Here is a 70,675-nt window from a genome sequence, read left to right on the forward strand (position 1 = left end):
GTCATTGGCTGCTGAAAGAGTCCCCTGGTCTTGGCCAATCTGTTTCCTAACTGTGCTTTTTGGAGTGGAACAGGGGCGATCTCAGCCTTGTAGGAGGTCCCAGAGAAGACCGTCATCTCACTTTGTCAGTATTAAAGCTCACTGCCAGGCCCTGGGGGCCCAGAAAAAAATCAGATCCTCATCTTGATCCCAGAGATCTCAGTGGCTTTAGTGGGACCAACACTTTTAATGCCTCCCAGAAGGGCATTTCAGGCCATGAGTTAGATCTGAGTTGACACCTCTCTAGCCCCACCCTGGGCCTCTCTATGGTCCTCCCTATAGGCTGAGGCTGGGATGAATGAGCCCGTTTCAATTATGGGAGTCTCTAGAAGGTTGGGAACCCCAAGAAAACACAATGTATACACCGTGGTAAACAGGCTTTCTTAAAACTATTTTTATTCTGCCTCTCAGCAACACTTCATTTGATTTGGGTAAAAGATCAGGGACTCAAATACAAACAAACAAAAAACAAGGTGTGAGAAACAGAAATCAGGATCCCATATACTGGAATGATGCCAGGATCTCTGTGTGCTGAGAACTGGTGTCCCTGATTCATGTCCTCCTGGGACAAGTGCTGGCTCGTGACGGACATCTGGGAAAAATGACAGGTGGAATCTGGTGTCCATCAGTGTTTATTTTTTGCGAGGGTCCAGGATTTTTAACAAATGCCTGAGATTCACAATATCTAAGAACAATGCTTTGTATAGCACTTAGAATTTCCCTCCAGGGGCAATCATGTCTATCATGGCAGTGAATTCTCACAATAACACTCTGAGGTAAGGAGGCAGGTGTTCTTATCTCCATTTTCCAGATGAAGAAATTTGAGGCACAGAAGGCTAAGAAACTTGCCTAAAATCAGCTTGCATAGCTAGTTAGTGGCCAAAAAGGCTTTGGAACTCAAGTGTTTTGACTTAGCATCCTGTTCATTCACTTAGAATAAGCTGCCTTTTCTCTTGCTTAGGAAAGTTATTTTCACTATTTCTAATATTAGTGTTTGAAGTTATTTTTGACATATATACCTATCACCTGTTGTGTTAACCACTTAATATTTTCTTTGAGTCCACTTCCTTTTCTTAAGTAAAGGTATTTGAACAGAAAACAATGTCCCTAAGTAGACAGCTATAAATGGAAGGTAATTAATAAAATACATAGAATGAAAACAAAACCCAGTAAGTTATTAAATTCTATCTAAACAAAAGACTTTGAACCTGAGGCCTGCTCTTTCTTTATTAAGAAGGAAAAAGAGCCAAAGGGTCAGAAAGGGGTTAAGGGCCCCTAAGCACTACACAGAGACTTTCTCTGAGCTGTAATCAGGATTGAAAAAGAATAGAAAAGGGCAAATGTTCTTTGTGATTCAGTGTCACTTAATGTTGTGGCTTTAAAGGACTTGAAAATTATCTTTGTGTACCACCAGCGGTATGTCTTGCACACGGGGTTAGCGTCTTCTGGAAGGCAGAATAATGGTGGCCTTGTTAAACCAGTATAGTCACACCTAAAGGGTTTACATTTGACAGAAAATAAATACAGTGGGTGGCATTTCCAGGTGGCACCCAGGAAAATCAAAGGTCTTGCCTGAGACTTGCTAAAGAGAGAAAGAGGGGAGAGAGAGATTGAATAAAAGCACATTCCATAAACACAGCCAGTATATTTCCAAAACTGGGATGGGAAAGGTGGCCGTGTACCTAGAATTGACCACTAAGTACATTCTCAGAGTCTGAGTGAAAACTGTGGCTGTGGTCAAGTTCACCCAGGGTGGATGCAAGGAAGGGGTCGGTGGGAGGGAGTTACGAAAAGTGAGATCAAGACAAAAGACCAGAAAGCTCCTTCATCGGAGTCTTTAAAGATGGGATGGTGAACTCTGGGGAACTGATGGAGGAGCTACTGAAGACTGAAGCGAAGCTACAACATGTAAAAATAAAAGGAAACAATCCACAAATTCAGCTCTATTTGATGACTTTAAACCTGCTACAAATGTGCTCAACATCACAAACACCAGCATCCATTGCTCTTCCCAGAACCTCCCTCTCCTTCTGGATCTGGACCCCTCTCCCCCATTAAAAGTAATGAGATTTTCTGAGGCTTATCTCTGGAGAAGAGGAAAGGACACATGGACACAATGGATTTTGATAAACTGAAACAGTGAGACTTGATTTTCTTTCTTAAAAAAAAAAAAAAAAAGACCCTGGCTGACCTGGCTTTGCTGTCTGGTTTTCCTAAATTTTGGACATTTTTTTTTTCTTTTCGTTTTTAGTTCATTTGCCAGGGAGAGTCCTGGAGGAAAAGATCTCACAGTCTGAAGTCAAGGATCCATTCCTCAGAAACTCCTTTGGGGTGTGTGTGGATGAGGTCCGTCCTCCATGCTCCTGGCTGACTGCTGGCTGCTCAGACACTGTGTGTACAAGAGATAAAGTGAGGGGCGTGGGGTGGAGGAGGGGAGGGAGGGGGGAGGGGAGGGAGAGAGAGGGAGGGAGGGAGAGAGAGGGAGGGAGGGAGGGAGGGAAGAAGGGGGAGGGAGAGAGGGAGGGAGAGAGGGAGAGAGAGAGGGAGCAAGGGAGGGAGAAAGGGAGGGAGGGAGGAAGGGAGGGAGGGAGAGAGAGGGAGGGAGGGAGGGAAGAAGGTGGAGGGAGGGGGAGAGAGGGAGGGAGGGAGAGAGGGAGGGAGGGAGCAAAGGAGGGAGAAAGGGAGGGATGGAGGGAAGAAGGGGGAGAGAGGGAAGGAGGGAGACAGGGAGGGAGGGAAGAAGGGGGGAGAGAGGGAGGGAGGGAAGAAGTGGGGAGAGAGGGAGGGAGGAAGGGAGGGAGGGAGAGAGGGAGGGAGGAAAGGAGGGAGGGAGGAAAGGAGGGAGGGAAGGAGGGAGGGAAGAAGGGGGAGGGAAGGAGGGAGGGAAGAAAGGGGAGAGAGGGAGGGAGGGAAGAAGGGGGAGAGAGGGAGGAAGAAGGGGGGAGGGAGGGAGGGAAGAAGGGGGAGAGAGGGAGGGAGGGGGGAGAGAGGGAGGGAGGGAGAGAGAGGGAGAGAGAGGGAGGGAAGGAGGGAGCAGAGCCTCGTCTCCGAGGGCTTCCTTCTTTCAGGGTAAGTACCCTAATTCAGCCAGTGCTGATGTGGACTAGCAGGTCTGCATGCTTTTGAGTCTAAGCACTGGCTTCTTTTTGAGGAACATTTTATTTGTAAACATATTATGTTTTAAGTGTGGCACATGCAGAAAAACCCAAACGATACAGATGTAGGCACACTCAAGGTTCGTGAGTCTTTCTGAATCTTATTCTCCTCCTCAAGGGTTAGTAGCAGTGTTAGCATTTGGGGTGCATCCTCCAGGCATTTTCCTCTACATTTAAATCCATATTCACTTAGAAATTCGTTGTGTGTGTGCACAATGTGTGCATTTGATTTAAACTCATTCATTCATTTATTCCATAAATATTTATATGCCAGGCCCTGCTCTAGGCGCTGGTGTTAATAACAATACCCAGCAGTTACTACCACGTGCCGGGCACTGTGCTTTATACAATTTAGTCTTCACAGCCCTATGAGGTAGGTACTGTTTTATCTTCATTTTACAGATGAGAGAACTGAGGCACAGATTGGTTAAAAGACGTGCCCAAAGGCACACAACTACTTAGATTTAAACCCCAATGGTCTAGCTTCACAGGAAGCACCCTTAAATGTTATGCTCTATTGTTATGGGCAATGACAGAAATGAAATGAAAATGTTCCTGGAGTTTTCATTCCAGTAGGAGGAAACAGACCATTTTATATATATATATATATAATATATATTTTATATATATATATAAAAATATATTTTATATATTTATATAAAAATTTTTATGTATATATAAAATTCATCAGGGAGAAGTAAATACTAGGAAGAAAAGTAAGGTTGGTTAAGAGGACACAGGGAAGAGACGTGGGGCTGTGGGTGCTATTTTAGAGAAGCTGGTCAGGGGTAGCCTCTCTGCTAAGTAACATATGAGCAAGCATCTCAAGGAGAGATGGGAACAAGCCATGTGAATATTGGGAGGAAGAAAATTCTAGGTAGAGGGGCCAGCAAGTGCAAAGGCCCTGTGGCATACTTCTGTTGCTCAAAGAAGAGAGAGGAATTCAGTGTAGCTGAAGTGGAGGAGTGAGGGGGAGAGTCCTGGGAGGTGAGGATGGAGAAGCAGCAACCAGATCCTCTGGGGCCTTATAAAGCCACGGTGATACTTCCACGTTTAAACTGCAGTGTATTATTCCATCCTATGAATGAACCACTGTGTATTTAACCATTTTCCTGCTGATGGACATTTAGGTTGTTTCAAGCTTTCCCCTATTTCGAACGGAGCTTCAATGAACATCATTGCACATCCTTGATTCTCATCCCTAGGCTGTACATCAGAATCATCTGTAGGGCCCTAAAACCTACCACTGCCCTGCCCTTTCACTGGAGATTCTAACTTAACTGGTCCAGGGTGCGCCCTGGGCATTGGTGATTTTAATGTGTAGGGAGGAGAACTACTGTTTTACATGCCTTTTTGTGACACTGAAAAGCAGAATTGCTGGGTGGGCGGGCACCTAAATTTTAAAAGTTTAATAGATACAACCAAATTGATCTCCCAAAAGACTGTCCCAATTTACTGTTCCACCGACAGTGTGGTATCCAATTCTTCACACTCTCACCCACCTTGACATTATCCATCTTTTAAATTGTTTCAATTTGGCAGACAGAAAAATAAATTTTATATATATATATATATATATATATATATATATATATATATATTAGTATTTTGTTGTTGCTTTAATTTGTGTTGCCCGGGTTACTGAAGAGGTTGAATATCTTTTTCTTTCCTTTTTAAAAACTTCTTTCTTTATTCTTCTTTCTTTTAAAAACATTTCTTTATTTTTTTGAACATCTTTTTCATGTTTACTCTGATTTTTTCATCAATGTCCCACTAGCTTACAAACTTTTCAAAGCAAAAATCTGTCCATTGTTGATGACTTAGGTCTTATTTGTCTTTACTGCAACTTATCTGAACCAACAAAGAAAGCCCTTCTGATCTTCTGGAAACAGGTAATGTCCCCCATTTTTCATCATGGAATCATAAATATTCTCTGAAGACACATCCTGTGCGAAACAATCACCAAGAAGCCTTACACCAGCCAATAATATAGGGAATAAGACAGATTTGCTTTTATGTTTTTGCAAGACCAAGTTCTTGCTTCTTATCCCCCTTGAGATATATGCTTAAGTATATATGTAAGCAAGTATATGCTTACTTCCCATTCTAATGCAAAGGGAGGATATTTTGAGGCCAAGAAAGGACCTTTCCAGTCTGTCTGTGAGACAGAAGCTTTGCCGTACAGAATGCGTTAACATCTACAAACTCTGAACCTGCTAGTGGGAGATAGTCGTGGGATCCTTAAATTTAGAAGTCAAGTTCTTCCTTAATGGAACTCTGGAACATGAAGTCTCTTATTGCTAAGAACGACAAACAAACATTTTTAATCCATGGTGGGAGTGTGCCTAGCTGTTTAGGTACCTACAAGAACACCCAGAGATGTAAGGTCAGTGGAATTGCAATGTATGTGCATTTACAGAAATCAACTATTCATGTTCCTCAAAGAGAAAAAAAGCAACCGTTTAAATGGAGCTTCTGGCCACCAGGTTGCTCGACACTTAGGAGTATGAATGGGTACAGGGCTCCCACTGAGCTCAGAGTGTGGTTCCAGTGTTTCAACATACAACACAAACATCTCTGCTGAATGTCACAGGTGAGGCCTGTGCTTTGTGAAACATGACTAGAACAACCTCCCTTGCCTGAATCCTCAGACACCAGCAGAAAGTAAAAGTCTATAGACTTGCTGATGTAGGCTGGGCATGTGCAGAAGCAGGATCAAGAACTAGACGGCTGCAGTATTCAAACGTCTCACCTCTGTGATCCATTCCTCCACTCTCCCTATAACCTGCGGGCAGGGAACTTTATCACTGCAAGAGACTGCAAGCTTCTGATTCCATTTGGACCAGAACACTTCTATTCTGACAGCTCAGCATTCTACCCCAGACTGTTGACTATTTTAGTTCAATGATTCCCAGTTCTAACGGACTGCATGTCATGCAACTCTTTCTTTGCTCCCAGCACCATGTGGCTCACACAGACAACCTGTACAATTAGGACGAATGATGGAAAAAGAGATCATATTTGGGGTTACCAGAGGCAGGGGTTGGGGGGAGGGAGAGTTGGATGAAGGTGGCCCAAAGGTACGGACTTCTAGTTATAAGATAAATGAGCGCTAGGGATGTGATGTACGATGTGATAAAGTGCTGCCGTACATTACATAGAAGAGCGGTTAAGACAGCAAATCCTCAGAGTTCTCGTCACAAGGAAAAGTATTTTTTTCTATTTCTTTAATTTTGTATTTACACGAGCTGATAGATGTTCACTCAACTTACTGTGATCATCATTTCATGGTGTATGTAAGTCAAGTCAGTAGGCTGGACACCTTCAATTTATACAGCGCTCTATGTCAATTATATCTTGATAAAACTGGGAGGAAAAAAATTAGCATGAATGAGACTTTTTGATGAGTTTGGGTGAAGACTATCATGACCTGAGTCTATTCCGAGAAAACAAACTACCCAAGATTTCAGTCTCTTGAGGGAGAAGAGATTGGTTACAGTTTTCTTAATAAGGGTAAGGAATACTTGTTTTAAAGGCAGAACTTCACCATTTTTAAAAGGCCATAGGTGACTTCAGACAGTTTTGTTTAATGAAACGCAGAAAACTGACATATTCAAACCTTTCGGTCTTATCTCTAGGGTAGTTCTTCTCTAAAGTCAGATCTTCCCAGCCCCTCCAAGGAAGTCCTTGCTGCCTTTTAGATCGCAACAAAAGAGCCTCTCTGCGGGTCCGTCTCCTAGGCTGTAAAATGACTCCCATCCTTGGCCTTGTTAGTTAGATAGAACACGTTAGGATGACAAGTTCGCTGAGGTAAATGAAAACTGACCACTCTGTTGACGGCTGGCTACTGCTAGTGCCTCTGCCTTTTAGATTTGGGAGGGAGGAAGTTTGGTGCGTTCTGATCACCTGCACCAGAGCCCTAGGGCAGGAGAGGGGAGCTTGGAAATGCAGATTCTTGGTCCTCGCTTCTGGCTTTGTGAGTTGGAATCCTTTGAGGTAGGGCTCCGACGATGTCCACCTCTTTTAAAACTCCCCAGGTAACTCTTCTGCAGCCCGAAGCTTGGGAACCTCTGCCTTAGCAATTCTACACTGCCATTCAATTCCTGCAGTAAGCCAGGCTGGGGAATTTTATTTCAAAGGATTACTGAGAAATCAGCCTTGTAATTGGTGTTAACGGAAGATAGAGTTGATTTCATTCACTGAGGCCTAGTTTCTTGCTGTCTCTTACACACACATACACACACACACACACACACACAACAAAGCCTTTAAATTTGAGTGTCTCCATGGGATTCTAACTCTGGAAGACATTTTTGCTTTCTTTGATAACACGGAAGAAAAAGTATGTAAAAGGAAGCTGACCATATAGATGCGGGGAAAATTCTACCCTCACTTTATAGAGAGGGAAACTGAGGCACAGAGAGTTTCATAACATGTCCGGGCGGTCCGGGCGGTAGAAGTAGGATTTGAATCCTGCTGCGGGCCGGGCTCTAACAGCTGTGAGACACTTGCCCCCAGGGAGAAAGGGTGGAGAGGTGACTTCCTTTCTGTCCTTCACTGCTACTAACAAAACCTCAGTCACAAGCAGATAAACATCAATGCTTTATCTCCAGACAGAAACATTTATATGAAAAATGGAGAAAGTCCCCATACATGAAGACTTCTGCGCCCCTAGTAAAACTTCTTGCATGGTGTCTAATCGGCAAACTGAACTCTGAAAGCCAAACTGTCCACCGGAGACTGCAAAGTAGCTAATGTCCAGGCTGCAGGTGCAAGTTTTGTGTTTTTTGTTTTGGGCCCTCACCATGTGTTTAAACGATGCGAACTGGTTGTCAAAATCTAAAACTCAGGAGATTTTAAATGAAGACCGAGCTTTTCAACGTCTTCTGGAAAATGGGCCCACGAGATCTGCATTCTAAGCGGTGACAGTAACGGAGCAGAGTGGTGGCTGCCCCCCTGTAAACTGCGTTCTCTCCTCGCGCCACCGTCCCCACTGCTACCTACCGTCCTGCGACCAGGCTGCTTCATGTGTGGACAGTCCCTGCCTAACCCCTGCAGCCCTCTGATTTTGCTACCCTGGGCCCTAACTCATCCCATTCTTGCGGTAGGTTGGAACATCACCGCACCAGCACCATATCAACGATTCTAGAGTCAGCCACAAGGTGGGCGCCGTCCACTGGCCTGTGTTATCGGATGTACTAGAAAGGACATGCTAGCTTAGAGGCCGTGTGGTGTTTGGCTGAGGACAGCATCCAGAGCCAGAGGATGCCGGGCTTAACACCCGCCTTTACAACTTAGTAGCTGTGAGACACCAGGCAAGTCACTTCCCTTCTCTGAGCCTCAGTTTCTTCATCTGCAAAAATGGGGATAATACTACCTACTTCGTGGGGCTGCTGTGAGGGCTCAGCGAGGGTTAATTCATGTAAGAGCTTAGAACAGTATCTGGCGTATGGTAAGTTCTATGTCAGTGTCAGCTGCTATTATTATAACCACTTAGCGCAAACACCGATCTGGGCAGTATGCATTTTCACGAGTCCCCAGGAGTCAGGCCAGGACTTGGCCTCGTTCCCCTGGAACACTATCCTTTGAGCTTGGCTCGTATGTACAAAGCCTTGAACTCTATTTAGTAGCATTTTAAACCCTGACGTCCTCCCCCCATCATGTTGATAACTGTAGTAATAATAGAATTAATAAATGGTTTGTATTTTTTCTGTACTACTAAGGAACAGATGCCAACCTATACACATTCTCATTAGCCTTCACAACGGCTTTATTAAATGGGTACTACTATAATCCCCAGTTGGCAGAGGAAGAAACTGAAGTTGAGAAAGGTAAGCAGTTGGCTGATGGTCTCACTGTAAGTAAGTGGTAAAGGGGGTACTTGTGTCCAGGAAGTCTGGTCCCCAAACCCGCACCATGAACTCCACAGCTCACAGCCCTGTGCTCACACACACAAGCACATTATGCTTTCCTTAAGAGGAAAGTTGGTGTGTTCACATCTATCTTTCAACTGTCTTTTCCTTCATAAGCCAACATCATCAATTTGCCATCTTACAGGCAAGAAAGTGTGAGGTTCCTTTGATATTTTAGTGTCCTTTTCTCCTCTCTTTGGCCAAAGCCATCCATTTTTTTCCTTTATGGCTCTTTGTATTTTGACATCTCCCCCTCCATCCAACTGCCCGATTGCTCATGGATTTGGCTTGCCTGTTAGGAAGCTGACCTACTGTGACATCCACTACACTCTTGGTTGCCAAGGTGGGGTTGGCTGACCTGGCAGGCTAAAGGGTGTGCCGCTCCTCTCTTATCCACCCAGTGGGCCCTTCCTGAAACCACGTCAGAAAGACTGATCTTCTCAGCTTGAGGGAAATGGTGTAGGAGGAACAGTGCTGCTCTGACAGAAGAGTGAAAGGATTTCTGAGTTCTTATCTGTTTTGCTAGGAGTTATGCAGTGAGACAGAGATGAATCTGTACTTGTCATTTCCAGGTCTTGGTTGTCCATCACACCACCTTGCCCTCTGGCAAACCTCTGATGGAAAGTATCATGGATTCTAGCAGATGGAGCCCATCTCAGCTGGTTGGAGAAATCAGAATAAATTTGTCCAAATCCAGAGAGAAACATCAACAGCATCCATCTCTTTATGAGATGAGAGCTCACTGAAAATACCGAACATCTGTGGAGACCCTTCTGCTCTTAAACTAAGAACAGTTAGGCTAGTTGGATGCAGTGTCATGTAGGAAATCATTTAGCAGATCAGATGCTAAGGCAGAGCAAGTAATAACCTAAATATTCCACTTACTGTCCTGCAGCTCTCACTCTCTTACAGTTTGGTCGAACTATGTGACTGGTGTTAGCCAATCAATTATGAGCCTAAGTGACATGTGTCACTCCAGGGCTGAGGCAGTGAAAACTCACGTGGGATTCTCTGGTTTTTCTGTCTCCTGTCTTAGCCTGAGAAGCCCTCATGCTCTAGATCAGAGGTTGGAAAACTATGGCCCATGGGCCAGCTCCCTGTTTTTATAAATAAAGTTTTATCGAACATAGCCACACCCATTCATTTACAGATTGGTTATGGCTGCTTCTGTGCTAAAATGGCAGAGCTAAGTAGTTGCAACTGACATGCTGACAGTGGCCTAAAATATTTACTATCTGGCCCTTTAAAGGAAAAGTTTATTGACTCCTGTTTTAGATAGAGCAGCTACAAGATGGTGGAGTTTCAGATAGCCTGGACCCTGAGTGACTGTGTGGAAGAGAGACCTTCCGCAAACCTACACGGCCCATGGAACAGCAGTGAGGAAAAATGAAAACCCTTTTGTTTGGGATTGTTTGTTACTGAGCACAACCTAACCTATCCTAGTTGATTCCAGTGGACATTCAAGAAAAGGCATTTTAGGGGACTTCCCTGGTGGTCCAGTGGCTAAGACTCCGTGTTCCCAATGCAGGGGGCCTGGGTTCCATCCCTGGTCGGGGAACTAGATCCCACATGCTGCATCTAAGAGATCACATGCCACAACTAAAGATCCCGCATGCCGCAACTAAAAGACCCCACATGCCACAACTAAGAGTTCACATGCCATAACTAAAGATCCTGCATGCTGCAACTAAAAGATCCCGCATGCTGCAACTAAAGATTCCACATGCTGCAACTAAAGATCCCACATGCCGCAACTAAGACCTGGTGCAGCCAAATATATAAATTAAAAAAAATAAATTAAAACAAAAAAGAAAAGACATTTTACATTGGGAGGGATTAAAAAACCCTACTTACTTTCGTGCGAAGTGAACTGCACAAGAAATAGCAATGATGAGAAGGCCAATAATGATGGAGGCGAAGGCCACCCACTTGGCATTCCTCCCAAGCCGCTTGGATCCTTCGATGTCTCCATCATTGTAGCTGTTCAGAGACTGGAGGACACAAGGGAAGAGCTGGTGATGACAACCCACAGGGAAAGATATGGCTTCCCAGGCTGATCTGAGCAGGTGGCATGGTTACCACTTCCTCCAGGAAGTCTTCCCTGAACTCCCAGTCTGAGTTAACTTCCTCTTCTGTATTTCCTGATTATTTTCATCTTAATATTTACCGTAGCATATTGAAAAGACTGATTTGTTGTCTCCCATTAAGTGCTTTGTGGGCAGGGACCATTCCATCTTTTTCAGCACAGTATACCAGTGCCCAGTGCAATATTTGTCATGTAGAAGATGCGTGATAAATATTTGTATGATGAAAGGATGAATGGGTATATCTGTCTCATCCACTAGAAGAGGGGTTTGCAAACTATGGCCCCTAGGCCAAATCCAGTCTGCTGTTTTTATAAACAAAGTCTGTATGGAATGCAGTCACAACCACTTGTTTACTATTGTCTGTAGCTGCTTTTATGTTACAACAATGGAGTTGAGTAGCTGGGACAGAGAGCATACTGTCTACCAAATCCTAAAATATTTACTAGTTGGTCTACGACAGAAAAAGATTGCCTGTTCCTACACAAGAAGGTCAGGGACATTGGCTGAACTGTTCACCTCATTGCCCAAGCCAAGCTGCCATTCATCTGGCACCTACTCATACAGCTTTCCCAGCTGTTAAAATATTGGAATACTTTTGTACTGGTTGGTAATTAGCAGCTACCCGTCCCCAGTGTCCCAGCCATCCTGGCCTCTCCTCTGAGTTACCCCAGGCTTCCCCATGATCCAGCAGCTGCAGGGTATCACTGGGCTCAGCAGATTATCCTTGTGCAAAGGCCCAGAATCAGATTCTGTGCCCCTTTGAGCAATGTCTGGGCCATTGCAGGGACTCATGAAATATGTATTGGCTGAATGGGTGAATGAATACATCCATTTCCCTACAGAATATGAGTTCATTGAGGGCATCTTGGAGTCCCAGGCAAAGTAGAGGTGCTCAGAGAATCCTTGCTGCTGAGCTGGAGGCCAGATGCCATTCTTCTCGCTTATAATAAGCTCTCTTTATTGTAACTCCCATTGCTGAGAATTCCCCAAAAGTCATGCTGCAGCCCAAATAAGACTGGAAATACATTTATAAGTTAGGGACACAGTGACCTGATCCATGCCATGGACTGTAGGTTTCCGTGGGAACTCTATTCTTTTTTTTTTTTTTTTTTTTTGCAGTACGCGGTCCTCTCACTGTTGTGGCCTCTCCCGTTGTGGAACACAGGCTCCAGATGCGCAGGCTCAGTGGCCATGGCTCACGGGCCCAGCCGCTCCACGGCATGTGGGATCTTCCCAGACCAGGGCACGAACCCGTGTCCCCTGCATCGGCAGGCGGACTCTCAACCAGTGCGCCACCAGGGAAGCCCGGAACTCTATTCTTGATCCTGAAAGCTCAGCACTTCAGTAATAATCACCCTTCTTCGTCGACTATTAAGGGGAATGAGGCATATGCAGACAATGACAAGCCAGAGAAACACCCAGGATACCGCAGAGCTTTCTGCTTCCAAGACCTTCCATTAACTCTTGGACCCGGCCACCTTAGTCAGCAACAGGCTGGGAGACTCGCCTTTCCCAGCGAGTCTTGCTTTTAGGCCTCTCGTGTGAATGGGAGAGTGGGAACTTGCAACGATGCCAGGGACTGCCAGCAGGGTGAGCTCCAGAATTCTGCACCCTGAATTCTGGGGTTCTTAACTCTGGGTGCCCATTAGAAACACTTGGATAGTATATTTTTAAAAAATACAGAGAGCTGGGCCCTATTCTGGAGAGACTCTGATTTAACTGGTGCAGGAACCAGACACCAGTTTTTTTTTAATTGTGATAAAATGTGCCTAACATAAAATTCACCATTGTTGGTGTACAATTCAGTGGCACTAAGTACATTCACCCTGTTGTGCAAACATCACCATCATCAATCGTCTCAAACTCAAACTCTGCACTCAACTCAACACCTACTCCTCAGTCCTCCCACCCTCCAGCCCCTGGCAACCACCATTTTCTGTTGTCTCTATAGATCTGACTCTGCTAGGGACACTGTATGAGTGGAGTCACAGAATATTTGTTTTTTTATGCTTATTTCAATTAGCATCATGTCCTCAAGGTGCATCCATGTGGTAGCGTGTGTCAGAATTTCCTTCCTTTTTAAGGCTAACATTCCATTTTATGGAGAGACCACATTTTGTTTATCTACTTATTCATTGATGGATACTTAGGTTGCTGCCACAGTATCTGGCAGTCTCAGGATTGAAAAGCTTTGGTCTAGACAGCTATCCTTAACATCCTGCAAGGTCAAGATGCTTACCACCTTAAGATTTAACCCAAGGAAGTGTGTCACAGAGTATGGGCTCTAAACACAGAGAGATCTGAGTTCAAATTCCATGTCTTATCAGCTGTGAGAATTAGAGCAAATTATCAAGCTTTCTAAGCCTCGGTGTCTTCATCTGTAAGTTGGGAGCAACAGTGATAACACCTCCTTCATATGAGAGGTGCTAATGAGTTAATGCATGTAAAGTGGTTAGCACTGGTCCAGGACATAATATATGCTCAATACATGTTACCTTTTATTGTGAATTGCCGCTGCCTGTTTTATTCTTCTTCTAAAGCTGAGATCCTTGGTGTGCAATAGAATCATCTGGGCTACTTATGAGAATTATAAGTGCTCAATCTCTACCCCTTGACAGAATAGAATCTGGAGACCCAAGTTTGGGAAACTTTGTTTTAGAGGCTTCACAATCAAAGTCAGTGCATAGAATCCTAGAACCCCAAATTGTGAGTTCATGATCAGTTTAAAATTATGTAGATTCAGACCCTCCTAAAATGATCATTATTCTATCATGCTACCTTGGAAAACCCAGTTTTCAGATTAGTTCTGGTGATGTTTGTGTTTTGCTGTAACCAGAGAAAAAATAATGAGACACCCCCCGCCAATCTCCCCACAAACATTGTCAACTCTTGGCTGTTTGGACGAAAAACCAGTTTCATGTTCTCAGCAGCAGTGACAATGAAAGTGGGAAGAACGGCCAATGTGTGCCATGTTGAAGGGTACGTCTACATCTGTGCATTGCCCATGAGCACAGGTGAGATGGGGGCTACCCAGGCCACTTGACTTGTCTGCTGCAGGTCAGAAGAGTCATGCTGGTGCCTGGTTAAGGGGGATTTGAGTGCAAGACATGAGCGAACCCTGCCCAACCTTCATCACCTGTTGCCAGTCTGGCATCTTGTATGTGACCCTCCTCTCTGCAATTCACCATCCCTCTGGGGCTCATAAGGGAGATGTTGAGTCATTCTAGGAATGGGTCCACGGTTAGCTTGAAAAACAGATGAAAAGCCTCTTTCAGTATTAACTGTGGACTCTTTTCTCCCCAGGAGTCCTCTTATGAATCCGTTTCTTCCTCTGGTTCTTGAAGAAGGAGCTGCCCATGGGTAAATCTGCTGGGCAGATATAAGGATATGGGGGGAGGGACGAGGGTGGGATATTTCAGAACTCCCAGATTTCTACTCTAAAGGACTTCACTGGTGTGGGGCTTGGGCTTCAGGGTCATCATCTAACAATGAAGCAGGAAAGGATTAATTACCTCCCCCTCCCCAATTCATTGGCTGTAATTCTTTTCTCTCCCAACTGGAATTGCATATTAAGTGTCTCCTGGCAGATGCTACAGACTGAAGTGGCAGAAATGGCTTTTAGAGAAAATGCATGGTTTATAAATCTTTTTCTGAAGAGCTTAAAAAGCAAACTATCCCATCTTCTGTGGAAGAACTAGAAAGAAACAAGGGATGGCGTCAATATTTAAAATTTATATGATCTTCTTAGTTCTTTCACAAATTATGAATGAAATTTGTGAACATGTAAAGCATTCAAATGCTACAGAAACATATACAGTAAATAGTAAGCTCTTCTCACAATTCTATTTCCCAAAGATAACAGTGTGGTACGTTTGCTTCTAGATTTTTTACCCATGAATAATATGAAAGGAAAACAACTGACACTTTCTCCTGTTTTCATGATCACTAAGCACATCATGTATCACAGTCATGAGAAAGAAATAGCAATTTGTATCCTGAGATTAAACCAAGAACAACAGGTTAGTCTATCTAGCCCGCATCCCTCTGATATTGAAACCTTGAGTATTTCCCCTAAGTCTTGGCAAAGAATTTCATCCTTGCCTTTTGCTATGTGGATGCCTAAACACAGGTCACTTCTTTTGTGGATATGTAATCTTTTGAGAAAGATACTGTTCTGCTTTGTTTTTTAATCATGAACAGATTAATGTAAAACTTGGTAACCTTGTCAATTTTGCATTTGCTTCCTTTACATACTTGTGCTGTGCTTTGTAATTGGCTGGCTGGACTTGCTTGTATTTCTTTTCAAATAAAATTTTTTCTTTTCTAGTTGCTTTGGCCTCTGAGTTTTTCTTTGACAAAATGATAGTAACAGATAACATTTATTGAGCACTTATTATGTACCAGACACTGTGTTAAATACTTTTCAAGGGTTATCTCATTAGTCCTCATAACAACCCAGTGAGGCAGATGCTTTGTTTTCATTTTACTGATGGGAAAATTGAGGCACAGAGAAGTTAAAATGATTTGCCCAAAGTCACGTAGATAGTTTGGTTCTCTCTCTCTCTGAGTTTTTCATTTTTTTCTTTTCCTCTTAGTTAAAAATGTGAATAGTATTATACTATACTTGTTCTGAAAGTTGCTTTTTTCCACTTGTTATAGGGTGGGCGGCTTTCCAAGCTAGTGCTTCTGGGTCTATCTCATTCCTGTTTTCTTTCTCCAGTCATGATTTAAAGTATATTGATAAACTCCCTAATGTTGCATTATCCTTGATTCTTGGGGAAAATCTTAATTTGTCACGATGCATTTTTTTTTAAATTAATTAATTAATTATTTATGGCTGTGTTGGGTCTTCGTTTCTGTGCGAGGGCTTTCTCTAGTTGTGGCAAGTGGGGGCCACTCCTCATCGCAGTGCGCGGGCCTCTCACTATCGCGGCCTCTCTTGTTGTGGAGCACAGGCTCCAGACGCACAGGCTCAGTAATTGTGGCTCACGGGGCCAGCTGCTCCGTGGCATGTGGGATCTTCCCAGACCAGGGCTCGAACCCATGTGTCCTGCATTGGCAGACGGACTCTCAACCACTGCGCCACCAGGGAAGCCCTCACGATGCATTTCTGATGGGTAAATTTTTGTTTTCAAACAACTTCAAACTTTCAGAAAAGCTGCAAGTATAGTTGTCTCATTCTTTTTAATGGGTTTGTAGTAGTCACTTAAATGGTCACACCTCACCAAAAGACATTTCAGTTATTTAAAGTTTGTGGCAATTACATAATATGCTGCAGTGGACACCCTCATTCACATTTTTTTTGTACACATTTGAGCCTCTTAGACTGGATTCCTAGGAATGGGATTACAGAGTCAAAGGGTAGATGTATTTACATTTGGAGACATAGTCAAATTGCATTGCAAAAAAGCTATATAAATTTATATTCCCACTAACAGTATTTAAGTGTCCTTTCCTCCACAACCTTGTTAACACTGTATATTATCAATCTATTTTTGCCATTTTAACAGGTGAAAAAGAATCTCTAAATAACATTTCTTGATTAATAATGAAACTAAGTCAAATTCACACTTCCACTCAAATGTCACCTCCTGAGAGAGGCCTTCTCAGATCAGTTTATTTAAAACTCTCCCTGGGGGCTTCCCTGGTGGCGCAGTGGTTGAGAGTCCGCCTGCCGATGCAGGGGACACGGGTTCGTGCCCCGGTCTGGGAAGATCCCACATGCCGCAGAGCGGCTAGGCCCGTGAGCCATGGCTGCTGAGCCTGCGCATCCGGAGCCTGTGCTCTGCAAGGGGAGAGGCCACAACAGTGAGAGGCCCGCCTACCGCAAAAAAAAAAAAAAAAAAAAAAAAAAAAAAAAAAAAAACTCTCCCTGGTGACTAATACAGTGCCTGGAGATCAGTAAATACTTGTTGTATTTACAAATGTATGTATGGATGTTTATTTGTCAAATGTATTTCTTCTTGATGAAGTTTATACTTGTATCTTTTGTCTAGTTTTCTACTGGTTTGTCTTCTTCTTATTGATTTGCAGGAACTTTTTATATATTATAGTTCAGCACTGTACAAAAGAAATATAATGGGGGCCACATATGTAATTTAAAATTTGCTGGTAGCCACATTAAAAAGGCAAACTTGGGTTTCCCTGGTGGCGCAGTGGTTGAGAGTCCGGCCGCCAACGCAGGGGACACAGGTTCATGCCCCGGTCCGGGAAGATCCCACATGCCGCAGAGCGGCTGGGCCTGTGAGTCATGGCTGCTGAGCCTGCACATCCGGAGCCTGTGCTCCACACGGGAGAGGCCACAACAGTGAGAGGCCCGCGTACCGCAAAAAAAAAAAAAAAAAAAAAAAAAAAAAGAAACAACCTAAGTGTCCATCGACAGATGAATGGATAAAGAAGATGTGGCATACACACACACACACACACACACACACACGCACACACACACACATACAATGGAATATTACTCAGCCATAAGAAAGAACAAAATAATTCCATTTGCAGCAACATGGATGGACCTAGAGATTATCATACTAAGCAAAGTAAGTCAGAAAGAGAATGACAAATACTATATGATATCACTTATATGTGGAATCTAAAATATGACACAAATGGGGGCTTCCCTGGTGGCGCAGTGGTTGGGAGTCCGCCTGCCAATGCAGGGGACGCAGGATCGTGCCCCGGTCCGGGAAGACCCCACATGCCACGGAGCGGCTGGGCCCATGAGCCATGGCCTCTGAGCCTGCGCATCTGGAGCCTGTGCTCCGCAATGGGAGAGGCCACAACAGTGAGAGGCCCCGTACCGCAAATAAATAAATAAATAAATAAATAAATAAATAAATAAATAAATAAATAAAAATAAAATATGACACAAATGAACCTATCTATGAAGTAGAAACAGACTCACAGACATAGGGAACAGACTTGTGGTTGCAAAGGGGAAGGGGTTTGGAGAGGGATGGAGTGAGAAGTTGGGGTTAGCAGATGTGAGCTATTATACATAGAATGGATAAACAACAAGGTCCTACTGTATAGAACAGGGAACTATATTCAATATCACATGATAAACCATAATGGAAAAGAATATAAAAAAGAATGTATATATATGTATGTGTGTGTGTGCATATATATATATATATATAAATATAAAACTGAATCACTTTGCTGTACAGCAGAAATTAACACAACATTCCAAATCAACTATACTTCAACTAAAAAAAAAAGCAATTCTCTCATGTTACCCTTTGTAAGTCGCACCCTCTCTCCATGTCCATGTTCATTGTCTTTTAACTTAGATTTGTGGCATTTGGATATTGCCCAGAGTTGCTTTCCAAGCTGTGAGACTTCCTCACAATTTCATAAACCAATGACCCTTATTTTAAGGTGCTAGATAGCAATTTGCTGTCTCTGTTCACCCTGCAAAGTATGTTAAAAAGAACCTTTAGAGGGACTTCCCTGGTGGCACAGTGGTTAAAAATCTGCCTGCCAATGCAGGGGACAAGGGTTTAAGCCCTGGTCGAGGAAGATCCCACATGCCGCGGAGCAACTAGGCCCGTGCGCCACAACTACTGAGCCTGCACTCTAGAGCCCAGAGCCACAACTACGGGCCTGGGGCCTGTGCTCCACAACAGGAGAAGCCACCGCAATGAGAAGCCACCGCAGTAAGAAGCCCGTGTACCACAACGAAGAGTGGCCCCCACTCGCCGCAACTAGAGAAAGCCCACGCACAGCAACAAAGACCCAACACAGCCAATAAATAAATAAATAAATAAATAAATGTGTTAAAAAAAAAAATGAAGGACCTTTAGATTCTTTCCGGTTTTTATCTTCCACGGCGAGTCAAATGAACGTTTCTCAGCATGTAGAACAAATGGGCTGTCCTCACACACTTTATAAGGTGCTCGAGTTCCCAGTGGTGCCTTTTCCCTTTTCTGTGAGCCTGGGCTTGTGCTGGCAAAATATAAGTCATTACAAAACCTAAAAAGAGCTTCCAGGTCTTGGTCAGCTGCCTCGAGCCAGCAAAGGTCACACTTGGACAGAAAAGTGGGCAAGTTCCTTTCTCCTGGAGTAAATACTAGTGACGTCATGCTCACTGCATCTAGTAATTTCAAGCTTATTTATACGTCCCTTCCCTGGATGGACACATGATACGCAAATACCCTGGCAGGAAAGTTGTTCAGGAGCCAGAAACGAGGGAGACTGTCTCTCTGCCCAATCTCAAGAAGGCTGCAGCAGGGACCAGCGAGACTGTGCTGTGAGGCCATGCAGCCAAGCCTCCTGGCTACCTGTCAGAAGGTACGGGTAATTTCCGGCATCCACACTTCCAAGGAGACACCCAGAATAACCCCGTAAATTGTGATAACTGGAGTTGAACACCAATGGATCCAATGTTCTGGGAATTTGTGACACTTTACATCAGTGATACAGCTGTTCTCTTGTCCTGAGCCAAGGAAATATGGAAAGTACTTCGTCTATTCCCTCTGGTCTTTACAGCAGAACTCCTGCTGCATTCCACATGATGATACCAGCTTAGACAGCATCACCTATGGGGTGGCTGCCGGGTGAAGATTTGAATTGAAACTCTCTCAAGTTATACTTTTTATATTCCCTGTATTGGTGGCCGTACCTTAGAATTGCCTGTGTCCCAAAAATGCCCATAAAAATTCCTATGCCCAAGCCCCATCCCAGATCAACTGAATTAGGATCTCTGGGGATAAGACTCCAGAATCAGTATGTTTTGGAAAGCTTCTCGGGTCATTCTGAGAAGAGTTGAGAACCACTATCTTGATGGACAGCCACTCATTCATTCCGTCATTCACTCAAAAACTACTTATTACGCACCAACTATGTGCCAGGCACTGTTCCCTGCCCTCATGGAGCTTACATTCTGGTAAAGACTGAAAATAAATACTCAAACATGCAAATAAACAAGATTACAGAATATTACTAAGGTAAGAAAAACGGGGTGGTGGGAGGAAGGGAGGGAGACAGAGAGAGAGAGGAAGGAACATGAGATGAGGCTGGAGGTGAAGCCAGGGGCTACGATAGTTACAATAATGAATTATCACGTGAAAATAATAGATAATATTTATGGAGTGCTTATCCTGTGCCAGCCCCTGACCTAATCACTTTATGTGCATCGTATAATTGCATCTTCACAGTAACCTCATGGGAGCAAAACATTTTATCCTCCATTTTACAGATGAGAACACTGAGACTCAGAGAGAGGGAAGCAAATAATGTTTCTGTTGTCAAAGGCAACTTGCTAAGGGGCTACAAACTTAAGCAAAAGACAGTAAATCCACTGACAAAGCCCTTACAATAACTACTTCATTATGTCCCCTAAAACCCAAGAGGTAGATTTAATGCATTATTGATAACACAGCACCAGATAGCTGACTTGATTCTAATTTAATAAAAATTTGGCCACTGATTTAAAAACTGGGGCAAATATATCTCTCATCTGAGCTACTGATCTCCCTGACAAAAACTCATTCATTTTGTTTTTTTCTACCACCAAACGTGCTCAGAATTGCCACGTTCACCCTCAAATAAAACTAGCCCCCAAACACCAAATAATAACAATGGAAGACATTGTCAGTTATTTTTTATTTTGGCTTCCTGGTCATTATGGATTCAGTAAATTAATACACGTAGGTGCTTACACCAGTGGTTGGGAAATAGTACCAATAAGTATGAGCTATTATACTGATATTATGATGTCATAGGCCAACTAAGGAAGATGAAAACAAATGAGCTATTAAATATACTTTGGTAGAGTCCACATCCCCTTGCCCAATTGCTCTCCTTCATGATTTTTCCCAGTGTTAAGAAAAAAAGACCTCAACAAAAATCAAGACTTCCACCATTAAGTCCCCTTCCTCCTTGGTATGGCACAGAAGGTACATTTCTGTCACTTGGGACAGGTAGCAGAGTGACGCCTCAGCAGTCAGTGACACCTTAGTGGAAAGTGGCTTTTCTGGAAAGCTCCTGATATCTAATAATGGTCTATGAGAAGAGGGCATAAAGCATGTGAGGGGATGGGACTGGAAGCTCTGAGCGGCCTCCCATCGTTGGCTCCCCTTGCCCTTGGGGAGAGATTCATATTCTCATTCTCAACTCTGGCCTTCCAAGCCCTCCAAGGCCTGGCCCGTGGCACGCTTCTCCAGCCTCTTCTGGAGCCCTCCTCCCTGCTCACCCTCTACCTCCTTCCTGGCCCTGGTCCTCGCCTAGGTTATTTCCTCTGCTTGGAGCCCTCTTCCCTGTCCGTCCCATGTGGCCAATGTCTGCTCATTCTCCCTGTCTCAGCTTACAGGGCAACTTCCTCAGGGCAGCCTTCTCAGGTCACCCTATCCTAAGTAGGTCCCTTGACCTAGGCTCTGACTCAGCCCTGGTCTGTCTCCTTCTGGCAAAGGACAATCAAAATGGAGTTGGTATTGCTAAGAAAGCTCTCAAGGCCACTAAGAAAGTGTGACTTATGCACATCTCAGCCTGGATGGAATCTGAACTTTGACCACTTATGTCTTTTTTTTTTTAACAGTCATGCATTTTATTTAATCTTTCTACCTCCTTTGCATTTGAATTATTTCATAATATTACTTGTTTAACCATATCCAGGTCAATTATCATTCTTCTGGGAACAAAGACATTATTAACATAAACAATGCATAATTCCCTATCCTTAATGTTGTTTGCTAATATAATACCTTTTCTCAAAGAAGGTGATTTTTTTTAACATCTTTATTGGAGTATAATTGGTTTACAATGGTGTGTTAGTTTCTGCTTTATAACAAAGTGAATCAGTTATACATATACATATGTTCCCCTATCTCTTCCCTCTTGTGTCTCCCTCCCTCCCACCCTCCCTATCCCACCCCTCTAGGTGGTCACAAAGCACCGAGCTGATCTCCCTGTGCTATGCGGCTGCTTCCCACTAGCCATCTATTTTACATTTGGTAGTGTATATATGTCCATGCCACTCTCTCGCTTTGTCACAGCTTATCCTTCCCCCTCCCCGTATCCTCAAGTCCATTCTCTGGTAGGTCTGCGTCTTTATTCCCGTCTTGCCCCTAGGTTCTTCATGACCATTTTTTTTTTTTTTTTAGATTCCATATATATGTGTTAGCATATGGTATTTGCTTTTCTCTTTCTGACTTACTTCACTCTGTATGACAGACTCTAGGTCCATCCACCTCACTACAAATAACTCAGTTTCGTTTCTTTTTATGGCTGAGTAATATTCCATTGTATATATGTGTCACATCTTCTTTATCCATTCATCTGTTGATGGACACTTAGGTTGCTTCCATGTCCTGGCTATTGTAAACAGAGCTTCAATGAACATTGTGGTACATGACTCCTTTTGAATTATGGTTTCAAAGAAGGTGATTTAAAAAAAATTTTTTTTTAATTTTTATTGGAGTATAGTTGATTTACAATATTGTGTTTGTTTCAGGTGTACAGCACAGGGAATCAGTTATACATATACATATATCCACTCTTGTTAGATTCAACCACTTACGTCTTAATGTAGCATCCAGAACATCTGCCTGCTGTTCCAGAAACTCCAGATACTTATCAGACACTTACCCTAAAATAACTCATGTCAGTCCATCCCCTCAGGACAAGCTATTTCGTTTCCTGAGTCAGAATCAATCATAATTCCTGCCAGACAACTTTAACAGCCTCGTGGCTTTTGCCTTTATAAGCCCCTGACTCTTTCTCTTCCCTGGAACATTCTTTCAGTTTCATCAGAATCTATGCCTCCTGAATTGCCATTCCTAACATCCCAATGAACTCTTTTCTTATTTGCAGGCTTCTGCGTTTTCTTGGTCAACAGCTCTTGGTGTGACTCACGGTTATTGACTCTGTTGCTTATTGACTTGAGTGTGTGTTACTGTGAGCTCCATGAGGGCAGACACCACGTCTCTCTCTTCGCTCACCGCTCCATTTCTAGTCCCTAATGGAGGGCACTTAGGGTTCCTTCAATTCCCTTATGTGAGGTCAGAAAACCAAACAAATCCACAAGCAAGGCAAACAGACACCAAAACAAAACGGTCGACCAGCATAACTTTCTGACCAACCAAGACGACCTGTTATTTCGGTACTGGCAGAACAAAGGGTAAACTGAGTCACCTAACTCTCTGTGTCAGAGTTCTGAAGGGTGGGCTTCTGCCTTAGAATGGCAGACACGGGTCTGCTGTCTGAATGACCAGAAGAAAGAATTTTTGGCTCGAGGTCAAGCACTCATGAAGGAATTTTAGTTCTTTAGCCTTCACTTCGTAGGCCAGAGTCACTGGCGATTTTTCACTTAAATGGAACCTACCCTCCCAACACTTGTATGTGTGTATGTGAACTGTGCTCTGCCCAATTTTATTACAGACGTTATACAACAGATATATGGATCTTTAATATGGTAGCAGCTGAACCCAAAGGAGAATAAAGCCTTGGAAGGATGGATCTGAACCTCAGTTTTCCTCACTTGTAAAATGGGGATAATAGTACCTACAACACAGGTTGGTGGTGAGACTTAATTGAGATGAGTCTAAAAGGGCTCAGCATTATCTCATGTAATTCTGAAAACAATGCAAAGAGGTCTGCGTTAACATTCCTGTTGTAGAGGTGGAAAAACCTAGACCCAGAGAAATTAGGTGAAGGGATAGAGCTGGGATCTGAACCCAGGAGCTGGGTACAGAGCCTGAACCCTCACAGTGTCTGCCTTTGAATCTACTGCCAGCCTAGTGTCCATATTGCAAGGCAAAGGAGAGAAAGGCTACAAGCAAAAAAGGAAGGGTTTCGCTAAAAACTTTGCAACACGCAGATAGTTCCCTCCAACAAGGGTCACAAAGCAAGTGAAAGAAACAAGGCCCAGACCACCCACTAAGAGAGGAGAAAATATTTGCAAGTTAGATATCTGATAAGGGACTTGTATCCAGAATATATAAAGAACTCTTACAACTTAAAAATAAAAAGACAATTAAAAATGGGCAAAGAATCTGAATAAACATTTCTCCAAATAAGATATACAAACAGCCAATAAGCACATGAAAAGATGCTCAATCTCATCAATCATCAGGGAAATGCAAATCTAAACCACAACAAGATACCTACTAGGTTGGCTAGAGTAACGAAGACAGGCGATGACAAGTATTACTGAGGATGTAGAGAAACTGGAAGCTTCATACATTGCTGGTGGGAATGTAAAATGGTGCAGCTGCTTTCCAAAAAAAAAGTAACTGATAGTTCCTCAAAAAGTTAAACACAGAGTTACACTATGACCTGACAATTCCACTCCTAGGTATATACCCAAGAAAATGGCAAGCCTATGTTCACACAAAAGTTGTACACGAATATTCATAGCAGCATTATTTATAACAGCCCCCCAAATGGAATCAACTCAAACGTCCGTGTTTCTTTGAACATCTACTAGCCCAAGCGCAAACCCTGTCCAGATTCTTTACTGACTGAATACCCAGAACCTAAGTTTGTCCTGTCGCTTCTTCACAAATTTACTGTTTCTTTGTCTGAAAGGTATAAAAGCTGCCTACCTTGGCCACTTCTTTGGTCCCATTTCTAGAGAACTCTGTGTGCACAAATGATAATGTGTTTCTTTTTCTCCTGTTCATCTGTCTTGTGTCAATTTTATTATTAGTCCATCCACAAGAACTCAAGAGGGGTAGAGGGGGAAATTTCCCCTCCCCGACAAAGCCAAACATGAAAGATCACATAATGTATGATTCTATTTATATGAAATATCCACAATGACTAAGTTCACAGAGACAGAAAATAGATCAGTGGTTGCCAGGAGCTGGGAGGACAAGGGGATGGGGAGTGACTGCTAATGGGAATGGGATTTCTTTTAGGCGTGGTAAAAATTTATTGGAATTAAATAGTGGTGATGATTGCACAACCTTGTGAATATACTGATACCAAAACCCAGTAAGTTGTACACTGTTTTGTTTTTAAAGAAACAAGAACAAGTGATAGAGCTTTTGCACATTGAGGGCTCCAGTGGATCAGTGATGGAGCCCAAAGAAACGGGCAGGATCTGGCAAGAGATGGTGGCAGGGCTTAGAATCAGCTTGGGGGTGCCTGGCGGTTACCCCAGAGCCCACCAGAAGCAGCAGCCAGGCCTGCATGTGTTAACGGCAGATTAGACTTTTGTGTGAGCACGTGAGAAACATCTCCTAGAAATATGGAAAGAAACTCTGTGGGGAGTTGATTTAGCAGGGAGGGATAAAAACCAGTGAATCCTGGGCTATGGTGTATAAATGTAAGCCCCATTTAAATGCACAGGTCATTAATGCCCAGGGAAACTGGGATCCACACAAAAACAGATCGTGCTTCAGGGACCAAATGAACTTTGAGTAATTGTTCTAATTTGGAATGACGGTCAAAGTAAGAGTAAACCAAGAATTGATGCTAAATCTGGGAGCAGGCTGGCTTGAGACCAGAGCAAAGTAATGGTCTGTTAAGAGCTCCTGTGTGACATCCCACTGGATAACAGAGCCCTACCTTTCTATTTTGTGGCCTATTCTGGGATTCCTTCCTGGGGGAGTTAAATCCATTTTAAGTGGATGACATAGATGTCATAGCATATGTCCCTGGAACACACAAAGCTGATTCCACCCCAGGGCCTTTGCACCTCCTGGCTCTGTCCAGGTCTTTCCATGGCTGGCTAGTTCTTATCCTTTAGTCTTTGCCCATCACCCTTTCTAAAGCAGGTTTTCTTCACCACCTGCCCTCACTAATCCTTCTCTCCTACTTCCCTGTTTATTCTCTTCACAGTGCTTATCACTCTGAAACGATCTCGTTTATGTGCTAACGTGTGTATGGTCTGTCTTCCCCGACTCATATGTAAGTTGCCAGAGAGCTGAGACTCTGACTGTCCCATTCGACAAGCAGGGGAAGGCTGTGGTTGTCCTGTGTTGCCCATGGAGGGTTGGGTAATTCTGCCTAATTTGGGGGCAGAGTAGATCCCTTTGGTTGTGAGTCAGAAGCCACATGCTCCAAACACCTCCTCTGTTTTATTTCCTATGTTTTATTTCTTAAGTGGTTCAGAATTCTTGAGGGGAAGCAGAGTGTTTAATGTGCTGACCTAACATGTAGACTGCTTCTAGTCACGAGAACCTGTTAGCTCACAGATGTCCAGAGTGTCAGCTGTATTTATCTACCTGGTCGCCACAGTGTCTGGCACATAGTAAGTGTACAAAAGCTGTTGAATGAATGAATGAATGTGTGAGAATCCCCGTTCCCTGCTTTCTACCCTTGAGAAATGTCAGCTGAAAATTTCCCAGGTCCTGTGCCACGTTCTCTAAGGGAACTGAGCACACTCAAGTGATGCTTCTTTGTGTTGACTTAAATCTCTCCTCCCTCGTCTGAATTCCTTCTCCCAGCTTTTCTCTTTGAACTTCAGAGCTAACTGCCATGCAATCAGCTTCCTACCATGGTGGCAGGGGTGAGGAACTGCCATAAATGGAAGAGAAGCCTGGTGACCCAGGCTTTCTCTGTCTTTGGCAATGCAGATGTCTGTTTGCCACATCCTGCCTCTTCTGTTTTCCTTCTCATTGATAATGGGTCTTGGACTTTGCCACAATCAAGCACAGATGTGGAAGAGATTTTGGGGGGGGGCGGTTCATGGGATGTTTGAAGTGATGGAGACATCCTCTCTGGTGTCTGCCATTTCCTTCTGTTGGTAGATCCTTACTGAGTAGATAGTGTGGCTCAAGGGAAAATATTATGAACCACATGTCCTTCAAAAGCATGAAGAACTCATCTCAGGAGCATAAGGTGCCCTCTAAGTGGGTGAGAGACAGAACAAACAAATGGGCTTAACTATGGAAAGCAGTATGGAGGTTCTTGAAAAAAATTAAAAATAGAACTACCACATGATATAGCAATTCCACCCGTGCAAATATATTCAAAGGAAATGAAAACAGGATCTTGAAGAGATATCTGCACTCCCATGTTTATTGCAGCATTATTTGCAAAAGCCAAGATATGGAAGCAACCTAAGGGACCATCAATAGGTGAATGGATAAAGATGTGGTGTATATATACACATACAATGGAATACTATTCAGCCATGAGAAAGAAGGAAATCCTGCCATGTGCAACAACATGGATGGACCCTGAGGACATTAGGCTAAGTGAGATAAGTCAGACAGAGAAAGACAAATACTGTATGATATCACTTATATGTGGAATCTAAAAAAGCCAAAGTCACAAAAACAGAGAGCAGGGTGGTGTTTACTAGGGGATGGAAGCTGGGGATCTGGGGAGATGTTAAGGGTACAGATTTGCAACTAGTAGATAAATAAGTCCTGGGGATCTAATCACAGTATTGTGATTATAGACAATACTGTATTATAAACATCAAACTTCTAAATATCAAAGAGACTAGGTCTTAATTATTCCCACCATGAAAAAAGAAAAGATAATGATGTGACATAATATAGGTGTTAGCTAATGCTATGATGGCAATCGTACTGCAATACATAAATGTATCATATCAAAATGTTATACATGTCAAACTTGCACAAAATTACATGCCAATTATATCTCAATTTAAAAAAAAAGTGGGCTTATATTAGTGGAGGTGAGCTTCTGCTTAGGTAAAACCCCAGTAAAATCAGACCCAAAACAACAAAACTGCTGATATTTTCTAACCATTTCCTTTGGGCATAAACTGTGCTAAGCTGTGCTTTCTCTGTCCTTAGAGATTTTCAAGACTAGAACAAAACATCAGAATAAAATAGCATTTGTCTTGACTGGGCTACAGAGCTGACCATTTCAGCTTGATAAGAACGTATGGGGTTTCCCTGGTGGCGCAGTGGTTGAGAATCTGCCTGCCGATGCAGGGGACACGGGTTCGAGCCCTAGTCTGGGAAGATCCCACATGCCTCAGAACAACTAGGCCCGTGAGCCACAACTACTGAGCCTGCGCGTCTGGAGCCTGTGCTCCGCAACAAGAGAGGCCACAATAGTGAGAGGCCTGTGCATCACAACGAAGAGTGGCCCTTGCTTGCCGCAACTGGAGAAAGCCCTCACACAGAAACGAAGACCCAACAAAGCCAAAAATAAATAAACAAACCAATGAACCGACATTAAAAAAAAAAAAAAAAAGAACGTATGATGTAGAAGTAGCACCACCCTTCAAGGTGGAGAATTCACTTATCTACCACCACCCCTTCTTCCTTCTGGCTGAAGATTTTTATTGTCTTTAGAAAAATCCTTATTTCTGACTAGAAATGAAGTCTAAACATTTATTACAGAAAAATTGGAAAATAGTAAAGACTTATTATAGTAAAATCTGAAGTTATAATAGCCAAGATTTACCAAGTACTTTGCATATATTATCCTATCGCATTCACAGGGCAACCCCTTGGAGGTAGGTGATATATATATTTTTTAAAAAATAAATAAATTTATTTATTTTTGGCTGCCTTGGGTCTTCGCTGCTGCGTGCAGGCTTTCTCTAGTTGCAGCGAGTGGGGGCTACTCTTCATTGCGGTGCACAGGCATCTCATTGTGGTGGCTTCTCTTGTTGCAGAGCACGGGCTCTAGGAGTGCAGGCTTCAGTAGTTGTGGCACGTAGGCTCAGTAGTTGTGGCTCGCAGGCTCAGTAGTTGTGGCTCATGGGCTCTAGAGCGCAGGCTCAGTAGTTGTGGCACAGGGGCTTAGTTGCTCCGCGGCATGTGGAATCTTCCTGGACCAGGGCTCAAACCCATGTCCCCTGCATTGGCAGGCGGATTCTTAACCACTGCACCACCAGGGAAGTCTGGAGGTAGGTGATACTGTTTCCAATTTACAGATGAGGAAACTGAGGCTCAGAGGTTAATTAGCTTCATCAATGTCACATGACAGCAAGCAGGGAGCCAGGATTCAAACCCTGGTGGACCTGGTAATAGAATTTGTGCCCTTAACCTTTACAGTTGTAACACTGTCCATATTCCTGCCGCTTAGAGAGAATCATTGTAGACATTTTGGAATGCTTTCCAGCCTTTCCCCCCATGCATGTTCATGTGTGTGTGTGCATATAGGTGTGTGGATTCTTTTAATTGACAGAATGTGTAAGAACGCGTGATCTTATTGCGTATACAACTTTATATTGTCTTTTTTCCCCTACTTGATCTTTTACTTTAAACATTCCCCTGCATAAAAACTCCTCAAAAGCATGATTCTAACAGTTACAAAATATTCTATGTTCTAAATGTATGTATTATAATTTACTTAGTCAATCTCTTCTGTTGGCATCAATCTTTATCTCCATCTTTAATTTTTCACATTTAAACCACAACAATGACAAACATCAATTAAGCAGTTACTCTGAGCCAGGCACCATGATTCATGTATATTAACTCACTTCATAATTCATTTCATAACTTAATGCTGGGATGAACATCTAATATGTAATGTTATACCTCTCCATTTAGTTAATTTTTTTTAAAATTTTAATCTCTTGGTGAAGCTTTCTTTGTACAGATGTTGCTTGTTTCCTAGGTTTATTTCTGGTATTTAAATTTTTTATTTGCTATTGGGACTTTGCCAGTATTTTGATCTATTGAGTTGCCAATACTGAAATCCTAATTTTAGAACATGTTCCCTTTTCTTCAAAACACCTATTCTCTCTTTCAAAACCATGCCCATCTTTATCATCCCTTTATCTCTAGTAGATATTTGCCTAATGGGAAGTAAGTAAGGTTTTCTCTCTTTCTGTCTCTGTGTGTGTGTCTCTCTCTCTCTGCCTCTGTTTCTCTCTCTCTCACACACACACACTCACTCACACACCTGTGCAAACTTACATCCATGTCTGAACATAGTCGGAGATACTTCCGTCCAGGTGTAAGAACTCTCTTTATATAGATCAATATTGTCTTAGATCCCAAACTCCCAGACAGCAGGTTCCATCAAAATAGCTTGATGGATGTGCGTACTCAGTAAATATTTTTAGTAATAATGTCTGAGTTTTCAGAGGACTCTGGGGCTTCTTTTTAGATTTTGCTTGCTCCTAAGTTTCTTTGCCTAAAGGTAGTGCTGGGAATTCAGAGACTAAGCTTTTAGATCATAAGGCACATTTCCTTGTCATCACCATTCATCTATTCATGCTAATCTGTCTCCTTCTTGGGCTTCTGGGCTGTTTCTCTCTATAAATATCTTCAAGGACAAGTGAGAATTGTCCTTTTGCCTGTCTATCACTAAAATAAAAAAACTAGAGAGAAATTCTGCCAGGCTTGATGGAGAGTATTACATGAATGTTTCTTATATCAATGGAGCAAGTCTATTAAAAGACAAAGCTCTCAGAACATCAAAGCTGTGTTCCTATCCAAGGGCAAGCATAGTCATCTGATTATAATGCTTCAAGAGGCCAGACTGTAAACTTCATGGGGGTGAGGACTGTCATGTTTGATTTTGTCCACTAGGGTCGCCTTTCAGAGCCTTGTTTCCTCATGGATAAATGGGGAGAACCACTTTCGTCTGTGTCTCGCTGGAATTTTGTGAGGAACAAGTGAAATTGTGTCCATGTGAAAATGCTTTGAGAAGTAAATACATATGGACAAATGTAATAATAATAATAATAATAACAGCAATAGCACACTATCAAAATTATCCAGAACAAAGAACAAATGAAGTTATCAGAAGAGGCAGTTAAATATAGGAGGTGCCCTTTAGTTTGGGGGAATAGAAAGCAGGAGGTAAAGGGTAAAGGAAACAGAAAGACAAATTTCTGAATTCTACCTGTAGAAAAAAAGATAATGAGGGAGGAAGAACATCAGCAAGTCTGGCTACAGGACACATTAAAAATATCTGTGTCGGGCTCAGTATCAAAAAAACCAAACAACGCAGTCAAAAAATGGGCAGAAGACCTAAATAGACATTTCTCCAAAGAAGACATACAGATGGCCAACAGGCACATGACAAGATGCTCAACGCTGCCAATTATTAGAGAAATGCAAATCATAACTACAATGAGTTATCACCTCTCACCAGTTAGAAGGGCCATCATCAAAAAGTCTACAAATAATAACTGCTGGAGAGGATGTGGAGAAAAGGGAACCCTCCTACACACTTGCTGGGAATGTAAATTGGTGCAGTCATCATGGAGAACAGTATGGAGGTTTCTTAAAAAACAAAAAGTAGAGCTACCATATGATCCAACAATCCCACTCCTGGGCGTATATCCAGAAAAGGTGAAAACTCTAATTCAAAAAGATCTATGCACCCCAATGTTCATAGCAGCACTATTTACAATAGCCAAGACATGGAAACAACCTAAATGTCCATCGACAGATGAATGGATAAAGAAGATGTGGGGTGTGTGTGTGTGTGTGTGTGTAATAGAATATTACTGAGCCATAGAAAAGAATGAAATAATGCCATTTGCAGCAACTTGGATGGACCTAGAGATTATCATACTAAGTGAAGTCAGAGAAAGACAAATATCATATATCACTTTCGTGTAGAATTTTTTAAAAATGATACAAATGAACTTATTCACAAAATAGAAATAGACTCACAGACATAGAAAACAAACTTATGGTTACCAAAGGGGAAAAAGAGGGGGAAGGGAAAAATTGGGAATTTGGATTTAACAGATACACACTACTAGATATAAAATAGATAAACAAGGACCTATTGTATAGTACAGGGAACTAGATTCAATATCTTGTAATAAACTATAATGGAAAAGAATCTGAAAAAGAATATACATATAAAGCTGAATCACTTTGCTGTACACCTGAAACACTGTAAATCAACTATACTTCAATAAAAAAATAAAAGCACAACATCTGAGCAGGAAAATAAAAAGCTGTGTTGGAAGAAAGGTAGAGAGGTGGGTCTTTAGGCAAGAACGTTAGGGATGAAACACCCTGCATTATTACTCTAATATCAACAATGGATCAACTCATTAAAAGTGAGAACCAATGTATCATTAAGAACAGTATTTCCCAAAGTGTGTTCTGTGGCGTATTAGCCTGAGGATCAAAAGACGCGAGGCAACATGCTTAGTAAATGTCCCATGCTATACTGTTCCATCCAAGAGCCACAGGAAACAGTGGTTGGCCAAAGGCTTCACAAGACCTCCAAGGAAAGGAAACAGTTCACTTTTGCTTAACTTAGCATTTGACTTCTCAATTTCCCCCCGTATTCCCTACCCCTTTTTTTTTCATAAAACTTGTTTATATCAGGCAAAACCAGTTATTTGAGAAGCATGGTTTTGGAAAATATGGTTTAATTCCTGAACTTGCAGAACTGGAGATTTCACAGACTCCTGCTCTGAAGGCATCATACTTCTGGATGAGCAGCTTTGAACTGAAGAGTGTTAGTTGAGAACAGAAATCAATTTCCAAAGGTGGACCCACTGGCGTGCAGTGTGTGGGGTGCTGGTGAGCTCCAGATGAGCCAGGAAAGCTATCCTTGGGAACCAAGCCTTGGCTAACTTCTCAGCAATGCTTGGCATTAGCCTGGGTTTCCTGGATATTTTCCAAAAATGTTTTGGCAGAAACACAGAACAGAGACGGGAAGGGAGTGTAATCCTCAGAGATAAAGGTAGGAACAAATTTCGGCCTCTGGAGCCATTCATTCATTCATCCATCCATTCATTCATCAAACATACATTACTTATCAACACTGTGCTAAGTTCCTGGGGCTAACAGTGCAGCCGCAAGGGGATCACATACACACACTGGTGCAGAGAAGGAAAGGTACTCTGAGAGAAATCTGTTCAGAGTATAGTGGGTACAACCTAGGGTGAGGGCAACAGGGCAATCAAGAAGGGCTTCACGAAGGAGGTGACTTTCCAGCTGAGCTTTGAAAGAGAAGTGAAATCTGAATTTTAACAAGAGCTTCAAGTGGCTAAATTTTGAGGAGCACTGTTCTAGGATATGAGCCCTCCACCTGGCCTTCTCATGAGACCTAGTTGAAGGTGTCCTTCAAAGTCATCATTAAAATTCATTACAAGTCATGGATAAAGAAGGTGTGGTAGATATATACAATGGAATATTACTCAGCCATTAAAAAGAATGAAATAATGCCATTTGCAGCAACGTGGGTGGACCTGAGTGAAGCAAGTCAGAGAAAGAGAAATATCATACGATGTCTCTTATATGCAGAATCTAAAAAGAAATAGTACAAATGAACGTATTTACAAAAAGAAACAGACTCACAGACTTAGAGAACAATTTATGAGAACAGACTTATGGTTTCCAGAGGGGAAGGATGGGGGGAAGGGATAGTCAGGGAGTTTGGGACTGACATGTACACAGTGCTGTATTTAAAATGGATAACCAACAAGGACCTACTGTATAGCACAGGGAACTCTGCTCAATGTCATGTGGCAGCCTGGATGGGAGGGGAGTTTGGGGGAGAATGGATACACGCATACATACGGCTGAGTCCCTTTGCTGTGCACCTGAAACTATCACAACATTGTCAATTGGCTATACTCCAATATAAAATAAAAAGTTAAAAAAATTTATTACGAGTCAGACATAGTTTGCTTATTAATTAATGACAAACTGCACCTCAACCATGGCCTGTTTTGCCATCTCATTTAATAGCTGCTGTTTTGTTATCTGGGCAATGTTTAACAACTTTGGGAGGAGCTCTCTTTTTTCCTTAACAACAAAAAAAACTTTTTATTATGTAAACTTTCAAACATATTAAAAAATTAACAGAATAATGTAACAAAACTCCATGTTCCCATAACCCAGCTTCAACAACCATCCATTAGTGGCCAATCTTGTTTTATCTATATCTCCCATATTATAACAAAGCCATTATAAAATTTTATCAGTAAATTAAAATGTCATTTAAAATGGTTTTCTGTTTTTTTTTGTTTTGTGTTTTTTTGCGGTACGCGGGCCTCTCACTGTTGCGGCCTCTCCCGTTGCGGAGCACGGGCTCCGGACGTGCAGGCTCAGCGGCCATGGCTCACGGGCCCAGCTGTTCCACGGCATGTGGGATCTTCTCAGACTGGGGCACGAATTCGTGTCCCCTGAATCAGCAGGCAGGCTCTCAACCACTGCACCACCAGGGAAGCCCTAAAATGTTTTCTTTTACAGGAACACACAGATTAACATCTTGTACCTCTAATAATCTAGGACTTATTAAATTGAAAGGACCTACTGAAAGGATCCTAACAGCAGTTTAAACTCTATATTCCCAAATACCAAATGTCAGTGGCCACCCTCTGCCACATATTGGGGAAACTTATGAAAGTAGCCATCCAGGCAAGGGGCTGCTTGGGTGATGCGCATATCTAAAATTTATGGGTATTGGGGCTTCCCTTGTGGCGCAGTGGTTAAGAATCCGCCTGCCAATGCAGGGGACACAGGTTCGAGCTCTTGTCCTGGAAGATCCCACATTCCGCGGAGCAACTAAGCCCACGTGCCACAACTACTGAAGCCCACGCGCCTACAGCCTGTGCTCTGCAGCAAGAGAAACCACCGCAGTGAGAAACCTGTACACCACAATGAAGAGTAGCCCCCGCTCGCTGCAACTAGGAAAGCCCATGCACAGCAACAAAGACCCAACGCAGCCAAAAATAAATAAATAAAATAAATAAATTTATTAAAAAATAAAATCTATGGGTATTTAAAATAGAGCTTTCCAACAAAGCTGACACAATTCAGGCAAGGTCTTTGTCATCTGAAACCATCTTAACACTCTTCAGAGCTTCAAGCACAGGAATTCATAAGAAATAAGTCATAGGTGTCCATAATATTAATAACCTATTTCTCAGACGACAATGATGTGGAAAGAGCCACAGAAGGACGAGAGGAATCACACTGAGAGACCCAACGAGCTACAATATTTAGAGCTTCAACTTGTAAGCAATGTAAGCCTCCTGGGTCAGCTACCTCGACCAAGATCTGTTATTTCCAAGTTCTGCCTTGGTCACTGAAAACAACAACAAAACCCAAAACAGACAAACAAAAAACCACCAAACCCCGCAAAAAACGTACACAAAAAACAACTCCCTTCTAAACCTACTGAAGTCCAGTTGAAACACAGCGTTGATGGATGAGCCCTGGTAGAGCCTGGGTCAGATAGAAAGAATGCCCAGTTTGGTTTGTCTTTCATCCTGTGGATATTTACTTTCTTTTTGACCACAGACCTTGTCTTCTAGAGCAGGTGTGGTCAGGCTCTGGGCAGGACTGTGGCTTACTGTGCCAGCCCATGTCCAGATAACGGATTTTGACAATGGCCTCAGATCAATCATCCATTATCAACTGCATCTTCTGCTGGTTTATGAGACCTGTTGCCTTGTTTTGAGGATTTCTCTTTGCCTTTTTTTTTTTTTTTTTTCTGTGCTGGAGCCATTTTCTTGATCCTGTGTCTTTCTCTTTCCTGACTTACTCCCTTGTATTCAGGGAGCACATCCTCCCATAGCTTTCTGAGAAAAGGTATATGTCAGATGTTTTTCTGAGATCTTGAATGTCTGAAATTAATATTTACCTTAGACCACAGCAGGTATTTATTCCAGTGACACATTTACTGGTCACTGTTTTTATTTTTTATCAAATTTTGCTAGTCTCAATAAAAACAGAAAAACTGCTACTGCTACTGGAAAAGGTAATGGCTTGTATCCCTAAAATATATGCATCACCATCCTTATTGAGTTCATCATCAACATCATCAATACTTATGAGTTCTAGCTGTGTTTTAGGTAATGCCATGAAACCATTTAACTTTTGTCATTTAATCTCCACAACAGCCCCTGAGTTGGTACTGTCACAACCCTTATTTTACAGGGTTGAAAAATCAAGCCTCAGAAAGATTAAGACAGCTGCATGAAATCACAAATGTAGCAAAAAGCACAAAAGGATTTGAACCTCACTGGTTGGTATCTAGACAGATTCTGTTGGTGTGAGGGAGAAGTTCTGTTGAAAGAAGGCTTATAATTCACCTAATTAAAACTCACTGGCTATTTTGTATCCATACTTAGAGTGACCAACTTGGTTCAACTATGCAAAAGACTGTATCATAACATCATAAAAAATGCAGGCTCTCGGCATGGACTCACTTCCAGTCTCTTGAGCCAGGCAGCAAATTCCAGCTACAAAACCAACAGGCTAAATTTGCCAACACTCCTGCAACTTGCCTGGAACCTTTTTTCTTCCAGAGGGCAGAGACCTTGCTGATCTTATTTACCACTTGACAGAGGTAAAAGAGTATACCAATGCCTGGAATAGAGCCTGGCATATAATAGGTGCTCAATAAATATTTGTAGGATGAACAAACATTCTTTCTCCAGGGTAAAAGCCATGTGGATAGTCTCCAGCATTCTATCTTTTGGATGGAATAAACAGAGATAGCCAGGGAGGAGCGGGAGCACAATGAAAACCACCCTGGGCTTTACTTTCCAAGCCATGTGCTGCACCTGTATGGAGGAAGGGTGCCATTTTCAAATTCACATGTGCAATATGGGCTAGCAATGGCCCAGTCTGGGGGAAATTCTTTGAGATATGTGTCCCTGAAATTGAGTACAGTTAAGTGCACTGCAACAAATAGACTTTCAGTACTTGGGGGAAGCAAAGACTTTCACGTCCCTGCCTCTGACAATGCTTGACCCACCAGTGTTTCAATACAACAAACCATATTGTACTGACTCTCATCGGTGCTGCACTGCCTCACAACCAGGACTCTATTAGCTCTGCACGGATGGTTAAAAGATCACAGGTGCCCACAGCTTGAAGAACACTCTTCTCAAATGTATAATTTTCAAAGTAGTTTTATTATCCCCTAGCACCTACTTCAACTCTGTAATTTTACAGAAGGCTTCTCAGGCTTGGTTTAATAAATACAGATATTGATTGTTTTGAGACTGCTGGCTCTTTCTACAGTTCTGGGAACTAGTTATATTGAGCCTTGTCAATATTTATACCAGTTTGCATCATCTCCCAGTGTTTATTGATTGGGGTGCTATTGATGTTTGGGGTAGGTCAGTTCTTCATTCGGGCAACAGCCTCCAGCACTGTAGGATACTAATACTCTTAGCCCCTCCCCAAATGCCAGTAGTGCCCCGAATCACTGAGATACACAAATACTCCCCAATATTTCCAAGTGCTTCCGTGGGGAATAGCACCACTATTTAGTGCCTCAATTTATCACAAATTACAGATGAGTAAGATCTGAAAATAGCCAGGACTGAACATCACAAGACTCCCTAGGGAAAGAACACACCTGGCATTTGGTGGGCCACCTTCCTCTTACACACCCTTCCACTTCCTCTTCATCCTTTGGACTTTGGAGTCTTTATTATGAAACCTGTCAAATCGGGATGTACACTGTTTCAAAGGGAAAAAGCTTCCAGTACCTTAGAGGGAGTGCAATGAGAGGGTGTAGGAAGCTCTTTTTAGAATTTGCATTTCATTAATTTGATGTTCTGTTTGTTTTCATACATGGCATATGATGTTTCCAGATTCCAAATCTATCCATCTGTCTGACAATTATTGCCCGTACCTAGCACAAAGCTGGTGGCTTGACACGCTTTTCTTCTGTTTTATCCTTACAACAGTTTTGCCTCCACTTAAAACACCTTTTACACATTCTCATTTTCTAGGTGAAGAAACCAAGGCTTTGAAAGGGTATGGAACTTGGCCATAGTCAACTTTCTGACTCCAGTGTCTACTTTCTGACAATAGAATGGTCTCTTGCTGTAAAGCTAGTGAAAAAGTCTTGGTGGAGGGAATGGGGATGAGGGGACCAGAAAAAGGTTTCTATTCGAAACACATACAAGTCTTATCCCCCAGGACACACCAAGTAGCATCGCTGGAGTTTTAGCTCATCTCCGATGAATGTGGGGTGCGGGGAGCCTTTGCAGGCAGTTTTCTCGTTGGCACTGGGAAAGGGGTAAATTGGCCGTCGATTCATTAATAAACCAGGACAGAATGTGGACACCAATACCAGCCAGAGAGTCTGCTGCTGTCTGGAGAATCTGGCTGCTGCATCTTCCCCCTGCTTTGCTGCCAAAAAACACAAAAAACAAAAAGAACCCAAGACCGGATATCTTGGGAGAGGAAGGGAGGAAACTGGCAGGTTGGTCCAAAGGAACCTGATACGGTGGTTCCGAGGCTCCAGTACGGGATAGAGCAGCAGGAGAAAACAGACATTGTGACCCATTAACACCATTCATTCATTCAGGCATTCATTCAGGCATTCATTTTGTAAGATTTATTGGGTATCTACCAACTGTCAGATTCTCTTCTAGGTAAAGGTACAGCAACAAAAAACGAGCATCAAGCAAATATCCCGGCCCTCAGAGAGCTTATATTCTAACGAGGGGACACACACAGTAAGCATGTTAATAAGTGAAATAATATATCAGATGCAGGCGAGTGCTCTGGGCAAAAACTGTCGGGGAAGGGAGAATAGAGCTTGTGGGGGTTTGATTTTAAACAGCGATCAGAGAAGCCCTCAGCAAGTGACGAGTAAAGATCTGATACCACCACCATGCTGAGCACTGTGCCAAGCGGGTCACACTTTATCTCATTAATACAACAATCCTAAGACATATGGCTTTGACTATTCTCATTTTACAGACAGAGACTGACATTAAGAGAGATGCATACAGCTAGCTAGTACGTGGTGGAACTGGGATTTGAACCCAGGCAGTCAGAACTTCAGTGGTCTGAGACAGGGCAAGCTGCGCGTGCAAATGAGGTCTTCGCGTGCACCCACGAAGCAAATACGGAACCACCCACGGGCAAGTGAGGGCGGGCTTGAAGGGGGGAGGGGGGAGGGGGTGGCGGCTCTTGATCTTTACTGAGCTGAATCCGGACTCTCCCGGGTCTGTGTCTGGAGAGTTCGGTCAGGCGAGGTGGGTGGGCGGGGGAGGGAGCTCACTGCAAAGGCTGTCCCGGGACAGTGCCCGGCCAGCTGCCCCAGTCAATAAGGTTAGGACCTCGCGGGCGCTCCTTGCCCTCCCGGTGGGGTTCGCACAGAGCTCCTACCTGGGCGGAAGAGGGCGGTGGAGGCGAGCTTCGGAAGGGGGGACTGGATCGCGCAGAGAGAGGCACGCAGCCCGGGAGGCCAGCGCAAAGGGCGCGCGGAGCTGCACGGGGCGCGGGAGTCCCCAGTGGGTTCCCGGGAGCTCCCAGGGTGTAAGACGCATTGGTGGAGGGGCGCCTGGGAGCCCCTGGGCAACACCAAGAGAGGCGGGCAGAGAGCCCCGCGCAGGAAGTGAGAGAGGGACTACGACATGCTGGGGCAGAAAGAGTAAAAGGTGAGCTCGCACAGTACTGGTGAGAGGGGCACAGGGGCAGCCCAAGAACGGGCTGGAGCGCAGGCTCACTGGAAAGCGGGGTCAAAGGGTGCCGAAGGGAGCCAAGCAGAGGGAACTGGCGTAGGAAGAAGTGCGAAGGAACTGGTGCCGCAGAGAGGGCGTGCTGAAGTGTGGGACCGGGGCTCTAGAGGACATCGGGGATCGCCTGGGGACCCTCAGAGAGCGGCGGAGGCGGCGCTCCGGGCGCGGCAAAGAAAGGACTCCGCGCTAACAGACAGAGACAGTGCCGCGCGCTGGAGAGGCCGAGCACTGGCGGGGCAAAGAGCGGCGCAGAGCCTGCGCGCTCAGCGGACGGGGTGTGCTGCTGCCTGCGAGGGTGGCGCGCTTGGAGGCTCCAGAAAAACAGGTTGAGAAGAATCGGATGAGCGCCCAGGAATGTCGGAGGAGGTCGGGAGGGAAGCGGGAAAGTCCGGGGAAGAACCTCCCCGGGACGGAGAGAATGCACCACGGGCGCTGCTGGAAGAAGTGGGCCTGGGGGAGGCTTGGTCCGGGCTCTGAGAGCCACAGGGAGAGCAGTGGCGGCGCTGATGGCTGGGGGGAGAGTGCGGAGGGCCCGAGAAAGGTGAGCAGGGGCTGCGGAGGACAGAACACCCCCGGAGCGCGGGGCCGTGAGGAAGGGAGCGGCCGAGGGGCTCGTGTTACACGGCCCGGGTCTCTCCTCCCTGGCTGCTCCGGGCCCTCGTTCACTCACCATGATGGAGAAGACTAAAGCCACGATGTTGATGGGGTACGCGGGGCAAAAACACGAGACGATGGCGAGCCACAGGTAGTTCTTGGGCATGGGCACGTCCTCCTCGGTCTTGCCATCCTCAGTGTTGGCCTCGGGGCTGCTGTCCAAAGCCCTCTTGACGTCCGAGCTGGGAGCGTACTGAGACATGGGCGAGACGCGCGGTGCAGGGAGGCGGTCGGCGCGGTCTGGGGCTCTGGCCGCGGGCTCCTGGCGAGTCGCTGAAAAGCCAGCGGCGCGGGGCTCCAGGCAGACGTAACCTCACCCCTCCTTCGCCCTTCACTTGCACCCGTCCGGCCTCAGGGACCCAGGCCAAGAGCCTCCGCAGGAGAGGGAGGGAGGGAGCGAGGGCATGGGGGAGGAGGCAGGGAGCCCGCCAGCCTGAGAAACAGGGGGAAGGCACTCCTTGACGACACACCCAGGGCCCAACGGGCAGACACCCAGACTCACACCTAAGAGTCTGGAGTAAAAGGAGGCTCAGGGAAGGGAAGGCAAAGACTCTAAGACGTTGTAGACTGGCTGACCTACAGGCTGAAGATGACCAGCTCATCTTTTTAAGCAGCTGAATGTGAATACATTCAGCGTCACAGCAGGCGACACAGCTCTATCCAGTTGGCCGTCCAACCCTACCAAGGTGCCCAAAGACTTATTACTTCCTCTTTTTTTTTTTTTTTTGGTGATACGCGGGCCTCTCACCGTTGTGGCCCCTCCCGTTGTGGAGCACAGGCTCCTCCGGACGTGCAGGCTCAGCGGCCATGGCTCACGGGCCCAGCCGCTCCGTGGCATGTGGGATCTTCCCGGACCAGGGCACGAACCCGTGTCCCCTGCACCGGCAGGCGGACTCCCAACCACTGCGCCACCAGGGAAGCCCTATTACTTCCTCTTGACTTTAAGGATTTGCTTCCCCTGCTCCATCCTCCTTCTAAGACTTTGAACATTGAGCCCCACTGATTTCTTTTCCTCAACAGGTGGGCAGGGAACAAGGTGCTCAGTTTGGGGCCTAACCCTTCACACACTGCACAGGGGGCCTCTGGAGACTGGGGTGGAGTGTAGATAGGCAGTGGGCACCACCCGGTCAGGGCCTGCCCCGGTGCCCTCCACTTTCTCCCAAGTGTGGAAACAAGGGGTCCTTCTCCGCTCCACTTTCCCACCTATAGGAAAGAGAGAAGCAGGTAGATCTAACGCGTGTAGACAACCCAGGTGGTTACTGGGATGGAAAGGAGAGAGGGATCCACTTTGGGAGCCAGGGTGAGGATAGCAATTGTATCTGGGCAATTTATGAAAGATGGTATGGACCAGAACTGGGGCTCCAAACCCAGATAGAGCTGGGAAATCATCACATCTGAGTTGAATGACCTCAGGAAAATTCCCTCACCTGACTGAGCTCTGATTTTTTCATCCAAAAAAGGTGGAATAATGAGAGACCCTGCCTTATAGGGATGTTGTAAAGACTATGAGATTGCATGACAAGCCACGTGATTCTAAGGGCTCAATAAACGTTAGCTATTATTAGGACAATATTTTCCCCAAATATAGTCGTTATACAGTATCTCAAACCCAATATCCATTGTTGCAAATATTTCATGAAAAATCCAGATAGTCTCAGCTGGCAGGGTCGCAAAGAAGTGCAAATAATTTCAGTGTGTACAGTCTCAAAAACAGTTGCTCACACCATCGTACGGAGAAATGAGATGAGAAAGTATTACTCATGTGCTTGGCTTTCTCAGAACATGAATTGATTATCTGGGATGCTCTCACTCATTTCATGGGCCGCAGTGATTTGAATATCTACCTCCCTCACTGGACTGCAAAATCCCTAAGACAGGGAACTGTCTTGCTCATCTTTGTGTCAGCCCTTGGTACAGTATCTGGTATTGTGCTTAGCATAGCTTGCTGAGTGAACATATAAAGATGAAACATCACTTATATGTGGAATCTAAAAAAAAGATACAAATGAACTTATTTACAAAACAGAAATAGACTCACAGATATAGAAAACAAACTTATGGTTCCCAAAGGGGATAGCAGGGATGGGGTGGGGAGAGAGAGATAAATTAGGAATTTGGGATTAACATATACACACTACTATATATAAAATAGATAAATAACAAGGACCTACTATATAGCACAGGGAACTATATTCGATATCATGTAATAACCTATAATGGATACTGAAAAGGGATATCTATCTATCTACATGTCTATCTGAATCACTTTGCTGTACACCTGAAACACTGTAAGTTCACTGTACTTCAATTTTTAAAAATGATTAAAAAAATGATGAAACAGTACAACAGTACCTTTCCCACCATGCCTTCTCCCCCATTTTGGTTGGTTAATCAAGTGAGAATAAACCAAAGAATTAGATTCATCTACTGAGTTCTCAACCAAGCCTTTGCCTTGGCTGTTCCCTCTGCCTGGAATGGTATTTCCCAAGACTGTCACATGGCTGCTCCTTCTTATTCCTCAGCTGTCAACTGAAATGTCACTTCCTCAGAGAGACAGAGAGCTCTTTAGATTTATCTAGTGTAGGTCCCCATAATTATTATACATTCTACCAGCTTTTTGGGGGGGTGACATGTATCACTATTGTAATTTATTTGTTTACTTGTTTGCTGTCTGTTCTTTCTTGAGACTATAAGCTCTGTAACCTGTTCAGGGCTGTATCTCCAGCACTTAGAATTGTCCTGATACATACTAGGAATGCAAGCAATAGTTCTTGAATGAATGGATCAGAATTACCTGGGAGAAATGAACAATGATTTCCGGATCTTGACCAAGATCTACCTGAATTAGAATTTCCCAGGGTGGCACCCCAGAAATCTGTATTTTGAATGCCTGAGAAGTCTGTATTTTTAGAACATTCCCCAGTGATTTTGATGCAACGGAACATTTTTCCAAATCCCAATACTGTCTCTAGTTCGCAGGATGTAGGTCTGGATCTTTAGTTTTTAGGTTGCCTCTGGTACCTCAAACTCAGCATGTCAAACGTGAAAGTGTCCTCCCCAAGAACCTGCTTCTCAAGGCTTGGTTCTTGGCTAATGGGTCCCGCCCATTTCTCTCTCTTTTTTTTTTTTTGTGGTACGCGGGCCTCTCACTGTTGTGGCCTCTCCCGTTGCGGAGCACAGGCTCCAGACGCGCAGGCTCAGCGGCCATGGCTCACGGGCCCAGCCGCTCCACAGCATGTGGGATACTCCCGGACCGTGGCACGAACCCGTGTCCCGTGCATCGGCAGGCGGACTCTCAACCACTGTGCCACCAGGGAAGCCCCGGGCCTTTTTTTTTTTTCCTTTTCTTTTCTCAAGGAGTACACCTAGCTTTTTCCTATCCCAAGGTCTTGGACCTGCTATTCCTTCTTCCCAGAATGTGTCCCTCCCTCTCTTCACCTGTTGGCTCCTTCTCATCTTTCAGAACCCATCACCTCATGGATTTATGTCCTGAGAGAGTCCTTCCCTGACCATCATATCTAAAGCAGGTTTCCAGAATCTTATTCTCCATCCTTTTATCCTATTTATTTCCTTCACTACACTGCCACAACCAGAAATTGTCTTATTTATTTGTTTACTATTTATTGTCTGTCTCTCCCACTAGAAGGTAAACTCACAAAAGCAGAGATTTTTGTTTGTTTGTTTTGTTCACTGTGGTGTTCCTCATGCCCAGTTCCTGGCTCTTCATAGGTGTTCAGTAGATATTTGGTGATTCAATAAGCTGTGCATGTAGTCATCCACGTTAGGAACTTGGAGGGCATTATTATTCTCTTTCCTTCAGCTTCTACATGAACATTTCATCACACCCTACTGATTCCACCTCAAACATGACTCTTCACTCCATCCTTTTTTTCCCATCCCCATGGCCAGTGTTCTAGTTGCAGCTCTTATCAACAATGAAAAGGCTCCAATGGGGGCTGTATGAGCCATATTTGTGATGTGAGCCTGGTGATATTAGTTGGTGTGACTAAGCTCAAGGATTGGGTACCAAATGGAATTTTGCTGTTTCAAGGTCATGAACTGCACCATCCACTCCAACCCACTTGTGTCATCCAGGGAAATACACTAAAAAGGGGTTGTTGACTCAGCATAGCCCATCTCCTCTGTCAGGAAAACAACTGTTCAACACTGGTCCAACACTCCAGAATCACCAAAGATTTACTGAGTACCTACTGTGTGCACTCAATGCATTCCCTAGATGCACCATCTCATTTAATTCCTACAGCACCCTTTGTAAGGTACGTGGAGAGGTTTCTTTTTACAGCTGAGGAAACCTAGGATCAGACAGGTAAACGGTCTTGTGTAAGGCCTTATAGCTGAGTGGAGGTGCCAGGATTTGAACCAGGTCTAAGATACTTGTTCAGCTAGCAGGTCCAGGCAAGAGAGGTAGTTTGACATCTCTCAAGTTTGCTGGAGTTATTATATTCTGCTCAGGAAAGATGGATTAATAGTTTGTTGACTGGTCTAAAATACAGCAGTGAAACTGCAATCACTTGAAACATTTACAATTAGATTGAAAAGAAAGTGCCCATACCAGCAAGTGCAATGTATATGGCGTTGATTCTTGAGGGATGCATTAGACCACTCAGTAAGGGTTTCTAGCTCTAATTTCCTGAGCTTCACTAATTTTCTCTTGAGAGGCCCATTTATTGCTATTGAATGAACCCTACTGGCTGATTGCTTAATAATGTGGAAATATCTTCCCTCTTTTAAAAGGAGAGAAGAAAGTGACTTCCTAATAGCCAGTGTAGGAGAGGGAAAAAAACTCACTCTAGCTTTCTAGATCCTGATGTAACAACTTACCCTTTTTGACCTTTGAAAATAGTTTTACTTCCAAATGTAAAACTAATATACCTTCAATCTAGAAAAGTAGGAAAATGAATAAAAGTATAAGTAAGACGAGATATCACCTATATCCTACCATCCAGTGTTAACCACCATGAAAATAAGGGAATATTTCCTTCTAATCCTCTTTCTACATGTTATATCACTATTAACGTTCTTTGCAGATATTTTCATAGTCTGCATCATTTCCTGTTAATGAGATGGATTATTACTTATGTAACCGTTCCCTGATAATTAGCTATTTAGATTATTTTTAGTGGGTTTCTGTTGTTACACAAAACATGAAAAATGCTGTGATGGATATCTTTTGTACCCAGTTATCAGCATTTGTGATCATTTCTTTATGACTCATGATTTTACAGGGTAGATGTCTGTCTTTGAAAGGCAAAGAAAACAGACTTGCTGGTTGAGACATTATATTATAAGGTATGTACCAAAGGTAAAATTAAAATGTAGGCTAAGGAAACAATCACAGATTCAATGGACTACAGAAATGAGATGATTGAGATGAAATGAGATGGATTCAAAGAACAACTTCTCAATGCCAGATGGATCCCTAGATCTACAATATTCAATGGGGTGATGTTGAATGTATGCTTTTTGATGTTATTTGTATCTAGGATTCCATAATAGAGGAAGGGAGGGAGAGGGAAGGCGAGAAAGAGAGAGGGAGGGAAGGAGGGAAGGAAGGAGGGAAGGAGGGAGGGAGGGAGGGAGAGAGGGAGAGAGGGAGAGAGGGAGAGAGGGAGAGAGGGAGAGAGGGAGAGAGGGAGAGAGATTGACTGAGAATCTGCTGATCTGCGAAAATGCAAGAGAAAGGTTCCAGATCTTCAGGAATGGTAAGAAGTCGAGTACGTTTGCTGCCAAATTCTGCGTTAGTCTCAACTACCCGGCTTTAGCAGTCATAAAGTAACTGCTGTGGTCTCAGGGGTTTGCTACAAAAGAACAGTGTCTTTTTGGCGAATATTATTAGAAAACCATTTACGTTTCCAATTTCCAACAATTTTGATCCTCTCACAAGGGGGAAAAATGAGCAAAACAGGGGAGAGGGAGTATGAGGGTGAAACAGATTCTGTCCTGTTAATTTTTTAAACCACACCACCTTTTAATGAAACCACTTGAAGATGGAGGGGCATAAAACACAAACTCTCTGACTTAAAAATCTTTTTCCCATTCATCCTCCATTGTACCAGGGAAGAACTGTATCCATCCCATCATTTTATATATAAAATATATATATTATAAGGATATATACACATACATATAGATGTGTGTGTATGTGTATATATATATATATATATATATATATATATATATATATATATAATGCTGTGTTTTGGACTATACTCTGCAACTCATGGATGAACCTGCTATAAAAAATTAATAAACAGAAACTTCAGCTAAACAGAGTTGGGAGACCAGACGGGGGAGCCCTCATGCCCTGTGATGATAACAGAGCCCAACAGGAAGAAGAAAGATTCCTCTTTTCTCCTGGCAAGGACTCAGCCAATGACAGGCCAGGGACTCTTTGTTTCCTAGGGCCCGCCCACTGCCTCTTCCCCTCTATAGAAGTGTTCTCCTTCCCTTGCCGTGTGGGGACTTGCATGTGGCTCGCCATGTTCGCAGGAGAGGTCTCCTGGAGCAGAATCATTTCCAAAGAATCTGGACTGCGAACCAGATTAGGTTCTGAAAGGCTGAAAACTGACCCGTGGAATGGCAAGCTGGAGTAATGGGTGGTGGAGGTGTTAGGGGTGACAGCTGAGCAGGCCTGATCTGCTGGGTATTAGGAAGACTGAAGAGGACTGGACAAGGATTGCACCTACATGTGGGCTAGAGAGGGAGAGCTGAGTGTCTAGGTTTGGAGTGTATCATTTGGTGCACCCGAGTTAAGGAGACCAGATGTTCTGGTTTTGTCAACCTGTATCACACTTTGTCAGTTAAGTCTTCTTATTCACTCAGTAATATTTATTTGAGAAGCTACCACATGTCAGGCATTATTTCGGGTGCTGGGGATATAGTGGCAAACAAGAGAGCCATGACCCCTACTCTGATGGACAAACAAATGAGATACTTACAATCTGTAAGGAAGGCAATAAAACAGGATAATATGATAGTGACTTGGGGGAGTGGAGTATTTTTTTAATTAAATTTTTTTATTTTACACTATTATTATATCGAAGTACAGTTGATTTACAATGTTATATAAGTTTCAGGTGTACAACATAGTGATTCAGAATATTTACAGATTACACTCCACTTAGAGTTATTATAAAATATTGGCTATATTCCTTGTTTGGTACAATATATCCTTGTAGCTTATTTATTTTATAGGTAGTAGTTTGAACCTCTTCATTCCCTACCCCTATCTGGCCCCTCCCCTCTCCCCACTGGTAACTACTAGTTTGTTCTCTGTATCTGTGAGGGGAGTGGAGTATTTTATTTCTTTTTTTTTTTTTTTTTTTTTTTTTGCGGTACGCAGGCCTCTCACTGTTGTGGCCTCTCCCATTGCGGAGCACAGGCTCCGGACGCGCAGGCTCAGCAGCCATGGCTCACGGGCCCAGCCGCTCCATGGCATGTGGGATCTTCCCGGACCGGGGCACGAACCCGTGTCCCCTGCATCGGCAGGCGGACTCTCAACCACTGCGCCCAGGGAAGCCCTCAGATAATTCTTTGTTGTGGGGAACTGTCCTGTGCCACAGAGGATGTTGAGCAGCATCCCTGACCTCTACCCACTAGAATACAATAGCATCCTCACCCCCAACTGTAACAACCAAAAATGTCTCCAATGCCTCCTCGGAGGCAAAACTTCCTCCAACTGGGTATCACTGCTCTAAAGAAGTGTTTTTTATTTCTACAAAATATTAGGTCCTGCTGGTGCTGCTAGAATGTAGATCACGCACTGAATAACACTGCTCTAAACTACACAGCCTAATGAGGTAACCAATTTTTTCCTGCCATTTCTGGAGACTTGTGTATATCACAGATGAAATGCAAAATAACACTCCATTCAGAACAACATTTGCTATGAATTAAATTAGGTTTCCTGTGTGGAAGATGAAGATTCCAGCATTAAAATTTCAGAAGCAAAATTCTCCTGAGGGGTAAAGACCACACATAATATAATTTTACCTCCTACACTTGGCAAATTAGAAATCAACTGGATAAATGAAGAGGAAATGCTTATCAAAAACAATCTTCACTATTTGTGTTATTTTGAAAAAAAATGTAATGAGCCTTACCTACGTGTTTAGCAATCACAGTTTGAGAAAAGTTTGTAGAATGAGTACAAGTGAAGTGAATAACTCCTTAATGTGTTGTCACAATCCATGCAAAGGCTAGGACGAGCTCAGACTCTTCCTAGGCAGCAGAATAACTATTTTTAATTGCTTCAGAGAGCTTCCTGAGATAGCTGCACATTAGCGAGGGTTTGGAGTCTGTGTATAAGCAGGAAGGGTTGTATTGCTGCCCTAAACGTCTTCAATTATACATGAAGGCGTGGGCTTTCTATCACAATCCAGCAAAAAAGCTCTTCTTGGGCTCTTGGGGAAATTTTGTGCATTAAGGATTAAAATTTTCCTGGATCTTTTGGGCCAATGAAGGTATAACACTCTTGGTAAGGGAAAATTTTCTCTATGGTTCTTTTGAGTAAGAGTGAAAGTGTGTTTTAAAAATTCAGAACTACAGTCAGTAGAGCCCATATTTGACCTAATCTTTCTTTTTTCTCTTTCTATGCCCATCGACTTCTTCCTCCCGTTTCTCCTTCCACTTCCTTCTCTTCGTTCTGTACCTTTGATCGTTTTGCAAAGTGGATATAGTGAGGCACACATGCTTTTCTTTTATAATTTGCACTCTGAGGTGCTGTGTTTGCTTGTGTTTTTTTTTTTTCCTTACAAAAATCAGAACAAAGCAGCACAGTTTTAGGAAATGGGATGTGAAATTGTTTCTCAGCTATAAGAATTTTCAACCATATGGTATTATTGGTTGACACTGGATGACCTCATTTCTTCAGGCAACCAAAGTTTGGGAAGAGCAGAGTTCAGGCAAAGAAGAAAGAAGTTTCAAATACTAGGACTATCAAACTGGTATGTGATAATCTCTCCACTTCTGAAAGTTTCCTGGCACAGGCTGCTTATATCAGGAAGCTCAGGCTGGATAAAACTGACCCCTTCTTTGCTGCTTACCAGAATCACCTGGGGGAGCTTTCCAAAAGAGGCAGACGATTTTTAGCCTTGGGTTCAAATCCCAGCATCTCTATTTATTTTATTTTACTTTTTTAATCCTCCCTTGGGCTTCCCTGGTGGCGCAGTGGTTGAGAGTCCGCCTGCCGATGAAGGGGACACAGGTTCGTGCTCCGGTCCGGGAAGATCCCACATGCCACGGAGCAGCTGGGCCCGTGAGCCATGGCCGCTGAGCCTGCGCGTCCGGAGCCTGTGCTCCGCAACGGGAGAGGCCACAACAGTGAGAGGCCCGCGTACCGCAAAAAAAAAAAAAAAAAAAATCCTCCCTTGAGACTCAGATGAAGTCAACCTGGATCTGGTCCCAAATGGCATTTGGAACCAGTAAACTGGCAGAACTGAAAGGTCCCTTAGAAGAGCCTGAGGACTCCCTGAGATCCTCCATGATTTTAGGAACTGAGTTAGGTCAAGGGTCATGTACATCATGTAGGGGAGAAGGGTAACCAATAGAGTGCGGCCAAAAGTAGCATGGCACACTCCTGGACAAGTCAAATTTCTGTTCTCCCACTTCTTTCTTTAGTGATTTTGAACAAGTCATCCAGTCTCCCTGAGCCTCAGTTTTCTTGCCTATAAAATGATACCATCCCTAACAAGGTCGCTGTAGGGATTAAAGGAGATAATGCATGTCCAGTGCTGAGCAGGGCACCTGACACATGATAAGGGCTCACTAAGTGTTAAGTACTGGGAATGCAAAAAGGACAAAGTTATTTTTATCGAGAGGACTTGAGGTGGCATGAGATAAGCTAAAAACCATTGGGATGCTTCAAGTTAGAGGATGAAGCTTAAGAGGAGCCATGATCCAAATCTAAACTCATGAAAGAGATAACGGAGAAGTTACTTGTTTACAAGAACGAATGTCCTTTCCTAGTTCCCAAATGCTTGGGAGAATTCAGCTTAAACCAAATGACAGAACATACCATTCTGGACACTTACTGAACTTCTGATACTCAGAGTCACACTGCACGGTTTTTCTGTTCCTCTAAAAACTCTTGTTCTTACCTCAGGGCTTTTGCATATTCTGTTCCCTTCAACTGGATTATACTCTGATCTTCACATGGCTTTCAATTACATTTTTCAATTATTCTAATTATAATTGTTATTATTTACTTAGCATCCATCTCCCCACTAATACATAAGCTTCATGGTAGCAGGAACCTTCTTTCACTGCTGTACATGAGGTCTTAGTACCCAGCACATAGTAAACACTCAGTAAATACTGATCAGATGAAAGAATGTTGAATTAATATTGATCAAAATAATAAATAAATATGAAGTGATAAATAGATATCAAAGCCATAATTTTATAAAGAATAAAGGGTATCTAGAGATAAGCGTCAGACTTCAAGGGACCAGTGAGATGATTAACTCCAAAGCATGCATATGATAAGCATGGTGATATCTTTAGAGAGTAGGACCAGGTTTAATATTCTGATATCCAAGCTTTTTACCACCATTTCCTTAGTTACCAAAATTTGGGCATGTATTCCACTGATCACAAGGATATATGTGAAGACAATGGAATTATATATTTGAAATTAGGACTCTGGCTATAAGGGTTGCCCTGACCTGGAAAATTGGAAATAAATGGCTATAGGTCAGTTTATCCTCCTACCACGTATCATGACAATGAAAGTATTTCTTAGGGTCGTGGTTGTGTGTCTAAATGTGTTCTATAGGATTTGTGGATTGGTGAGGGTTAATTTCCAAAAGGTGACTGCATTGGACTCTTGAAAGCCTCCTTGGCACTTGGAAAATTAGCCTCAAGGTTTAGTGCTGGAATATTGAAGATATAAAAGCAGTAGCCGTAACAAGTAGACTGTATTAGCACTTAGCTTGGCTAGCTGGTGTCCCACTGGGGATGGCTGCACCCTCCACTTTGTTTCACTGGCTGAAGGGGAGGGGTTCAGGACCATCATAAATGCCTACATACTCTCTGCTCAGGCATCTGGGCTTCAAATCTTCTTTCAGAGAAGAGATGTTGTAATGGAGGCATCTATCATTCACTCACACACTCATTCACTTACTTAGCACAGTGTCAAATGGGCTGTATCGTACCCCCCAACACTTTCGTGTGTTGAAGTCCTAACCCCCAGGACTGCAGAAAGGGATGGTTTTTGGAGACAGGGTCTTCAAAGAGGTGATTAAGTCAAAATGAGGTCATTAGGGTGGGCCCTAATTCAGTATGACTGGTGTCCTAATAAGAAGAGGAAATTTGGACACACACAGAGGGAAGACCATGCAAAGACACAGGGGGAAGCCGGTCATCTACTCGTCAAGGAGAGAGGCCTCAGAAGAAACCAACCACACCGACAAAGGAATTCCAGCCTCCGGAACTATGAGAAAATAAATTTCCATGTTTAAGCCACTCAGTCTCTGGTACTTCATTATGGCCACCTGAGCAAAACAATACACTTACCCTATGCGTGACACTGAGGACATAGAGGTAGATGAGACCTAATTCAGACCTACGGGGAGCTCATAGGCTTGTGTTCCTGCGAGCTCAATTGGAGTCACTTCTTTTAAAAAATTAATTAATTAATTAATTATTTTTGGCTGCATTGGGTCTTCATTGCTGTGTGCAGGCTTTCTCTAGTTGCAGCGAGCAGGGGCTACTCTTTGTTGTGGTGCGCAGGCTTCTCATTGCGGTGGCTTCTCTTGTTGCAGAGCATGGGCTCTAGGCATGTGGGCTCAGTAGTTGTGGCTCACGGGCTCTAGAATGCAGGCTCAGGAGTTGTGGCACATTGGGCTTAGTTGCTCCCCAGCATGTGAGATCTTCCCGGACCAGGGCTCGAACCCACGTCCCCTGCATTGACAGGCAGATTCTTAACCACTGCGCCACCAGGGAAGCCCCCTGGAGTCACTTTAACAGTAATATCCAACTGGCCCTTGCCTCCACCTGCTCACCCAGAACTTCCAGAATACGGCAAGGGACCCTCCGTTCCTGTGTGGTAGACCCTGGGGGCGTGTCACATATGCTTGCAGACAGGTCTGCCAGCTATAGTCACCATATCGAGTCTCCTATGTACCCTCACTGCTGCTGGTCCCACTCTGACACCCTGATTTCCATGCCAAAGGTGCAACTTCTTAAGCCTGCCAACAGCTGAAGCGCTAAGTGGTAACCTGAAATCAGTGAAGAAGTGCGGAGGATGTATTCTGTCTCCTAATTGTGAATTCAAGCCTCACAGCATCCTTTAAGAAAACAGGATATTTAGTGAAGGGGGTGAGGAGGGGTCAGTATTCTTTTTCCACGTGGATATCTAATTAATATAGCACTGTTAATAATCTGTCATCAATCAAATGTCTAAATGCATGTGGGTCTGTTCCACTGGTTGGCCTATTTGCCTCTCCTCACAGAAGTACCACACTGTTTTTTTTTTTTTTTTTTTTTTTTTTTGCGGTACGCGGGCCTCTCACCGTTGTGGCCTCTCCCGTTGCGGAGCACAGACTCCGGACGCGCAGGCTCAGCGGCCATGGCTCACGGGCCCAGCCGCTCCGCGGCATGTGGGATCTTCCTGGACCGGGGCACAAACCCGTGTCCCCTGCAACGGCAGGCGGACTCTCAACCACTGTGCCACCAGGGAAGCCCCTAAGTCTATTTTTATACCTCACAAATAAAGTATTACTATTATGTTCACTTTTTTTTTAACATAATATTTTTGTTGTTGTTGTTTTTGCGGTATGCAGGCCTCTCACTGTTGTGGCCTCTCCCGTTGCGGAGCAGAGGCTCCAGACGCGCAGGCCCAGTAGCCATGGCCCACGGGCCCAGCCGCTCCGCGGCATGTGGGATCCTCCCGGACCGGGGCACGAACCCGTGTCCCCTGCATCGGCAGGCGGACTCCCAACCACTGTGCCACCAGGGAAGCCCCCATAATATTTTATATTTACCTATTTACCAATGTATTTGGTATTGTTCCTTCTTAAATTTCATATTTTCTTTATGGGCTTACTTTTCTTCTCTTTGAAATATCTTTTAGAAATTGTATTAGTGGGATCTATTGGTAATAAACTATTCCACTTTTTGATTTTTGGAAAATGTCTGTACGTAGCCCACATTCTTGGAAGATGGCTTTTTTTGAGTGCACAAAACTAGTTTGACAGTTATTTCTGCTTTGTATTTTAAAGATGTTATTTCACTCACAGCTGGCTTTCCATGTTACTGATAAGATGTGTGCTGTCTACTTGTGTCTTTCCTTTACAAATGACCCTCTTTTCCTTCTGGCTGCTTTTAAGATCTTTGTTTTGCTATTTGTAATTGTACCATGATGCGTAAGTAAGACCTTTATCTATTCTGGTTGGGATTTGCTGGGCTTCCAGCAAATGATCCAGATCCATATCTCCAGATCCATATCTTTTACTAATTTTTAAAAAACCACAACCATCATATCTTCAAATATTATGTTTTCCATTCTCTCTATTGTTTACATAAACTTTGATTAGATATTTGTTAGGCTCTCTAATCTATCTTCTATGTCACTTGATATTTATTTCATATATTTTATCTCTATGTCTCCATGTGGCTTTTTGGGTAATTTATTTAGAATTTTTTAGTTCATCTATTTTCGATTTAGTTAGGTTTAAATTGCCTTTTAGCCCCTCCTCTGGGTTTTAAATTACCAGATTAAAATTAAAAACTTCTAGTGGTTCCATTACCTTACTTTTCAAAAGTTCCTGATTATCTAAGCAGGTTATTATTTCTTGTCCACTCTTTCCCCCCCCACTTACATTTTGTTGATATATTATAAATTTTATTTTATTTTTTAATTAATGCACAGAAAAACTGGGTTTTGGGACTGTTCAGTTCTAGGAATTTAAACACATGCATAGATCTGTGAAATCACCACCACCACAAGTTTCATCGCTCTGAAAAAAATCCCTTCGAGTCACATTCTTCCCCACTGTTCCCACCCAATCCCACACTCCCTGAAGTGTGAGGTGAGCCTGAGAGGATTTTAAAGTAGTCTCCACTTAGTGTCCAATTCAGAAAGAAACTTATACTGATGAACAGCAAATCCATCTTCCAAAAGTTGTGTGCTCATCTTTCCCACAACGTGGGGACAGGGCTGAGATGGAGACAGATTCCTGATGGTATCATTTGAACAGCTGGATTCTGCTATATCTGAAGCATCTACCTTTGGATTTTTTTGGTCACATGAGCCAATAAAATTTTCTTTTGGCTTAATTAGGCTTGCATTGGATTTTGTTCCACATAGCTGAAAGTCTCCCCAGCAGTGTATTCAAGAAGTTGTTTTTTTTTAAACTCACTTTTAAAAACTGTGGTAAAATACATATAACATAAAATTTACCATCTTAACCATTTTTTATGTGTACAGTTCAGTAATGTCAAGCGTACTGACATTGTCAGCCCTGGCAACATTCATTCTATTTTCTGCTTGTATGAGTCTGACTACTCTAGCTACTTTATATAAGTGGAATCATACAATATTTGTCTTTTTGTGATTGACTTACTTCACTTAAACATAATGTCTTCAAGGTTCATCCGTGTTGCAGCACGTGTCAGAATTTCCTTCCTTTTGAAGGCTGAATATTCCGTTGTATGTTATACCACATTTTGCTTACCTATTCACCCATCAATGGATGCTTGGGCTGCTTCTACCTTTGGCTGTTGTGAATAGTGCTGCTATGAACATGAGTGTAAAACTATCTCTTCAAGATTCTGCTTTCAATGCTTTTGGATATGTACCCAGAAGTGGAATTGCCAGGTCAAATGGTAGTTCTATTTCTAACTTTTTGAGGAACTGCCACAGTTTTCCACAGCGGCTGCACCATTTTACCATCAACCATGTACGAAGGTTCCAATTTCTCCACATCCTCACAAGTACGTGTTACTTACTGTTGCTTTTGATAGGAGCCATCCTTATGGCTGTGAGGCGGTGTCTCACTATGGTCAATAAGTTTTTACCATGTGCCTGGCACTTTGCTAGTACAGCAAACAGGCTTGGGGCTTGCGGGTATAAAATACATACAAGTGACTAATTCCAGTTGTGCAAATTGCTCCAAAGAAGTTACAGGGGGCTTCCCTGGTGGCGCAGTGGTTGAGAGTCCGCCTGCCGATGCAGGGGACACGGGTTCGTGCCCCGGTCCGGGAAGATCCCACATGCCGCGGAGCGGCTGGGCCCGTGAGTCATGGCTGATGAGCCTGCGTGTCCGGAGCCTGTGCTCCGCAAGGGGAGAGGCCGCAACAGTGACAGGCCCACATACAGCAAAAAAAAAAAAAAAAAAAAAGAAAGAAATTACAGGGCCAGGGTGGAGTGCCTGACTAATTCCTGGAGGAGGGGCACCTCTTAAAGAGACGGTAGCTCACTCCCATGCATCCTCTTTGAAGTGGAGCTTTTCATGCTGCTCCCTTCATAGGCTTCTGGGGAGGTAGCCTTTTGGCTGCTCCGTTTTCAGAGGCCCACAGATTTTTTTTCTCAGCGCACATCAGCTTTTGGGACTGGACTTTGCCAAACATCTTCAAAGGTCCCCAAAGAGCTCTTAATCTGGCAAACAGTTTTCCATCAATAAACAGGGCAGTGTTTCCTGCCCAGATGCCTGTTAAATCTGTCTCTCCCCGCCCCGCCAGAGTCACTCTTAGCTGAATGTTCCCTTGTTGGGCAAGATGCTCTGTTGACCCAAGGCCACCTGGTTTTCTGTGATCCCATTTGCCAATTTGTGACCAGAAGCTGAATGGTCACTGAGGATGGGGAAAGGCAGCGGTAAATGGGGCCAGGAGATGTGGCCCGATGGCTGCTGTGTTTGGGTGCCTTTTCTGTAACTCCCTCTAAGACTCAGATGTCCTTTAATAAAGTGGCAGGATTGGACTTGATGATCCCTTCTTGCTTAGCATTTGGTGACTTTGAGAGGAGATGGCTAGGTCAGCTATTTCAACACTTCCTTTAAAGAGACAGATAATCAAAACTACAATGAGGTATCGCCTCACACCAGTCAGAATGGCCATCATCAAAAAGTCTACAAACAATAAATGCTGGAGAGGGTGGGGAGAAAAGGGAATCCTCCTCCTGCACTGTTAGTGGGAATGTAAACTGATACAGCCACTACGGAGAACAGTATGGAAGTTCCTTTAAAAACTAAAAATAGAACTACCATACGACCCAGCAATCCCACTACTGGGCATATACCCTGAGAAAACCATAATTCAAAAAGAAACATGTAGCCCAATGTTCATTGCAGAACTGTTTATAACAGCGAGGACATGGAAACAACCTAAAGGTCCACTGACAGATGAATGGATAAAGAAGATGTGGTACATATATATATATATATAATGGAATATTACTCAGCCATAAAACGAAATAGAATTGGGTCATTTGTAGAGATATGGATGGACCCAGAGTCTGTCACACAGCGTGAAGTAAGTCAGAAAGAGAAAAACAAATATCGTATATTAACACATATATGTGGAATCTAGAAAAATGGTACAGATGAACATATTTGCAGGGCAGGAATAGAAACACAGATGCAGAGGACAGATGTGTGGACACGGGGGGGGAAGGGGAGGGTGGGATGAATTGGGAGATCAGGTTTGACATAAATGCACTACCATGCGTAAAATAGGTAGCTAGTGGGAACCTGCTGTACAGTACAGGGAGCTCAGCCCGGTGCTCTGTGATGACCTAGATGGGTGGGATGGGGTGGGATGGGGTGGGGAGGGAGGTCCAAGAGGGAGGGGATATGGGGATATGTGTATACATATAGCTGATTCACTTTACTGTACAGCAGAAACTAACACAACATTGTAAAGCAATTATACTCCAATAAAAAAAAAGTAAAAAAAAATAAAGAGACAGATATAATGGATGATGCTCATAGAGTGACATCACCCATAGCTACGCTCAATACTTGGAAAAGTAGCTGCACCGTCACTGTCTCCTTTCCCAGTCAAGAAAGTCCACTGGAAAGCCAACTTATAAGTGTAATATTATTATAGTGAAACATACTTAACATAGCACCTGACACTTAGCAAATTCTCAAAACCACAGGCTTTTAAAAATTATTATTATTTATATTTAAGGTTAACTGACAAGCTGAGATAGCCAAACTACACCCCAGGAGCCACATCCAGCCTGCCACCTGTTTTTGGATAACCTGTGAGTTAAGAATAATTTCTGAATTTTTAAGTAGTTGAAAAAAAAATAACATTCTGTGACATGTGAAAACTGTATGAAATTCAATTTTTGGTGTCCATAAATAAAGCTTTATTGGAATACAACAATGCCTATTTTCTTACTCATTGTCTGTGACTGCTTTCACACTAGTGGCAGAGTGGAGTAGTTGTGACAGATACCATATGACCCAAAACCTAGAATATGTATTATCTGGTCATTGATAGAAAAAGTTTGCTGACACTTTCAGAGACTGTAATCTCTATTGGAATCAACTTCATATTTGTACATAGTTGTTGTATCTGTGAGGTTCAAGACCATGTCTATCTTGTTCACCGTGGTCTTTCTAGTTCTGGATACAGAACTGATAGTCAGTACTGTTGAGTTCACTGTATCCCAGATGTCCTGGGATCCTCCATCTTCCACTCATAATTGCATCACAATTGTCTGAGCTCTTCTCCTAGTTGATCCACTGGAGTTGGTACCAAGCTGCCCTTCCCAGGTACTTCTGGGGGTTCCTGCAGAATGCTTCCCTGCTCCCCGTATCTGTCCTAAGGGCCTTCCTCTGGGCTCCCACTCCTAAGTTCTCTGTTGGGCATCTCTCACCACCTTAGCCCTACATCATTTACTGGATGCGTGGAGGTGAGAGCAGGAAACTGTACCATAGAAAGGGCAACCGAGACCCTGAATCCTGGCCTTGAAATGCCCCACCTGGTGCCTCTCCTCTCCTGCCTCAGTGGGCTCAGCCTGTTTCCCAGAGTTGCCAGTGCTTTTGATCATCTCTTCCCCAGATCAGGGTTGAAGCTGCCAACCCCACTTTGTTCCAGAGGAAGGAGAGTCTCTCCTTTCCTGCTGACACAGAAATCTCTTTAGAGAGACATCTCTGCCCTTAATGAAGACCTTTTCAGAAGAGGCCTTTGCTTCTCCTTTGCTTAATTCAAAGGCCTCTAAGAGTAATTCTCCTCAAAACAAAATAGAAGTCTTCTCTTCTTCCTATGATGAACTCAACCTCTATCTCAGGAGCAATTGAAAAAATACTATGGCTTTAAAATAGGTGTGTCTTCCACTTTAAGACTAGAGGGGGTACAAAATATCATGTGAAAATGTCCAGTTTCACAGCACAAATGAATAAATGAATGAGTGTACTTTCTATATACACACATATATGTACATGGTAAAATATAATAATCTCTATACTTTTATATATCATATATATTGTGTAGTATATAGTACTGTATAAATATATGTACTTTTCTCTATACAGCACATCATGTAGTAAAATATATTTACTACATATAATAAACTATATACTAAATTACTATAAATATTAAATTATTTTAAAACTTGGTACTATATGTTAGTGACCCATGACTATAACCATGACTATGCATAACTTGCTTCATAGGAATTCTGTCCCAGGGGTGTTTAGCCTCTGGTTCAGAACTCTGGGACCTGCGAGTAGGTATTAATACTGAAAACTGTAAGATGAATCTGAGTGTTTCACCAGCAAAGCCCATGAACAATTCCCGGGAAATAAAAATAGAACGTGGGTAATAAAATCTAACTATTTTCCCCTTTGTGCTGAGTATAATTTCACTTGCTCACAGGGTACCATGTGCAGAGGCCTTGCACCCAGCAATTCAGACCAGAGTCCCTAGAGCGAAAAGGCTGTGCCCGACACCTGGCGTGCCGTGTGCAGAAGTGCTGCACACGACATCCGAATTCAGGACGGTGGCAGTGGGGCACGTGCAGAAATGCCACACTTGGCACTCGGACCTGGAGCACCATGAGCTGCAGGATCCAGTCCTGTGACGGTCCTTCTAAAACCTGGACATACATGGCCCATAGAGAACAGTACCCACCCCATCCGGAGGCCTTGTTGGGCATTGCCCCTGTCATACAGGGCCTAACTGACCAGGGCCTTATTAGACCAGGCCAATCAGCCTGTAACAACTGCATTCTCCCTGGAAAGAAACCCAGGGGGGAACACTGGATGGTCTAGGACCTCAGGGAAATCAATGAAGCCACCAAGGATACGCATCTAGTGGCCCCTGATCCCTACACCCTGCTGACTACTCTACCGTCCACCAGGACTTGGTATTTTGTATTAAATTTAAAAGATGCCTTCTTCTGTATTCCATTAGCTCCAGAGTCACAAGAATTTTTTGCTTTTGAGCAGCAGGACCCAAACTCACAACAAAAAACAATACTGCTAGACAGTCCTGCCCCAAGAGTTCAAAAATTCATCCACCATCTTTGGGGAGATTTTAGCTAAAGATCTAAAAGATCTACATCCTGGATGCAGACGACATTCTGATAGCCAGCTCTACTAAGGAGGCCTCTGAGCTGCTCTGAACCACTTAGCCAATAAAGGATATAAAGTGTCCAAGAAAAAGGCTCAAATACCACAAACTAGGGTGAGTTAACGAGGCTTCCTTCTCACAGAAAGTCAGAGAGGCCTATACTAGGAAAGGAAAGAACACACATGCAGCCTCACCCCTCCCAGAACTGGAAGACAGCTTAGGGGTTTCCTGGTGATGGCTGGGTTTTGCTGCACCTGGGTCCCTAACTATGATCTAATAGCTAGACCTCTGTATGAAAGGATGATGATCCTTTTGAATGGAATTCAGAACGTGAAGGGGCCTGTCAAAAGTTGAGAAAGCAATTATTTCAGGCCCATGCCCTGGCCCTCCCAGATTTAGCTAACCCTCTTAACCTTCATATTCACGAGAGAAGAGGAATTGTCACTGGGGTATTCCCTCAAAACCTAGGACCCCTTACTCAGGTGGTTGCTTATTTCTCTCAACAATTAGATCAAACTGCTAAGGGGTGGCCTCCTTGCCCACGGGCAGTGACAGCTGCTACCACTCTGCTACAGAAAGCTGAAAAGTTAATGTCTGGTCAACCTGGACTTCACACCAGGTTCAGGCTTTGGTTAAGTTCTAAGGGAACAGAATGTGTATCCTCCGGAAGGTTGATCCAAGCTCAGGCTATGCTTTTAGACAAGCCAGCAGTTACCATAAAAACCTGTCACACGCAAAATCCTGCCACCCCGCTTACCCACAGAAATGGGACCGCTTGGAGCACGATTATATAGACACCATAGACATGATCTATTCCTGTCCCTGTGACCTAGGAAGTGAGCCTGTACTAAACACCAAAGAGGGATGGTTCATAGACAGGAGCAGTTTTCTTTCTTTTTTTTTTTTTTTGCGGTACGCGGGCCTCTCACTGTTGTGGCCTCTCCCGTGGCGGAGCACAGGCTCCGGATGTGCAGGCTCAGCGGCCATGGCTCACCGGCCCAGCCGCTCCGCGGCACGTGGGATCTTCCCGGACCGGGGCACGAACCCGTGTCCCCTGCATCGGCAGGTGGACTCTCAACCACTGCACCACCAGGAAAGCCCGACAGGAGCAGTTTTATGAGAGAAGGAAAAAGGCTGGTGGGATACATGGTGACCTCCCAGACCCAAGTCATGGAGGCACAAAGCCTACCCTCAGGGACTTCTGCCCTAAAAAGCCAAGGCGATAGCCCTCACCCAAGCCTTAGAGCTCAGGACAGGGAAGAACTTTAATGTTTACACAGACTCCCAGTACGCATATGCCATCCTATACGCACACGGGGCTATTTGGAAGGATAGAGGTATGCTTACTGCAGAGAATAAACAGGTGACGCATGGCTTAAGCATACTGAAGCTCTCAGAAGCAGGACAGATGCCAAGAAAGGCGGCAGTGATTCACTGTAGGGGGTCACCAAAAGTGGGTGCAGAGGTAATAAAGGGAAACAACAAGGCTGATGCAACTGCCAAAAGGGCAGCCTTAGAACCAGTAACTTGGCAACTACCCCTCATACCTCGAAGGCCAGATCCATTCAATTATTCTCCGAACTACACAAAGGAAGAATGAGACAAAGCCCGAAAATGGGGTTTTAATAGATATGGGGGTGGCTAGTTAATGAACATGAACAATACTTCTTTCCCCCAAGCCACAGCTTGTCAAGCCATCATGAAGGCTCATCAAGTAACCCACTATGGGAGGGAAGCCCTTTATAATTGGTTAGTTGAGGTCATGGTAACTCCTGGCATGAAAGGTATAATCGGTCTGAGAGTTGAGACCTGCCCCAGCTGCACAATGAAAAACCCAACACCAGACCCCCCAGAGGCCTCCCGATAAGACCCATTCGGACCAGAGGAACATATCCTGGGGAAGACTGGCAGATTTGATTTTACTGTCATGCCCAGAGTACCTGGTAATTTCAGGTATGTCTTGGTGCTGACAGACACATTATCTGGGTGGATAGAAGCACTCCCTGCTAGAACTGAAATGGCAGCTGAAACAGCTAAGGCATTACTAAAAGAAATAATCCCTAGGTCTGGGGTCCCAGGATCCCTACTAAATGATAATGGTCCGGCGTTTGTGTCTCAAGTGACGAAGTGAATAACGAGTGCCCTGGGCATAAAATGGACTTTGCACTCAGCCTGGAGACCCCAGTCATCCGATAAAGTACAGAGATCCAATCAGACCTGAAAATGAACCTCAGCTGAGCTACGCCAGAAGACTCAAGAAAATTAGATTCAATTGCTTCCAACTGCCCGGCTCGCACGCAGTTAGCCCCACGGATAAGGTAAATCTAGTGCGTTACAACTCACGGATGGTAGACCCATTCCCCACGCCTGAGAGAAGGGACACCTGAGCCCCCTTGAAATGGACCAACTCAAGTGGGCCCTCCAGGTGGGAGGAACCGTGAAAGCCCTCATTGAATATGGTGCCCAGGTGCTGCTCACACCCACCCACCTACCTACCTGGCCCTGCACCCCCTCCAGCCAGGAGTCTGGGTGCACCTAAAACCCTGGAAAACCGGCGGCCTGCAAGTCCAGCTCACCCCCAAGTGGACGGACCCCACTGGTGACCCTAATCACCCGTCCGCCCTTAGGTCGCAGGGGTCACTCCGGGGGGGGGGCATCACGCTGGAGGAAAAAGACCCCCAATCCCCAACCTCCGGAGAGACAACCTGGGGCAACGGCCCCCCTTGACTACTCGCGCTAACCCCTCTCTGACCTGAAGCTTCTCCTCCGAACAACAACCAAAGTGTGACCAGGGAGAGTCTGCCCCGACCGAGCCTCCACACCAGGCACAGTGGCCGGCAGGCTGAAGACCAAGAGCTTCCTGTTTAGGAAAAATGTGACATGTGACCATTACGCTCTTGCTAACGTCTGGGCCACGCACCCTCAATTGCCTGGCATCCTTTGTCTCCAAGAGGTTAGACAAATGGGGGTCGCTCAGGGGCAAACAGTCAGGGCCGAGGCCTGCTGACCATCAAACGCATCTAAAGGCGGCTGGGGGAGTGCTGCTCCTCCACCCAGGCCACGAAGACGCCCAGCCTCAGCAGGAGGCAGTTACACAAGATGCCCAGCGCGCCTTGACAACGAGGAGCCGGACGACAGACAGACGAGGGGGCTGCCGCTCGCAAAGCCCATGAACAGTTCCCAGGAAATGATAATAAAGTCTAACCTTTTTTTTTTCCTTTGTGCTTAGTCTGGCTTCCCTTCCTCCTGGGTGGCTGCGTGCGGAGGCCTCGCCCCCGGGCCGCGTGCAGGGAGGCTGCCCCCGGCTCTGAGATCTGGAGTCTTGAGCGGCGCATGCGCCCGACCTGCGAGAACTCCGCCCCCTCCGCTGCCCAGGACCCTATAAAGCAGCCCCGCCCACGGCCTGGCGGGCTGCCGGGAAAGCTTGTCCAGGTGGGACTGTTTCATTCTTTGATCAAAGAATAAAGCTTTCCTTTGTTTCTGAACTGAATTCAGTCGGCTTCTATTGGCCCGAACAACACTGGGCAGGAGGACCCTTGTTGGGGCCCAACTCCGAAGGGTCAGAACAAGCGGTCTACTTGCCTCCATTCTGACTTTTCCGTGCCCACAGCCTGAGTTCCTTCTCCAACCTTACTTTGCCAGCTCTGGTGTTTCATAATGATCTTCATAGTCCTCAGGACTGGGGGCAAAGGAGGTGAGGGGGTGAGGATAGGACGAGCGTGGATACAGATTGGTGACCTCCTCTTCCTGGAAACATTCTTCTGAGTGTATGCCCTGCCGGCAGCAGGTTATTCCGGGCTCCTGAGTCTATGGGGGTGTGATGGTGTTAATATCATCCCCTGTACCGAGTGGGCACAGATGGACAAAGTGGGCACCCAGGAAGCTGGAGAAAGGCGAGAGAGGCATTGGGTGGGTTCACAGGCTGAGCAAAGCACTTTGATGTTGTGCTAGTGGTGTCTGGCATTAGCCTCTGACTGCGCGGTCCTTCTGGGGACCACGGCCATGATCAAGGAACCAGTGGTGTTGGTGGAGGTGGTGGTGATAGTATTGCCAGTGGTGAGAATGACGCCTTTTAATGTCTTGCTTCTTTGCTATTTCTTCTTATGAATTCATTGTATACATTTTAAAAAATAGGTAAGAAAAAAAAGTGGGATCTCATCACTGAGCAACTTTGCTGGTATCTATAGAGCTTTTCCTATGGCTTGATTCTAGGTTCTGGGAATAGAGGAGAATGAAGGACTCCCTCCCTCCTGGAATTTATAAACAGATGAACAAATGGATCAGACATTTTCAGAAAGTGTTAAGGGCAACAAAGAAAATAAAATAAAGCATGGGAAGTAACTTCTTGGGAGTTCAGCTTAGAAGAGATGGTCATTATTCACATTTTCACGTGTGTGCTTTTTCAAGGTCTTTTTTCCCTCAGTATCTGCCCTCCTGATCTAACTATATATCATCTACCTGAAAATGGGATCATGATGTACATTCTGTATTGTAACCTTTTTTTTCACTTAATATACTGTGAACATCCTTTGGTTTCATTACTTATTCATCTGCATCTTTATTTTTATGGATGTAGAGCAATTATTCAGATAGGCTGTACCATACTTATGTGACCCTTATGACTGCACACAGGTTGCTTCCAGTGTGTTGAAGGCATGATGCCTCTGGAATCTGTCCTTTTCCTTCCGTCATCACTGTCACCTCCCTGGCTCAAGCTTGCACTGACCCAGGTGGACACCTGACCCAAGCTGGGTCAATTAGAGCTTTTCCCTGGAATTTGAAAAACCAGAATGGAGGAGAGCAGCCTTGGGAAGGCCAGAAACCATACCGCCATCTGCGTTAAGAGGATGGCATGCAGGATAGCATATGGCTGATGCACAGACAGAAGAAAAGGGGAGGCACAGAGAGAAAGGGCCCCTGGTACCAGATGCATCAAAAGATCCAGACGCATCTTTGTCCATACCATAGCTTGCTGTTTCAGTCCTTCACTGTATTCCTTGAGGCAACAAATTTCTCTCTAGTCTAAGTGAGTCTGAGTTCTGTCGCTTGCAACCAACTTGCTGCAATTCTTGGAGCCTCAGCTTTCTCATTAAAAGTGACGATGATAACCCTCTCTTCATAGAATTGTTATATTTTAAAAAGATATTGCATACAAAGTGTTTAAGATAGCGCCTGGCATGTAAGTGCCCAATAATTGTTAACAATGATTATGATTTAAATCAGCACCCATGGTGCCTAGAGACAATGTGGGTGCTCACTGTAAGTCTGCTGAATAAGAAGAGAGTTTTGGCTCTTCTTTCAGCTCCGTCCAAGGCAGAAGGGTCATTCTTCATGACTTTAGTACCTCTCTGCCTTCTGTCCTTATTCGTCTCAGCCACGCCTCCTTCCCTGATGACAACCTGAGTTCTGAAGGTCCCTCACCATTTTCAGCCAGTTCTCACGGAAGCATCTCCCACCGTGGGGGCCTGAGACAGACGGCTTTATTCCATACTCCAAACAGAGCCTCACTTGACTCCATTTCCACTTGGCTCCAGCTGGTAGACACCCAGTACATAGCTCCAAGGCTTAATTGCATTCTGCTTGTATGTTGCCAAACACTAAAACCTTGTTGTTGGAGTTAAGTGTTTGGGAAATGGGCTATACTATTTCCCCAACCAAGGCTTTGAAAAGCTGGAACTGCTGAATGAGCCGCCAGATCCAACCTTGGTCTCCGATTGGCGCACCTGTACTTGCCGGGGAGGACGTATCGAAACACTCACTGTGAGCTCTGTGAATGGACTTGGAAGATGCCCTGCTCCTGCAATGACATGACCGGCACATAGTAGGCTCTCAACTGTTACCATAATATAAACATCTTATGAATTATTCAAGACGTTAAAAGTATAATAGCAGCAAACACTTAAATCAGGGTCACACCGTGCCGGTGTTTTACGCTGTGTATACTAACTCAATGGTTCGCAAACTCTGCTGCACGTTAGAATCACCTGGGTAATTTTTTAAAGTCCTGATGCTCAGGCCATACCTTGCACCAGTGAAATCAGAATCTCTGGGCAGCAAGAGTTTTAAAAACTCTCCAGGTAATTCAAATGTGCAGTCAAGGGTGAGAATCAGTGAACAAACTCATTAAATCCTCACAGCAAGTTTATGAAGCACTGTGACTACCCACACTGTCTTATTGAGGACACGGAGGCACAACAGACAGGTTAAGTGACTTGCCCGAGGTCTCGCAGCTGATAAGTGTCAGAGTCAGGTTTGGAACCTGGCTATCTGGTCCCAGAGTCCATGCTTCTAATCCTACAACAATACAACACTACACTGCATCCTACAGCAGAAGCCTGAGTTTCTCCCCCTTATTCTCTGTCCCCATCCCACTGCCCGGGGATGTCTCATCCTCTCCTGATTTCTCCTGGGTGTTTCCGAAGTCTCCTCCTTGGTCTTCTCACCTTCAGTCTCAAGCCCTCTCCTCCAATAGGATCACAATGTCTGCCACATGTGTAATTCTGAGTTTCCTATGGGTTACATTAAAAAAGTAAAACAAAAAATGGATAAACAAGGTCCTACAGTATAGCACAGGGAACTATATCAAATCTCCTGGGATAAACCATAATGCAAAAGAATATTTAAAAAAAGATTGTAGGACTTCCCTGGTGGTCCAGTGGGTAAGACTCCGTGCTCCCAATGCAGGGGACCCAGCTTCGATTCCCGGTCAGAGAACTAGATCCCACATGCATGCCGCAACTAAAGATCCTGCAGGCTGCAACGAAGATCTTGCGTGTTGCAACTAAGACTGGCGCAGCCAAAATAAATAAACAAATAAATATTTTTTAAAAATGTATTCAATATATATAACTGAGTCACTTTGCTGTACGGCAGAGACTGGCACGACACTGTAAATCAACTTTACTTCAATAAAAAAAGAAAAAGTAAAACGAAAGATGAAGTTAATCTTAATACAATATTTTATTTAACTTAATATATCCCAGATATTATCCTTCTGACATGTAATCAACATTAAAACATATTAATGAGATATTCTACATTTCTTTTTTCATACTAAATGTTCAAAGTCCTGAGTATATTTTCAGTTACAGCACAGCTCAATTTGCACCAGCCTCGTATCATGTGCTCAGTAGCCACAAGCAAGTAATGGCTACCATATTGGACAAGGTAGCTAAGGGCGTAGAGCTTAAGAGTGCTCATCACAAGAAAAAAAAAAAAAAGTAACTGTGTGAGGTGATGATGGATGACATCTAGACTTACTGTGGTATATCAAATCATTATGTTGTATACCTAAAACTAATACAATGTTATATGTCAACTGTATCTCAAAAGACAATTAAAAACAGAAAAAAAGAAGCGGTATTGTAGTTTACTGGAAGACTGAGGATGAGAAGACAGTGATGCCTTGATGGACTGTTTCATACTGTGGAACTCTCCTCTCCTCTTGGGTTTCCTGGCTTGACTGATACCAGACCCGTACAGCCATTCTCAGTACAGACTGAGTGAAGGTTCCAGGCTCAAGCCACATCTAAATTACTAGTAATGCTTAAAATAGACTTTAGTTAAGATAACTCTAAGTTCCGATATTTTCTTCTTCCTAATGGATCATCTAGTGCACGGCCACCCCTTCCAGCCCCTCACCCCACACTTTGGAGACCACGGAGCTGGGGACTTCACTTATCCAGCATCTCCTGTCACATACGGGAGGGTTGGCTCTGATCACAACCCCTACCTTACGTGTATTTATGCTCTTTTAAAGCTAAGTTGGCACTTTCACACCTGCTGCAAAGCTGAGTGATAAAACATCTGTGTTCCTAGTCTTCCCTTTGTGTCTTGATTGGTGCTGTGGGGTCTAACTCAGGATTTTCTCTTAGCTTTACCTGCACGACATATCTGATGTTAGTCTCTCCCACTACTGTCCCACCAGCCCTGTGAGAGGAAGGGCCCTGCTTCAGGGTTGTCTTGAATTTGGCCACACTCATACACGGATCCCTTTTCTCCTTTTAATTAGGAATCCTTTTGTTGGCAGTGAAGGAGACCAAACTGAATCTGGCTGAAGCAGGCTTTGTCCCCATGACTCAAAAGTTCAAAGGTCTGGCTAGATCCAGGTGCTCCCATGGTGTAACCAAGATTTGGTATCTCTCTCGCTGCATTCCTCAGCTTTGTTTTCCTCTCTTTATTGGCAGTGTCCGTGTGGTGGCTTCCACAAGCTGTAGGCTTATTTTGCCCTTATTGTCAATAACTCCAGCAGAAACCCCTTGTTCTCACCAGTTCCAACACAAGTTCAGGGGTTGACTTTTATTGGATTACTTTACATGTCCATCCCTCTGTTCCACTCTGGCCCACGGTCCAAATCTGTCCTGTAGTCTACCTTAGTGTGACCTGCAATCTCCAATCTCAGAAGGTTTTTACGTTTTTAAAGGGCCACGTATATAAGAAGAATATGCAACATGTATCATATTGTACTATCTGCTCCTTTACAGATAAAGTTTCTTCAGGGCGCATATGGGGTTTTAAAAACTCTCATGATAACCACTCAGGTGGCTCAGTCAGAGCAGTGGAAGGTGGTCAGAGCAGGTGGTCACCTGGCATGGGCTTGGCATATAGTAGGTGCTCAATTATGATTCTGATGAAAATGCTCACAGCAAAAATAATTCTCCCTGAGAAATATTTTTTGAGCTTGGGAGCTGGGAGGTGACGTATTGCCTTCTCCTGGTCTTTAATCTATTTTAGTAGTAAAAGAGCTTCCTTTGTTTGAATAAATACTCCTTGCCTAAGCTGCTAATGCTTGCTTTCTTCCTTTTTGGCAGGTTTTATTTTGCTGCATGATGGAAGCATACTACTAATATATACCACTAGATGGAGCTACAGCTCTTGAGAAATAGGCTTTCCCAGAAAGCGGCAAGCAGGAGGGTGGAGTAAGTCTTGTAATTCCAGCATCTCCCCTGCCCAAGACAGACAGACACGTTCTCGACTAGGCTCTGCCCCTTGCTGCCTATGTGACTGTTGGCAAATGACTGTAAGCATTGGCATCCTTATTTGTAAAGTGGGGATTATAACAATGCCCACAACAGAGGGATGCTGTGATCATCAAGTAAGATGCAAACAGTAAATGTAAGTTAATGAGACGCCAGGAAGCGCCATCATTAGAGCTATTCCTGGGACATGATTCCAAAAGCCAGATAACTTTCATGACGTTCTTGTCTCATACAGTCAGGGCTGGGGGGTTAGAGGACAGCAGCAGAAGGGAGGGAATTCAGAGTCGGCTGGACATGAGTACAGAACGCCTTTTGGAGGCTCCATTTCATCATCTGTAAAGCAGGTGAGCCCTGCCTTGCAAGATCACGAAGATGAAATGACACATGGCAGGCATTTTGCACAGTGTCTGGAGCAAAGCAGTCCCTCAGTCAATGCTAGGTTGTGAGTGGGCTGCTTGAAGCTTTTTGTGACCCTCAAGGAGCCTCAAGACCCTCCCTCTCCTCTCCTCTTCTAGCCTCTCCTCCCACTTCCTGCTTTAACAATCATGGCCCATAGGATGTTGGTGTCATGTTTCTATCCCTAGTGCTACCCTGTCTCCTGAGTTTTAAGTCCCCCAACCCGACTGATCCACAAGCACCTCCCACTCAATATGCTCAAAACAGAACTCCTTACCTTCTTGTTCTGAACCTTCTTTTCTTCCTCTCCTCCTGGTACATTAAAGGCATCATCCTCCACCCAGTGCTCTGAGCTGAAAAACCGGACACGATTCCTGACATTTCTGTCTTCTGTCCACTTGTAACACACCACGCCAACATCTGCTGATTCCACCGTTTAAATACCCTTCTAATATCTCCCCCCAACCACTGCCACCCAGTCGCTGCCGTAGCCTTATCTCAGTGCCCTTCTCCCTGCCTCGTCCTCACACAGGGGTCTTTTTTTTTCTGAATGCAAATCTGATTATTCCCCTGCTGAAAATCCTTCCATGGCGCCCCATAGCCTAGAAGGCATCTAAAAATCTGGCTTCCACCTCCCGCCCCAGACTCCCTCTCTTCCCACCCCCTGCTCTGCGCTACCAACCCGACCTTACAGTCCAGCCAGACGCATGTTATTCTGGCTCCTCAGATGACATTAAGCTTCTTCTTGCCTCTAGGCCTTTGCCCTCCTCCTTTCTTCTCTGCCCCCCCACCCCAATTCTTACTTAATACAGAGAAGTTTAGGATCTCTTAACTTTGCAGACTCCTGACAGACTGCATCTCACCTTTATACCCTAATGGCTGTCACAGAGCCACACTAAACAAAGGGTATCAGTGTGGATGTCATGCAGTCCCTCTGCCCTCCCCATCAGCCTTTGCTGACTCCATGTAAACTGTCTGTCTCCATGTACACTCTCGAGATCAGGAGGCTTGTCTGCTCTACCCTCAGAACCCAGAACTTGGTTGATGCATGTTGAGCTCTTGATAAATATTCATTGAATGAATGAGTAAATAACTGAATAGGTGAACGGATGAGATGTTTCTTAGACAGAAAAATGGTTCCAGTTCAACTCTCTTCCTTTCCACCCCTTCTGGGTCATGGAGAGATGCTGGGCTCCAGCCTATATGAGTGTTCTGAGAATCGGGGCATAACCGCAAATCAAGTCCAGTTGTTTCATTGTTAATTCAGCTTGGCCATCAGTGACAGAGTTAAAATGACTACAGGTCCTATAACTTAGTGAGAATGTAGGGAAGCAGATCAAGATGAGAAAAGAGGTTAAATGGCAAAGAGCCCACATACATTTGGAGATGACAGGAAGTTAAGCTTCCTTGTACAACCAAAACCAGCACAAGATGTTACAAGGACTCTTAAGAATGAGATTTTCTGGCACACTATTTGCCTTGTTGGGAAATGCCCCATCCATCCACCCATCCACCCATCCATCCATCCACCCACCCACCCATCTCTATCCAGGACAGTATATACAAAGCTGAGAAATACACTCTAGCTCCAATGGTGTGA

At 44.1% G+C, this 70,675-nt stretch overlaps 1 protein-coding gene across 1 annotated transcript; it reads right to left on the reverse strand.

The window, feature by feature from the left end:
- Window positions 1–10,880: 10,880 nt before the first annotated feature.
- TMEM233 (transmembrane protein 233) lies at window positions 10,881–40,358 on the reverse strand (the record flags this gene model as incomplete). Its single annotated transcript, XM_081251736.1, has 2 exons — window positions 10,881–11,097; window positions 40,173–40,358. 2 exons carry the CDS (start codon window positions 40,356–40,358, stop codon window positions 10,957–10,959), a joined length of 327 nt encoding a protein of 108 aa, XP_081107862.1. The 3' UTR covers window positions 10,881–10,956.
- Window positions 40,359–70,675: the final 30,317 nt, after the last annotated feature.

The sequence above is a fragment of the Mesoplodon bidens genome, assembly GCF_964165515.1.
Source record: "Mesoplodon bidens genome assembly, chromosome: 13".
Lineage (NCBI taxonomy): Eukaryota > Metazoa > Chordata > Mammalia > Artiodactyla > Ziphiidae > Mesoplodon > Mesoplodon bidens.